The following is a 72,089-nucleotide window of genomic DNA, read 5'->3' as shown; positions in this document are numbered from 1 at the left end:
ACGTGGCTGGACGACGGAGAGAGATGTCGGTGAACAGCGACACGCCAGGACCCAGGACCCCACACACGAGCCCCGAGTTGTGGGTCCACTCCTCCTTATATCCCCCAGGCGTGGCTAAGCCCCGCCTCCGGCCAAGCCCTCTCGTGGAACCTTCGAACAGGTTCCTTGAGTATCTCGGCTAGTCCCACCTGTTACCTTTGCCCCAGATACACCTCCTTCCCTGATTGGTTGTTACCTCTTTGGCCGTACCCATGAATCCCTTCCCAGGCCAGCAGGTGTCACTCTGTCATGTCAGCAGGTGTCACCCTGTCATTACATCACCCCCCTCTCATAAAAAACATAGCCGTCTTGGCTAAAACCAACGAAATTTCAGGTGAGGAACACCCTTGTACAATGTTAGAGTACAGCAAAAAAAGAGATTAACCCAGCAACGACTCGGGGTTTTCTTAAGTTAAGCGGAACAATCCGCCGGAATAAGCAGAAGCACCTCACAAGGCAAGGGATGACGAGAATTTGCGAGAGGGAACGAGATGGGGAAAAGAGAGAAAGGAAAAAAATCACAATTCAACAACCAAGCACAATCCCCCCTCCCTTAAACAACACACAGGAACATTCATATTAACGGAATATTAAACATTTAGACCGTGTTCGCGACGCCGGTCCATCAACAGGGACGGTCTCCATCTTTTGCACAGGGGGTGTGCACACCGCTGGAACCCCCGGAGAAGTAGGTGGCAACATTGGCTGCACAGGTGCTGCAGGTTCGGTGGCAGCAGGCAACTTCTCCCATTCGGTGAGGCTTTGAAGTCCGTCCACTGTCATGGGCTCGGACGCTGTGGACGGCACGATACAATCCTTCTGACGTATGCCCTCTGCCCACACCATCACCGGCTCGTGGGACACAACAGACACCAGCCATATACTGTTTGGAGATGAAGAGTCAACCCGAGGAGGAATAAATGGTTTCAACCGAGATGGATGGACAAACCAATGGCAACGGCCCACCCGTACACGCACACACTGTGGCCTTTTGACCTCGATTACTTCCACGGGACCCTGCCAAGGCTTATGAAGTTTGGGGGATGTACCTACCAGCACCTGCGGGCAATGCAACCATGCGCTGTCACCTATGGACCACAGCAGTATGTGATCCCGTTTCCCCGCATTTCGCTCATTAGCCGCCTGTGCTTTGGTGGTGTTCACTTTGGCTGCTTCCCGAGCTGCCGAAATGCATCCCAGCGTAATCTGCACGTGCCTAGGCAATTTGGATTTCCCCTTTTCCTGCGACGAACCCAATTAAGCGTCCATAGGAGATACATTTTTCCTTCCATACATGAGAAAAAACGTTGAGAATCCCGTGGAAGAATGGGGGGCCATCCTATACGCATCGCGTGAACCACCTGACAGAGCAGAGATGTCAAAGTCCTATTCAGTCGCTCTACCACCCATACATCTGGGGATGGTATGGCGACGTTCTAATTTTTTTAGTGCCCAAAGTGTCGCAGACCTCGCGTAGCAGCTTCGACGAGAAATTCCACCCCTGGTCAGTGAGCAACTGCTCAGGGGCCCCGTTGTCAATTACATATCCGTACAAAAACGCCTCAGCAATCGTAGCCGCCGACTGGTCAGGCAGCGGCCAAGCCATAGGCCATCGTGATAAATACTCAACCATCACCAAGAGAAATCTATTCCCTCTTGGAGTGGCCGAGAAGGGCCCAAGGATATCGAGCACGACCAACTCGTTAATCCGTGAAACTGAAATGGATGGCAGCGGAGGCTGAGACTTCCTCAGCAGTGGTTTTCTACTCGCACACTCTGTACATCCTTGGACCAAGTGGTACACATCACTTGACATACCTGGCCAATAATAATCACGCTGTAGCGTTAGCAGGGTCTTCCGGACCCCGAGATGCAACAATTTATCCTCGTGCACCACTTGAATCAATATACCGCGAAGGGCAGTGGGGACGACAACATGACAACGGTATAATATATCTTCCCTCAATATCAACAGGTCATCCTGAAGTACCCGTCAGCAGGCACAGGAGCATTTTGTTCCAATTCCGCGTGACGCCGCAAGGCCATCAGGGAATTATCATCCAATTGCTCTCAAATCCATTAAGAGCGCATTGGGTGCAAAACGCTATCCGCAGGTGCAAACACCTTGGCGGGCTCAGCGTCGTCGGACGCTGCCATGAAGTAGCTGAACTCGCCGTCGGAGGTTTACAATGGCCCGCACCGAACGAACATGCACAGCTAGACGATTGAGGCAACCGGGACAAGCATTGCAATTGAGGCAACCGGGACAAGCATTGCAATGCCGAGCCCCTTTAAGATATGTCACACGGAACGAGTATTCCTGCATAATTTACAGCCAACGCGAAAGTTGGCCAGAAGGTTGATCAACCTTCAAGGAGGTCGCATGATCCATGCAGACAATACATTCTCTGCCATAGAGGTATGGCCTGTACTGTTGTACGAAATAAACCATGGCCAACAGCTCTCTGCGAGGAACACAATAACGCTGTTCTGCGGGGGACAGGACACGGCTACCATACACGACTACTTTTTCCACCCCATTCTTAATCTGGGACAGGACGGCGCCTATGCCCGTATCGCTAGCGTCTGTGTCAAGAATAAATGGCAGGGAAAAATCAGGGTACTCGAGTGTAGGTGCATCGGACAACCGCTCACGAGAGACTAATAATGCCACTTCTTCTACTCCCCACTGGAACCTCTGGTTTTTAGCCGTCAAGGCATGCAAGGGCTTAGCAACCATGGCAAATTGCGGCACAAACCTGCGGTAGTATGACGCAAACCCGACGAAGCTCCGCACATCTCCCACGGACTTGGGGGTCGGCCAATCATGCACACAAGCCGTTTTCTCGGGATCCATGCCTATGCCGTTTGCGCTAACACTGGTTTTAGAGTCACTGGGATGTGTGGAACGCGGTTTTAGGCTTTGACGACTCGTCAAGGGGAAGCTGCCAAAACCCCGATGACAAGTCGACCGTAGATAAAAAAACGCGCACCAGACAAAGCATCCAGAGAGTCGTCCATGCGCAGGAGCGGGTATTCGTCGGCTACGGAAACCTTATTCAACTTATGGAAGTCAACGCAAAACCTAAGACTTCCGTCCTTTTTCTTAACAAGCATGATGGGCTCTCCCCAAGGGTTGATAGATGGAGAAATAATATCGGTGGCCAACATCTCATTGACCGCCTGTTGCACGCGTTAATTTTCTAGTGGACTCAATCGATACGAGTTCTGACAAATAGGGCCAGCCTCCCCCGTGTCGATACGATGTTGCAATAAGGAGGTATGGCTAATATCAAATTCACTTTTGCTAAATACATCAGATAATTCATACAGCAGTGATCACAATTCCCTTCACTGCACCGAAGACAACTGCCAATTCTCCTGACATAGTACTTCAGCCCACATCCAATTAACAAATCCAGTCTGTTCCACTGCACCAACACATCACCGGTTGCATCGGCATTATTCTCACAAAATGCGGTCATCGCGTGAGCCAATACTGTACCCGCCTGGAACAAAAACCGTTACCAAACCCACATTAAGCACCTGTAAGAACGGCTTTTTGGCGAGGCGAAGGACCGTCTGTGCGCCTACTAGCGCCAATCCACGGGTCGCAGTATTCGACAGAGTTAGAAGGACGCCCACCGTTGGATCAACCTTACAGAACCGCTTGTGATAGCGTAACGGTACAAGCATCTGCGAGCCTGGTGGAATCTCCACCGAGCAAAACAATTTGCGACCTGACGGCATTTCCACACAACCCTGATCAACCAGGATCTTAACAGGCATTTTTCATAGAAAATCGGTACCCAAAAGGCAGGGCACCACCAGCGTCCTCGAAATTAGTACACGCCCGACCACAGCGACTTTGCCAATTTCATTGCGGGCCTCCACTTGCCCAATGATATCCATGCATTCGCCGCGACACAAGCATTTACAAAAGGTCGCACTCGTCGTTCAGACATCGGCAACAATTGAAAAATGACATCGGAAATAATGGTGGCCGAGGCTCCCGTGTCCACCAAGACACGAACCTCAATTCCCTGAATAGAGCCAGATACCGCCGAGGAACCTGCAGCCGCCACGATCACTCGACGTGCCAATTTCCTCCACTGCGTCCCCGAACTAGGCCACCCATACATAACAAAATTCCACTGCCTGGTGTCAATGTGTGTTTCATGCCGGGTGGAGATGACCCTTGAACCCATAGATGCCTGAGATTGCAATATGGGCCGGGTGCCTGATGTGTCTCGACTCACCTGCTGGCGTTGAGATGTAGCCGTCGGTGGGGCTGTGGGCGCCGGAGTCATGGTCACAGTCCGACGACGGTTCTGACATCCTTGCGTGAAGTGCCCCGGCTGGTCACAGTGGAAGCAGGTAAGCGAGTGCCTCCGCAGCGTCCGATTTTCTTGCTCGTCCAGTCTCCAGCACCTCTGACGCCGCGCGGCATCTTCTCTCCTCCGACTCCACATCGGGAGCGCAGCAACGATGTCCTCCTTTGAACATGACTCCTCAGCCAGCTGTACCACGATGTTCCGTGGCGACCACCCTTTCGGCTCCCCGTCTCTGCTGGGGTCCCCTGTTCACGCTGCCATTTGAGCCCAGGGTAAGCTGCTCCCGCTAATAACGCACTGCGGTAGGTGAGAGGCGTCTCGGCCTCCCCTCGCCTATGCTGAAGAAACTTTCTGCATGTGTCGGAAGGTGGCTCATACACCTCCGCCATCTTAGCATAAGCACCTTGAAGTGTAGCCTTCTTAGCAGCGGGTATAGTGCTGAAAACAGCGAGAGCGTCATCGTCCGAAACAGTCAAAAAGCCACTTCAAATCGCCAAGTGAAAGCACTCCAATCGCCTCCTGCCACGAGTAACTCTTTAACCTGAGGTAATCTGCGAGCACGTTTCGTACATCTTTTCCCGTCTGTAGCAGCGGCTGCCGCGTCGTGTGTATCACGTTTGTTTTGTAAAATGGCGGACTTCGTCCGTGCCTCCCCCGTGCCACCTGTAATGGTGGCCTCCGGATGCGCGTCCTCCCTGCCACGTGTAATGGCGGCCATCGTGCTTGTGGACGTTCTGGCCAGTAATTCAACCCCCGGCTCCTGGTTGGTTCTTCCCAGCGATGTCAGTGCAGCGCGACCCGCTATCGTAGTTTCTGTCACGAGCGTCACCAACTGCACGACAACCACCCGCAACAGGTCTAGCTGCACCGACACCATCCGCCAGCCGTCTCCGGGCTGCTGGTGCAGAGTAGCTGCTCCCGGTTCCTCCGTGCCTGGCGCAGCCAACTCACTTGCCCCGGCTTCAATAACCGGGACCGCAGTTCTCGGGGCCGGTAGGAGGTCTTGGGTCGCTTTTACATCATCGTCGGAAGACGCCACAGGTGGGTTACATTTCTTCTGATGCTTAGACATATTTCCTTCTTCGCTGTCTAGCACAACCACTTCTGACTCCAATGCAATGAGCGACTTCCACGACACGTCGTTTAGAGGGTACTTCTTCTTTATTACTCACACTGGGCATTACACAGGCCAACACTGGTTCATCCTTCCACTGAATATACGCTAGGCGATAACACCTCTCCTGGCTACACACACAGCCGATCGTTCAGCATGGTCGGTTGTTACCTCTGTGACCGTACCCGTGAATCCCTTCCCAGGCCAGCAGGTGTCATCCTGTCATGTCAGCAGGTGTCACCCTGTCATTACACATGTATGTTGATTTCCTGTTGAGGTGCAATTGCTTTTTCGCTTCCAACACGGTACAGTGTATTATTATTTTGATTCAGTTGTTACCATTCACGGGTCTCACTGGGCAGCCAAGGAAACCAGTTAATGGTTTCAATAGTAATAATGAAATCGATAACGTGCACAATACTTCACAGACATAAATTACTGTGCCTGAGGCACACAGCCATGCTCCGGTGTCACGAAAATCAAGCGAAAGAGGTGCGTTTCAAATTTTAAGGTCAGGGACTTTAAGATTAAACTCTGTGAATATTCAGTAGCAGCGTGGACGAAGATGACCGTGTGGGCTGCCACAGAGAGATGACGCCTGGCAGTGACTGTGGTCCTGCCCCCCGGTGTAGAGAGGAGGTTGTGAGTCACGCTGCTACTGCTGTGGAGAGTTCCACCGTGAGCTGTTGGGTGGTAGGAGAGTGAAGAGAGAGACGGAGGAAGGCCGAGAATAGAGGCAGGAGGCGATGTTGTAGACAACCTTGCTGATGGCGACGATGGAAGCCAGTGGAGGGAGTGGAGGGAGGCGAGGGAATCGGGCCGCGTTGATAGGGATAGAGGACAATGCAGGCGAGGTGGTTTTGAAACCGTTGGGAGTTTCTTGAGGTCACTCAATGAAGAGCAAGCAAGGACGCCGTTGCGGTAGTCGAGGGCAGACCTGACTGTGTTGCAGGTGAGGGTGTTGGGGATCGATCTTTGGACGTAAAATGAAGTGGTACGAGCAAGATCTGATAATGTGGTTTGTTGTTGGATAAGTCGGAGTTGAGAGTGGCGCCGACGAACTTAATGTGGTCGGGTAATTGAATAATGGAACTCAGCGATTAAATGGACGAAGGAAGCGTGGAGGTGGCGAGTTGCTGTCTAGTGCCGATCAGGATGGTTTCAGATTTGTAGGCATCCAGGGAGAGATCGTGGGCCCAGAGCCACTGGTGCAAGGTGGTGGCAGTAGTGGTGGTGGTGGTAGTAGTGGCAGCAATGGTGGCGGCGGCGGTGGTGGGGGCGGTGCTGGTGGAAGTGGTGGCGGCAGCGGTGGTGGAAGTGGTGGCGGCGGTGGTCGCGCGGGGGGCGGGGGCACTCCGTGAGCCTCTCAAATACAGATTTTTCATTGCAATCAACTGAGATGAACTTGCAACAATGTGAAAGACTCAAAGGTCAAACCTCTGGTAAACATGTTCTTTTAATGTTTTACTTACTCCATGACAGAAGGCGCTGAATAGCTTAGAGATTAGAGTGCTGAGCTGGCATTATATAGTCAATGAGATTCCGCAACACCCCACCGCTGAGGCTGATGAACCAACGATGCTTGACGTGGCTAAAGCTGTCAAGTAGATGAAAGAGAACAAAGCCAGTGGGCCAGACCAGATACCTGCTGTGATTTACAAACATGGAGGACAACACCTGTCAATCCCTCATGGCCAGGATCTGGAATGACGAAGACCTTCTCAACGAACTGAAAGATGCCATCATTGTCATCATCTTCAAGAAAAGTGACAAGTCAGACTGTGGCAACTACAGAGGAATCTCTCTCCTTGCCACCTCTGGAAAAATACTTCCAAGAATTCTACTAAACAGACTTCTACCCCTTGCTAAAATACTCCTTCCTGAATCCCAGAGTGGCCTCCCACCTGGCAGGGGAACTTCAGACATGATCTTCTCAGCCAGTCACATTCAAGAGAAGTGCCAGGAGCAGACTACTACTGTACATGGCCTTTTTCAATCTGAGTAAAGCTTTCGACTCTCTTAATCGTGAAGCACTATGGAGAACCCTTCTGGGATATGGCTGCCCAACAAAATTTGTAAACATCCTCCGTCTTCTGCATGATGGTATGAAGGCTGTCATCCTATCAGGTGGTGAAACCACAGAGTTAATCAAGGTAAGAACCGGTGTGAAGCAAGGGTGCATTATTGCACCAACTTTTTTCTCTATCTTCCCGGTGGGAATGCTTCACCTGACAGAGGGCAGACTCCCCTGAGGAATGCATATCACATATAGGATAGACGGGAACATATTACACATCAACCGTTTCAGAGCCAGGTCGAGGACCTCAATCACATTCCAATATGTAGATGATGCCCAAGTCAGTGCTTGCTCAGAAGCTAACCTTCAGGCCATCGTCAAGCTTACAGCAGGATGGGTCTAATACTCATTACCAGAAAAACAAAGATCCTCCTCCAACAAGCTCCGGGAACACACCTAGCACCCACAAAAATCACTACAGCCAATGCAATACTAGAAAATATTCCCAGTTTCCCATACTTAGGCAGCCATCTCTCCAGCTATGTCTAAATTGATGATGAAATCCAACATCGGATTGCTATTGCTAGTGCTGCCTTTCCCAAGCTTAAGAACAGGGGCTTTGAAGACCATGACATTACCACCAAGACCAAAGTGTTTGTTTATAATGCTGTTATCATTCCTACCCTGTTATACGGTGCAGAAACCTGGCCCTCCTATTGCAAACACGTAAAATCCCTCAAAGTTTCATCAACGCTGCCTCAGGAAAATACTAAACATCAGCAGAGAAGAAAGACAAACTAACATAAGTGTCCTGGAGCGATCCAACTCATCCAGTACAGAAGCCACCATCATGAACCACGAACTCAGATGGGCAGGTCACCTTGTCAGGGTGAATGACTCAAGGCTTCCTAAGCAAATATTCTATTCCCAGCTCAGGGATGGATCCAGTGCCCCTGGAGGTCAAAAGAAGCACTTTCAACACAACCTTAAACACACCTCAAGCAAAGCCATATAGACCCAAACAACTAAGAAATCTATGTCCTTGATAGACCATCATGGAGGGCCAAAATCAACAATGGAACTAACACTTTGAGGCCGAACAAAGAGCATTGATAGCCGGGAAAAGAGCACGCTTCAAAGTACATACACATACACCAGACACATAAGCAACACGTCTGAGTTCCATGATGAACTGTCCCTGTCCCCACTGCATCAAGATCTGCAGGTCTTGGATCATCCTGTTCAGCCACCTCCGGATCCATGGCCAGCCAGGCCCACCTCACAACCTGGACAAGTGACACCTGGAGTGTAATTATACTCAACTATGAGGGATCCTAGAAGGAAAATAACAAAGCCGCAATACAAGGGCCATCTGGAGTGGTTGAGGGGGAGGTGGTGGGGGTATAAGGAGGGAGTAGAGAAGGGGATGGTGCAAGAAGGCAAATAAGAGAGTTCTTTGGGGAGTAAGAGTTCCCTGTGCTGCACTGCCCGTGTAAGAATACGCGTTGTCCCGGTGCCGGAGATGCAGGACCAGCATTACCACGCCGCTCTGTCCAGCAACTAGCTGCTTCAGGTGGAACTCTATCAACACTGTCTTCCATTCGCCCTTGGTCCCGATCGAAACTCCGGGATCTCCCGGCACCCCATCATCTTGCCTGGGGTCAGGAAATCCCACCTCCTCCCTCTGATGTGGATCCGCAGTTTGGATGGGCAAAGCAGTTCTGAGTGCAGCCCATTCCTGTTCAACAGGTCACCTTGCAGGGGATAAAGTAGATTCCTCTTTTTCGAGTCTACCAGGGTAAGGTCAGAGACTATGAGAACCCGGGTTCCCTCTATTTGAGTACCTTTAACCCTTTAAATTATTGCCATCCTTAGCGCATCCGCAGCACCATGTTGATTAGAGAAGAGAATTAACAGAGGACAGAGTCACGGGTTGCCTGTATACATGGAGCCTTGTCCCATTTTCCTTCAACCCAGTAGGCCTGAATGATCCAGTCTGAATGTATCTTTTGGTGGACTGGAGTCTTGGGGTTAGCTAGCACAGAAGGTAGGTAGGTGCTTTCTGATGTAGTTGAGGACTCCTCGGGAAACTGTGACCTCCCCACTCTGTGACACCAAAGAGTTGAGTTTGTTTTCTTGGCTCTCGTTAGCTGAATGCATCCTCTTGCTCCTTGAGTTTGGCGTTACGTGTTTTCCTCCGTAAGTTGACTAATCTTCTGGGTATATTGGGAACGTTTATTGACTTTTTTGAGAAGAGCTTGTAGCATCCCACGAGTTCCTCCATGAGGGGTCTCGGGTCTTTCCTTAATTGGGGAGGTGAGTGGAGAAAAGGCCTTAGATTTTTTGCGCAGGGCTCTTTCCGCTAATGAGCACGTGGAGTGTGGGGCAGACTAGCACAGGCCTCGGCTTCAGTTTCACGAAGCAGGTCCGAATCCAGAAGTCCAGGTTTGCTGTGCAGAGGGGAAGGCATGTTTAAAGTCCAGGTTGATCCTCTGGTGCTGTGAGGCTAAATAATAGGGTAAGTGAAAAAAGCAAAACAAAACGCGGTTTGTAACCTAATCTATTGAGTCGAAGAGGTCCGTTTGAGCGCTTCACACTCACAAAAATGCATTAAAAGATACATGGGGATTTTTTGTCTTAGTCTTTCATTTGCATCAAACAGGACAAATGGGAGAAGAGGATCAAGATGTGTTTGAGGACATCAGCCTCATGATGCTGGACAGCATCATGAAGCGTGCCTTCAGCTATCTCAGCAACTGGCAGACGGATAAGTGACCCGCGGGGCATGCGGAGGCCGTGCAGAGCTGGAAGCACTGCGGCATGGGGCAGGGACTTGCAGGCCTCGACATTGGCATTCAGCTCCTGGACACGTGGCTGTTGCCATTGTGCATTACAAAAGAGCATGAAAGAAAGTGCCAATGTTAAAAGCACTTGTGCAATCAAGACACTTCTCACATCTGCAGCACGCAAATCTGCTGTAGCTGTCATTCCCAGCTAGGCCTGGCTACGTCCTGTATAACTCCCAGTTAACCACCATCACCAGCTTGACGTCTCAGATGTAATTGGCCCATTGTGAGTTTTATTCCCTGTGCCTCTGACCAGTCCATAATCATAGTGATTGCATAATGCAGAATGACCTTGGCAAAGTGTGATGCATGACCTTACACTAAACCATTAAGATGTTTCTACTCACTGCACAGGCATCCACACGCCCCAGTCTCATTTTCCAAGGTGGTTCCGGAGCCGCCGCATGCTCAGCCCCGGCTTCCACATGGAGATTCTGAAGCCCTACGTGTCTCTCATGGTGGAAAGCACTCGAGTGCTCATGGTAAGCTCACGCAGTTGTGACCCCTAAATATGTGTAATGAGTGACTTCCACGACACGTCGTAGAGAGGGTACTTCTTTTTTATTACTCACACTGGGCACAATACAGGCCAACACTGGTTCTTCCTCCCACTGAAAATACTCTAGGCAATAACACCTCTACTGGCTACACGCACAGCCGATCACTCGGCGTGGTCGGATGTTACCTCTGTGGCCATACCCGTGAATCCCTTCCCAGGCCAGCATGTCAGCTGGTGTAACCATGTCATTACACATGTATGTTGATTTCCTGTTGAGGTGCAATTGCTTTTTCGCTTCCAACGTGGTACAGTGTACTATTATTTTGATTCAGTTGTTACCATTCACGAGTCTCACTCGACAGCCAAGGAAACCAGTTAATGGTTTCAATAGTAATAATGAAATCGATACCATGCACAATACTTCACAGACATTATACATTAACGTGATTGAGGCACACAGCCATGCTCGGTGTCACTCGAAAATCAAGTGAAAGAGGTGAGTTTCAAATTAAAAGGTCAGGGACTTTAAGATTAAACTCTGTGCATTTTCAGTAGCAGCGTGGACGAAGATGACCAAGTGGGCTGCTGCAAAGAGATGACGCCTGTCAGTGACGGTTGTCCTGCCCCCCGGTGTAAAGAGGAGGTTGTGAGTCGCTCTGCTACTGCTGTGGAGAGTTCCACCGTAAGCTGTTGGGTGGTAGGATAGTGAAGAGAAATACGGAGAAAGGCCGAGAATAGAGGCAGGAGGCGATGTTGTCGACAAATCTGCTGATGGCGACGATGGAAGCCAGTGGAGGGAGTGGAGGGAGGCGAGGGAATCGGGCCGCCGTGATAGGGATAGAGGACAATGCAGGCGAGATGGTTTTGAAACCGTTGGGAGGTTCTTGAGGTCATTCAATGAAGATCAAGCGGTAGTCGAGGGCAGACCTGACTGTGCTGCAGGTGAGGGTGTTGGGGATTGATCATTGGACGTAAAATGAAGTGGTACGAGCAAGATCTGATCATGTGGTTTGTGTAGGATAAGTAGGAGTTGAGAGTGGCGCCGAGGAACTTGATGTGGTCTGAGAAATGAATAATGGAGCTCAGCGATTAAATGCACGCAGGAAGCATGGAGGTGGCGAGTTGCTGTCTAGTGCCGATCAGGGTGGTTTCAGATTTGTAGGCATCCAGGGAGAGATCGTGGGCCTAGAGCCACTGGTGCAAGGTGGCGGCAGTAGTGGCGGTGGTGGTAGTAGTCGTGGTAGTAGTGGCAGCAGTGGTGGCGGTGGTGGTGTTGGCGGCGATGCTGGTGGAATTGGTGGTGGCAGCGGTGGTGGAAGTGGTGGCGGCGGTGGTGGCGCGGGGGGCGGGGGCACTCCGGGAGCCTCTTAAAAACACATTTTTCATTGCAATCAACTGAGATGAACTTGCAGCAATGTGGAAGACTCAAAGGCCAAACTTTTGGTTAACATGTTCTTTTAATGTTTTACTTACTCCATGACAGAAGGCGCTGAGTAGCTTAGATATTAGAGTGCTGAGCTGGCATTCTATAGTCAGTGAGATTCCGCAACACCCCACCGTTGAGGCTGACGAACCAACGATGCTTGACGTGGCCAAAGCTGTCAAGCAGATGAAAGAGAACAAAGCCAGTGGGCCAGACCAGATACCTGCTGTGATTTACAAACATGGAGGACAACAGCTGCACTCCCTCATGGCCAGGATCTGGAATGATGCAAACCTTCTCAACGGAATTAAAGATGCCATCATTGCCACCATATTCAAGAAAAGTGACAAGTCAGACTGTGGCAACTACAGAGGCATCTCCTTGCCACCTCTGAAAAAATACTTCCAAGAATTCTACTAAACAGACTTCTACCCCTTGCTAAAATACTCCTTCCTGAATACCACAGTGGCCTCCGACCTGGCAGGGGAACTTCAGACATGATCTTCTCAGCCCGTCAAATCCAAGAGACGTGCCAGGAGCAGACCACCACTGTACATGGCATTTTTCAATCTGAATAAAGCTTTCGACTCTGTTAATCGTGAAGCACTATGGAGAATCCTTCTGAGAAATGGCTGCATGATGGTATGAAGGATGTCATCCTATCAGGTGGTGAAACCACAGAGTTAATCAAGGTAAGAACCAGTGTGAAGCAAGGGTGCACTATTGCACCAACTATTTTCTCTATCTTCCCGGTGGGAAGGCTTCACCTTACAGAGGGCAGACTCCCCTGAGGCATGCATATCACATACAGGACAGACGGGAACATTTTCCACATCAACCGTTTCAGAGCCAAGTCGAGAACCTCAATCACATTTGCACTGCCTCACGGCAGGGGCTTTGCCTCACGGCAGATGGGGGGGGGGGGTGCGTATGTACACAGGAATGACCTGTTTTTGATGCTAATTTTGGTCACGTGACCAGGTTGCGATTTAAGATTCCCGCTCAACCACGCGGGCGTCGGCCATTACACACATAATTCAAGATGGCGGCACACATCGAGTCCCAGTGAAGCCAGCCGCAATTGTCCATTGTAGGAATTTAAGAAGCATTGACTGTAAGTTCGTTTATGTTCTTATAATATTGGCAATGCTGTTATAATGTTAGAATGACCGTTATAATGATGTAAATGCCTTTATAATGCTGTTAAATTGTTATGATAAATACGAGGCCTAGTTACCAACGAAGCCTCCAACTTTCCTTATTGTGAATGTTACTTGTAATTTAATAAGTCGAGTCAAACTTGTACCCAAGTAACTATATTGCGATCCTGAGAGCAAGGATGACGAAATATCTCATCCGCAATTTAGTGTTATGTGTAATACTGTACATTTGGGGTGCAGTGTGATGAATACACGATGTGCCTTTATGTAACACAGCAGCTTATGGTCTTGTATAGACCATAAGTGGTCATGTAGGGGCCTGGTCCATCCAGGGTCTATTGTTGAGAAACATGTTATCTAAGACAATGTTCTGATGCTGTGGTGTTCATTCATTTTGTTAGTGTTTCCGGGTTATAACAGATGCTGTGTCTGTGCTGTTTTCTCACCACTTTTACCTCGTTAAATTCAATAAATGACGTTTGGAGTCGGACGTTCATCCTGGCTCTGAGGGTTTATTGGACACGAGGTTAACTACTCAGCTAGCAGTGCAACGCAGCGCACAGCGAGGCCGAGACAACATTCCAATATGTACTGTAGATGATGCCCAAGTCAGTGTCTGCTCAGAAGCTAACCTTCAGGCCATCGTCAAGCTTACAGCAAGATGAATCTAACACTCATTACCAGCAAAACAAAGATCCTCTTCCAACAAGCTCTGGGAGCACACCTACCACCTACCAAAATCACCACTAACAATGCAATATTAGAAAATATTCCCAGTTAACGGTACTTAGGCAGCCATCTCTCCAGCAATGTCCTAATTGATGATGAAATCCAACATCGGATTGCTCTAGCTAGTGCTGCCTTTCCCAAGCTTAAGAACAGGGCTTTGAAGACCACGACATTACCACTAAGCCCAAAGTGTTTGTTTACAATGCTGTTATCATTCCTACCCTGTTATCCCTCAAAGTGTCATCAACGCTGCCTCAGGAAAATACTAAACATCAGCAGAGAAGAAAGACAAACTAACATAATTGTCCTGGATCGATCCAACTCATCCAGTACAGAAGCCACCATCATGAAACACGAACTCAGATGGGCAGGTCACCTCGTCAGGGTAAATTACTCAAGGCTTCCTAAGCAAATCTTCTATTCCCAGCTCAGGGATGGATCCAGTGCCCCTGGAGGTCAAAAGAAGCACTTTCAACACAACCTTAAAACACACCTCAAGCAAAGCCATATAGACCCAAACAACTAGGGAATCTAGGCCCTTGATAGACCATCATGGAGGGCCAAAATCAACAATGGAACTAACACTTTGAGGCCAAACAAAGAGCATTGATAGCCGGGAAAAGAGCACGCTTCAAAGTACATACACATACACCGGACACAGAAGCAACACGTCTGAGTTCCAGGATGAACTGTCCCTGTCCCCACTGCATCAAGATCTGCAGGTCTTGGATCATCCTGTTCAGCCACCTCCGGACCCACTGCCAGCCAGGCCCACCTCACAACCCGGACAAGTGACACCTGGAGTGTAATTATACTCAACTACGAGGGATCCTAGAAGGAAAATAACAAAGCCGCAATACAAGGCCCATCTGGAGTGGTTGAGGGGGAGGTGGTGGGGGGTATAAAGAGGGAGGAGAGAAGGGGATGGTGCAAGAAGGCAAATAAGAGAGTTGTTTGGGAAGTAAGAGTTCCCTCTGCTGCACTGCCCGTGTAAGGATATGCGTCGTCCCGGCGCCGGAGATGCAGGGCCAGCATTACCACGCTGCTCTGTCCAGTGACCAGCTGCTTCAGGTGGAACTCTATCGACACTGTCCTCCATTCACCCTTGGACCTGTTCGAAACTCCTGGATCTCCCGGCACCCCATCATCTTGCCTGGGGTCAGGAAATCCCACCTCCTCCCTCTGATGTGGATCCGCAGTTTGGATGGGCAAAGCAGTACTGAGTGCAGCCCATCCCTGTTCAACAGGCCACTATGCAGGGGAAAAGTAGGTTCCTCTTTTTAGAGTCTTCCAGAGTAAGGTCAGGGACTATGAGAACCCGGTTTCCCTCTATTTGAGTACCTTTCCCCCTTTAAATTCTTGCCATCCTTATCGCATCCGCAGCACCATGTTGATTAGAGAAGATAATTAACTGAGGGTAGAGACACGGGTTGCCTGTGTAGTGACATAGGACGTCACTACTGTGTTGGTCCGTACGAGGGCTGGGGTCCCCAAGGGGGTGCCTGGGGGGTTCACATTGTCAAAGGAACCCGGACCTTCCCAGAGGTGGGGGAAGGGAGGCGTGGCCTGGGAAGGGAGGCGTGGCCTGGGCAGAGCCAGCCACGCCTGGGCGGATATAAGTGGGGTGGGAACACAGAGTGGGGCTGTTGAACTCCGAAGTGAAGACGACATCATCGGTCCTCAAGTCCCAGGTCGTTGTCCTGGACCAGGCAGCCCGTTGCCTGCCTGGTCCACTCTGTGTCGTGTTCCAGAGTGTTAGTGAGTTGAGGAAGGTGGTCACCACCTCATGTACAGTGTTATATTACTTACCGTTTAATAAATAGTGTTGCCTCCAAGCTGTGTGTGTGTGCACCTAATTCGAACCCACTACATTTGGCATCAGAAGTTGTGGAAAAATAAATGTTGCTAGGTGTTATCCTAGGGAAGTAAAATGGGCACACGAAAAACAAAAATAAAACTCACCTGGACGCCTTCGTACGACGGGTACGGCATGACGACCATCGTTCGGACAGCCCCAGGGATGGCAGCCCCGGTGACAAAGAGAGAGATGGCGCTGCACGCGGAGCGGCGGGAAGGGCATCGCACCGCTGCTTCGCCGCCATCGGGAACGGAGCGACGGAGCTGCGGGGAGAGGACACTGTCGTCGCTGCGGGGGCTGGCGGGGGAGGCCCGGGCATGCGGGCCACGCGGTGGGGCCGCCATCTCGGCGGCTGATCGTGGCGCTGTTCCCGGCAAAATGCCGCTCCTGCCAAATCGGCGGTTGGTCGTGGCGCTGTTCCTGCCAAAATGTCGCTCCTGCCAAATCGGTGGCTGGTCGTGGCGCTGTTCCCGTCAAAATGCCGCTCCCGCCAACTCGGCGGCTGGTCGTGGCGCTGTTCCCGCTAAAATGTCGCTCCCGCCAATTCGGCGGCTGGTCGGGGCGCTGTTCCTGCTGCCGAAATGCCGTTCCCACCGACATCAATGCCTGTGGAGGGGGAGTTCCACACGTTCGGGTGGCGCCCCCGTCTTCGGCTCGAGCGCGAGAGGTGGATGGGTTCGCAAGAGGAGGCCGTATTCACCATGCAAGATTCTTTGGGGCGTCCCAGTGCTCCACCTTGCCGCCCTCCGCTATTCACAGTTTGCCAGGCGAGTCGTGACATGACATAAGCACCCAGCCCCAAGAAAAATTATAATAACTTCACCCATCTTGCGGGCGCCGGGTTGCGATTGCGTGTGTTTTTTTTAACTCGCTGGTTTGCGGCGCATGTTCGTCCGGTTGTGTGCGTGACAAATTGACGCGGCGTCCGTGCGGGTGTCTGCTTGTCACAGTGTTTTTTGTTAATTACGGCGTCGAGATCGTTATCTTCAGGGGGCAGTTAATGATTAATTCGTTGTTGGGTGTCCCTAGCTCCGTTGATATCCTGTGGGTTGCCGTGTTAATGACTCGTGTTGTTACATCGTTTTGTTGCGAAATCGCGATTGTTATTGTGTATACTGTATGGAGCTTCGCTCGTGATTGTTCACGTGTAACTGTCAGAAACTTTGATCGTCATTGTTGCCAAGGTACAGACCGCATGGAGCTTTGCTCGAAAATGTTAACAGTGTATGGACTGTTGGGTACTTGCTTGTGATTATTTACTATGTACGGATTGTCTGGAGTATTGATCGTGTGTGTTGCCATGTGGGGACTGGATGGAGCATTGCTCCAAATGATTGACTGTACGAACTGTGTATACTGCATATACTGTATTAATCAATTCGGCGATTCTTGGGTTTTGTATCTAGTTTTTTTTTTTTACTCTCAAAATTCGAATGCCCTGATTCCCATGGTTAATGTTGAAGGGGAATTTGAAATGACAGGTTCGGTGTGTTTCAAACTCACTGGTTGGTTTCTGTCCGTTGTTGCACAGATGATGTCTTTTGTGTGGGAATGCCATTGTGTTCTACATGGATCGGGGGTGCGTTTTAGTTAATTGCCACCAAATTGCGTTGCTCTCTCAACTCGGTTGGTACAGCTGCATGCTGCAATGCGAGTCTCGGAGATGATGTGTACGGATACGGGATGTGAGGTGTATTGTTGTGACCATTGAATATTCGGGATCGTCCCAAATTGTGCGTATCTGTTCGGCATTGGATCAGTTCAGTGGGGGATCCTAATTAAAATTGTATGTGTTGTGATGGTGTTAAATTGCGATTGTGTGGGGGATGACTGCCTTGGTTTGTGGCTCTGCCGTCATTGGTATGGAGTATTTCAATTGCGATGGTGACATGCTGCCAGGGATTTGGAATTGTGGTGCTGGCTGTCACCTATCTTGGGGCGCAGATCCTGACCAGGATGGCCCAGTGAGTGTTGCGTGTCTAACACGAACATTGTGGTCCCGTCATGCTGTGTCTGACGGCTTGACCTGACAGCCCGGAGATCGAGACACTCCGTGGCTTGTCTAGCCTAGTGGGCTGTGCGCTCACATGGCTCAGAGAGTGTGATCCCGTCATGCTATGGCTGACGGCTTGACCTGACGGCTCGGAGGTTGAGACCCTCCGTGGTGCGTTTGGAGCTGTAGGCTCGCCCTGACGTCCCGGAGATTGAGACACTCCGAGGCGCGTTGAAACAGTGGGCTGGAGATTCGTAGTGTTCAGGTGTAGTTGTCCCGTTACGTTGGGACTGTATCCCTCAGTTGTTAGGGTGCATGTTGTGCAGTGAGTGAACGATGGGTCGTCTCAGCTCGGTCGGTACAGCTATATGCTGCGGTGCGAGTCTTGGAGAGAGACTGGGTTAAAATTCCCCCGATATGGCCGACGCGTGCTACTGGTTGTGACGCCGCGTCGGAAAGGCGGTGGGGTGGTAACATGGAAATTCCCCCCCGATATGGCCGACGTGCACGGTTTCAGGATGGAGACGCCACGTCGGAAAGGCGGGGGGTGCTAACGGGTGACATGTAATGTCGGTGGTGGTCCTCAGTGAGGGCTGCTGGGACGCAAGCACGGGATGCCTTGGAGATGCGGTTCGCGCGTGCGGCCGCCATTTCTGGGCAAGAGCAGGCAGATTTATTTAGTTTGTGTCATGTCGATTTTATATATATATTTTAAAATGTAGATACTGGAGCAGCCCTGAAGTGCGACTTCTTTGCCCAGTACATGGGTCGACCCTGAAGTACGACTTCTCGACCCGGGACGTAGACAGACGTCCGGAATATTAATTAGTGTATGTAGAGGGGTGCTAGACATGTTGGTCTTCGCCTTCTCACCACCTGACGGATGGGACGGTGGCAGGGTGGTGTGGAACCCTGCCATCCAAGGGGTGGTTGTGTGATTTTGGTTCGATTACCGGTGTTGGTTGTGCATCCAACGCGTCGGAATCTGTATATTTTGCTTTATTTTCTCCACTACCCTGGGGCTGGGTGACTGTCATGTCCGAAAAGCGGAGGCGAGTGTTTGTTGAGTGATGCCTCAGGAGGGTTTGTTTCTCGTCACAGGAGGCAGTATCTACCTGGCACCTGGAGTCGCCGGTTATGCCGACCGGCTATGGACTGGAGGGGGGGGGGGGGGGGGGGGGGTGTGCACCTCCCCTGGGGGGCCTGGCCACATGGACTCGTGGAAGACTGGCTGCTCTACATGGCTCTCAGACGCCTTGCTCATTGCCTATGCCGTCGTTCCAATGGCCACACTCACATGTCGGTGCATGGGTGATTCTCACGGGGAGGCTGTGCTGGAGAGTAAGTGGGTTAGCCAGTTTTCATATATATTTGTTGTTAATTCCCCGTTTTCTATGCAGTTCCCCTCCTTTTACCCTCGTCGATTCTGTGTATATTATGTGATTTTATTTCTTATCGGTCGCCGGTCATTTATTGATGTTGCTGGTTCGGAGGCACACCTTTTCCATGTTTCACAGTTGTGTTACAACCGGGACGGCTGTGTGTTTATACAGGGGGGAGGTGATGTAGTGACATAAGACGTCACTACTGTGTCGGCCTGTACGAGGGCTGGGGGCCCCAAGGGGGTGCCTGGGGGTCACGTGGTGGAGGGACCCGGACCTTCCCAGAGGTGGGGGAAGAGAGGCATGGCCTGGGAAGGCAGTCGTGGCCTGGGCAGAGCCAGCCACGCCTGGGAGGAGCCGGCCACGCTGGAGCGGATATAAGCGGGGTGTGAACGCAGAGTGGGGCTGTTGAACTCCGAAGTGAAGACGACATCATCGGTCCTCAAGTCCCGGGTCGTCGTCCTGGACCAGGCAGCCCGTTGCCTGCCTGGCCCACTCTGTGTCGTGTTCCAGAGTGTTAGTGAGTTGAGGAAGGTGGTCACCGCCTCATGTACAGTGTTATATTACTTACCGTTTATTAAGTAGTGTTGCCTCCAAGCTGTGTGTGTGTGCACCTAATTCGAACCCACTACACCTGTATACATGGAGCCTTGTCCCTTATTCCTTCCAACCCAGTAGGCCTGAATGATCCAGTCTGAATATATATTTTGGTGGACTGGAGTTTTGGGGTTAGCTATCACAGAAGGTAGGTATGTGCTTTCTGATGTTCTCGGGTCTTTCCTTAATTGGGGAGGTGAGTGGAGAAAATGCCTTAGATTTTTGCGCGGGGCTTTTTCCACCATTGAGCACGTGGAGTGTGGGGCAGACTAGCACAGGCCTCGGCTTTAGTTTCACGAAGCAGGCCCGAATCCAGAAGTCCAAGTTTTCTGCAGAGGGGAAGGCATGGGAGAAGAGCATCAAGACGTGTTTGAGGACATCAGCCTCATGATGCTGGACAACATCGCAGCAGCTGGCAGACGGACAAGTGACCTGGCGGGGCATGCGTAGGACGTGCAGAGCTGGAAGCACTGCGGCATGGGGCAGGGACTCGCAGACCTCGACATTGGCATTCAGCTCCTGGACACGTGGCTGTTGCCATTGTGCATTACAATAGAGCACGAAAGAAAGTGCCAATTTTAAAAGCACTTGTGCAATCAAGACACTTCTCACATCTACAGCACGCAAATCTGCTGTAGCTGTCATGACCAACTAGGCCTGGCTACGTCCTGGATAACTCCCAGTTAACCACCATCACTGGCTCGACGTCTCAGGTGCAAATGGCCCATTGTGAGTTTTATTCCCTGTGCCTCTGCCCAGTCCATGACCATAGTGATTGCATAATGCAGAATGACCTTGGCAAAGTGTGATGCATGACCTTACACTAAACCATTAAGATGTTTCTACTCACTGCACAGGCATCCACACGCCCCAGTCTCATGATCCAGGTTCTTAAATTACCAACAAATGTTGGCAACCTGCAATTTCCCATAGCCATTCTCTTCAACCGAAACATATGTTTGCATAAAGTACAAAACATATGTCCAGAGGTCTTCCCCAAATTACAATCCGTCTGTCACGTGTGCTCATAGCCACTGAACGGCGTCTTGTAACTTGCATGACTTCTCTTGCCCGTGCCCCGCTCTGGGTGGCGAATGGCAACTCCTATGTGTCGGCGGTGTTTTATCTCATTGAAATGGTGCGCCATCAGAGCCGGCTCTTCCCGTACCACTTTTATGTCATCCTCAACTTGAGTCCACTGGAATTCCGCTTTTGCAAGACGTGCAACGTCGCACACATGCACACACGGGTATGGTGGGTGCACACGCACGCCGACTATCACGTGCGCAGACTAAGATACCCAGATTAGCATGATAAGATGATAGGCGTGAGGGTCACAGTGCAGTGTGCCAAAGGCCGTGTCTCCAATCTACTGATAGACAGCTTAAAAATAAAACCCTTGCCTTTATCTGCCAGGAAATTGGAACCCCGTAAACTTAGAGGGTGACCAGTGAAGGGCAGGTCACAACCTGCGAATAACATGCGTCACAGAAGTGTAAGGCTACATGCAGAATATTCTTTTTGTACGTGTGTATGCGTGTGCTGCTAATCAGATAAAGTGATCAAAGAACGCAAGGAGGCCTTGCGTGCGGAAGAGGAACTGGAAAATATCAAAGCAAAGCGGTACCTTGACTTCCTCGACATCTTGTTCAGCGTGTGGATGAGCGTCCAATCGTGAAGAGCGTAGATGGCATGGCCATTGTGGCCTCTCGGTTGCACGTAGGGTCACAATAGTTATGAATAAGAATAATCTGCAACGACCGGCTTCCCCACTTGTCAAGATTACAAGGGCAATGTGCTAACCGAGGTGGACATACAGGCCAAGGTGGATCCCTTCATGTTTGCTGGCCATGACACTCTAGCCAGTGGCCTGGCCTGGGTCCTACATGCCATGGCTCACAACCTTCACCACCAGGATGCTTGCCGTGCCTAGGTCACAAGCCTGCTTGCAGGCCGAACCTTCCTCACCTGGTGAAAGGTTTGGGATGCGACGTGGAAAGCACTTTGCACGCTATCAACTTAAGAGAACACAAAGCTTCTTTCTGGAGATGACTCCTGAAACTCTCCAAAAGAATGGTATTAAGGCTGATTTTGTCAATCAGTTGGATTTGTTTCATTGTGGTCCTCTCAACCCATCAATTTCTCATTCTTGTTAGAGGCTGATGACAAAACAATATTTGCAGTAGCAGAATCTGTTCTACAGGGTCAATGTCAATGGACCGCCTGGATGCTCACATGCCCTTCGGATTACACCCGTTGGGTTGCACTCCCTCGTCAAGGAGGCCGCTCTTCTCCTTTTCTACAGTTACATGCTAATTTCTCACGTTAACATCATGCTAATCTCTCACATTAACATAGCCACTTCCGTGTCCTCTAATTTCTCACATTAACATCATGCTAATCCCTCACATTAACATAGCCACTTCCGTGCCCCCATCTAGGAGACCGCTCTCCTATCTTACAGTTACATGCTAATTTCTCACACTAACATCACTATCGCCGGCCACTTCTTTATAACCCTTGAGCTACACCCATTTCAAACCTTTTTAAACAGTCTCCCTCAGCAGCAGACTATGCTTTCCTACCTGATGATGGACGCTTGTGTTCGCCTGAAACGTCGTGAATTTTTTGGTTTTATTTTATACCTTCGTGACTTTACCGAAAGAACCAAAGAGTATGAGTGATTTTGTCACCGCAACAGGGTACTGATATTCCCTGTGCACGTTTGAAATAGTTCCTGCACTTTTCTTACACGGTATTCATGCCAAAGCCTGTGCCACCCCAGGGGAGCACGACCCACAGGTTGGAAAACCACAGATATGGAGAAACATTTCATATATCTACTTTTGTCGACACGAAGGAACCTTCATCAAGACGTATGACCATCGTGAGAGAGAAGGCCTGGAAGGGCTCTCTAGAGCGTGTGAACTGCACTCACCTGGCCTCTGCATTTGACCTGCACGTGCAGATTCAATACATTCGTAGCCCCTACATGAAGATTGTTTTGTCCGTGTTCATATTCCTTCCAGGCTGAAACAAATATAGGCAGAGCATGACAATTTTAGGATATTTTCATGATTTTGAATAACAAATACAATGCAATTGTGACGATTTGAAACTTAAGCCCCACTTACAGAATTATTGAAAATAAGATGAATATTGACCTTGAAGGAAGTAGGCTTGGGCCTGAAAGATGTATTGCCCGATTAATGAGACTGGTGATGCAATTACAGCCAAAGGAGAGAACGTAGTGATGCAGCTCAGCGGTAGTGCGTTTGCCGCTTGTTGCATTAGTTATTTTTGTGTTTAGTTTGTTATCCTTCCCCGGACGTCCGATTAGCACGGTTGACTACAGTGAGGGAAAAAAGTATTTGATCCCCTGCTAATTTTGTACGTTTGCCCACTGACAAAGAAATGATCAGTCTATAATTTTAATGGTAGGTGTATTTGAACAGTGAGAGATAGAATAACAACAAAAAAATCTAGAAAAACGCATGTCAAAAATGTTATAAATTGAGTTGCATTTTAATGAGGGAAATAAGTATTTGACCCCTCTGCAAGACATGACTTAGTACTTGGTGGCAAAACCCTTGTTGGCAATCACAGAGGTCAGATGTTTCTTGTAGTTGGCCACCAGGTTCGCACACATCTCAGGAAGGATTTTGTCCCACTCCTCTTTGCAGATCTTCTCCAAGTCATTAAGGTTTCGAGGCTGACGTTTGGCAACTCGAACCTTCAGCTCCCTCCACAGATTTTTTTATGGGATTAAGGTCTGGAGACTGGCTAGGCCACTCCAGGACCTTAATGTGCTTCTTCTTGAGCCACTCCTTTGTTGCCTTGGCCGTGTGTTTTGGGTCATTGTCATGCTGGAATACCCATCCACGACCCATTTTCAATGCCCTGGCTGAGGGAAGGAGGTTCTCACCCAAGATTTGGCGGTACATGGCCCCGCCCATCGTCCCTTTGATGCGGTGACGTTGTCCTGTCCCCTTAGCAGAAAAACACCCCCAAAGCATAATGTTTCCACCTCCATGTTTGACGGTGGGGATGGTGTTTTTTGGGTCATAGGCAGCATTCCTCCTCCTCCAAACACGGCGAGTTGAGTTGATGCCAAAGAGCTCCATTTTGGTCTCATCTGACCACAACACTTTCACTCAGTTGTCCTCTGAATCATTCAGATGTTCATTGGCAAACTTCAGACGGGCATGTATATGTGCTTTCTTGAGCAGAGGGACCTTGCGGGCGCTGCATGATTTCAGTCCTTCACGGCGTAGTGTGTAACCAACTGTTTTCTTGGTGACTATGGTCCCAGCTGCCTTGAGATCATTGACAATATCCTCCCGTGTAGTTCTGGGCTGATTCCTCACCGTTCTCATGATCATTGCAACTCCACGAGGTGAGATCTTGCATGGAGCCCCAGGCCGAAGGAGATTGACAGTTTTTTTGTGTTTCTTCCATTTGCGCATAATCGCACCAACTGTTGTCACCTTCTCACCAAGCTGCTTGACGATGGTCTTGTAGCCCATTCCAGCCTTGTGTAGGTCTACAATCTTGTCCCTGACATCCTTGGAGAGATCTTTGGTCTTGGCCATGGTGGAGAGTTTGGAATCTGATTGATTGCTTCTGTGAACAGGTAACAAGCTGAGATTAGGAGCACTCCCTTTAAGAGTGTGCTCCTAATCTCAGCTCGTTACCTGTATAAAAGACACCTGGGAGCCAGAAATATTTCTGATTGAGAGGGGGTCAAATACTTATTTCCCTCATTAAAATGCAAATCAATTTATAACATTTTTGACATGCGTTTTTCCGGATTTTGTTGTTGTTATTCTGTCTCTCACTGTTAAAATAAACCTACCATTAAAATTATAGACTGATCATTTATTTGTCAGTGGGCAAACCTACAAAATCAGCAGGGGATCAAATACATTTTTCCCTCACTGTAACTCCCTCATTAACTCCTCACGCCCGTGGCTTCTGCCGTTATCGTCTCAATCTCCCGTCAGCCTGGCGTCTGTTCTCCGCCTCCATTTGCAGGCAGCCAATCACTGCTATGCATCTTAATTAGCCGTCTCCTTTCCGTTGCTCCCTCTCGCTGCACCTGGTCGTCCTGATGCGACCTTACTGTCTGAAACTCGCACATGCTTGCACACCGCTTGCAAACTCTACGCGCGTTATTATGAGAACCTGCACAGGGGGTGTGTTTATTTGATGTTCACCCACGGCTCAGCGTTTGAGTGTTGCTGTCGCGCCAGGGTAGAGCGCTGCTGTGAGCAGAAGAAAGCAGCGTGCGAGTCTGTGTGTGAGTCTGTGTGTGCTGGCTCACGGTGAGTCTGTCTGTGCTGCCTCGGGGTGAGTGTGCTGGCTTGGAATGAGGGTGAGTGAGTGTGCTGGCTTGGGGTGAGCTTGTGTGTGCCGGCTCAGGGTGAGGGTGAGTGTGTGGTTCCACGACCATGGAGCAACTCCGCAAATGCCGCGATCCCCTCCCAGCCCCCGCACTAAACACACACCCGCACGCAGTGCACCCACGTAGTGTCCTGATGGAGGGGTTGCCTGACACATCGGGTGTTAATCTGAATGGCCCTAGAGGGAGAGTCCCGCGGTTTCCCGGTGCCAGAAGATGGTCCAACCCTCACAGGACAGGTTACATTGCAGTGCCCCTAAATTAGCTTAAAATTGTATGGGCACAGGAAGGTTCCCTGGGCCAACCGCAATGAGGTACAACTCGGAGGGAGAACGGAGGACGGAACATTGAGCGGGAAAAGCGCGGGAGCCCTTCCAGATGTAATAATGTTCCAGGAGACTGGACGCCGGGGTTTGGAGGCACACGTATTTATTCCGTGTCGGTACAGCACAACACTGACATACAACACTGGAGGGGGTATCGGCCCCCTCACCCGTCTAACTGGGGATACACTCTCTAGCTACGCCTAGCCTACCTCTGGGTCCTCCACTAACGGGCTAGGGGAGGCTAGCTAGCCCGACACTGGTAAGTCAGGCTCACGGTACCCGGAGTCCCAGACCAGCTCTTACAAGAGCACCGGCTCTGGCTCTCGGGACCACGCCGCTGGCTCGATCCTGTTCGGCCCTGATAAGGGCGGCGATCCAGGGGAGTCCAGGGCTCTATCTACGACGATCTTCAGCCTTCACTGGTTAGCTTCAACATCTCTCCCTGAGCCCTCCAGCTCATCCCCTTTTATACCAAAACCCCCGCTGAGGGGTGGGGCCCCGGGGGATCCCAGCTCCGAGTCAGCCCCCCAGGCTGCCCGATGCGGACGTCGCTGGGAGCACCTTCCCGTGCACCGACATAGCCACGCCCACTGTGTTTCTTTCCCATCTGATCCCATTCTATAACAGCCCCTCCGTAACACCCCTACATCACCCCCCCCCCTGTACAGCTCGCAGCCGTCCCGGCTGCAACAACAACAATAAAAGTGTATTTACCCCTTGAACCCGTGTGTGCCTCACAATTTTTTTCAACAATAACAACATCAAGAACACCAACAAGAACCACAACAGCAAGAAGAGAAATAACCCGACGCACCCCCCCCCCGAATAAATACGAATTCCGTAAGAGCACCCTATATACAATCTGCAGGAAAACACACCACACACACAACACACAATGAACCCAACATATATACAATCCAATTTGCAGGAAAACACACCACACACACAACACACAGTGAACACAACATATGTACAATCCTCCGGGCATCACAAAAGTCTACGCGTTTTCGCGCTCGTTCTTGCAGCAGGCCCGTCACACGGGGCAACCCTGGATGGCGGACTGTTGGGTGGCAACCGTCCGTGTCCGAGTGAGTCACTTTCCGTTGCCGCGTGACCCTCGGCATCCCCAGGAGGGGTTGTCGGGCGTGAGCCCGTCACTCCCGGTGCACCTGAGGGCGGGACAGCCGGCAGCACGTTAGGTGAGAGCAGCGGAGACGGACCCTGTGAGTCGGCGGACCCCCCACATGTCTGGCCACGCGTGTGTGAAGTGGGAACTCGGGCCGCAACGAACGGTTTCAATCTGGAGGGGTGCACAAACCACCGCCGCTTCCCCCATTTGATGCGTACACACTGAGGCCGTAAAACCTGAACCACCTCCACAGGGCCCCGCCACGGCCGCACCAGTTTAGAGGAGGTTGCAAGTGGTACCTGTGGACAGTGTAACCATGCCTTGTCACCCGGTTTCCACTGCAGCACGTGCGCCCGACCCAGCCTGAGCCTCTCGTTAGCCTTCTGGCGGAGGTCGGAATTTTACATAGCAGCCTCCCGTGCCTCTGTTAATTTAGCAATATTGAATTTAACATGGTCGGCCAATTTAGTTTTACCCCGCGGCGCGGAGATCTGCAGCTGGGTCTGAACAGGCGGGTCAGGTTCGCGGCCGTACATCAAGAAGAAGGGGGAAAATCCTGTTGCCGCATGGGGAGCCATTCTATATGCTGCCAAGACCCCTTGAATTTGAAGGTCCCAATCGGTCTGTGAGTCCGAGACCTGTTGGGACAGCATTGACGTGATGGTTCGATGCAGACGCTCCACCATCCCGTCAGTTTGCGGATGATATGGGGAGGTACGAATTTTTTTCGTGCCCAGGAGCTCACAGACCTCTTGGAGAAGTTTACCAGAAAAATGTTTGCCCTGGTCGGTCAGCAGCCGCTCCGGAGCACCTTTGTCCAGGACGTATACCTGGACAAAGGCCTCCGCGATGGCTGCTGCCGACTGGTTGGCAAGGGGCCAGGCCATAGGCCAGCGCATGAAATATTCCACCCCGGTCAACAGGTATCTGTTGCCCCTGGGGGTAGCGGGGAATGGGCCCAGGATATCAAGCGCGACAAGCTCGTTGACCCTGGAAACTTTGATGGATTGCAAGGGCGGGTTAGACTCCCGTGCTGGTGGTTTACGTTGCGCACACCGAGGACATGACCCCAACAGATCCCCTACATCCCTTGTCATGCCCGGCCAAACAAAATCTAGCTGGAGCATGGCGAGGGTCTTTTGAGTCCCCAGGTGGAGGAGGCGCTCATGAGCAGCCCACACCACCTTACCCCGCAAAACAGAAGGGACCACCAGCCGGTGTCGATGGGATCTCCCGTCCCAATGCATTAACAGACCCTGGACCATCTCCCATGAGTCGACATCACCCCTCCCCCGCCCAGCACTTCCGACGCGACGACGCAACGCGAGGAGGGAGGTATCCTCCATCTGGAGGCGCCCCCATTCAGCAACAAGCAACCCCAACAGGGAATCTTTTCCCTGTTGTGCAATCAAATCCGTCATCGACGTTGCGTCAGCGGCGGCCGCCAGGACCGGAACGGATATCTCACTCGGAGGCCTGCAACGTCCCGACCCCAGGAGGCATGCGCATTCGGAGGTGGTTGGCATCCGTGACAGAGCGTCCGCATTGGTGTGGCGAACGCCCTTACGGTACGTAGTTTCGAAATCGAAGTCCTGGAGAATCTCCAACCATCGAGACAATTGTCCCGATGGTTGTTGAACTCGCAGGGCGTACTGTAGTGCCGCATGATCTGTGCGGATGGTGAAATGCCGACCGTACAGATATGGGCGATACTGTTGGATGAAGTTAACAATTGCCAACAGTTCCCGACGGGTGACACAATATCTTTGCTCCGCTGGAGACAACACCCGACTACCGTACGCGACTACCCGTTCCACACCATCAACCACCTGCGAAAGCACGCCCCCAATACCCGTGTTGCTCGCGTCCGTGTCGAGCAAAAAGGGTTTTGAAAAATCAGGGTAACCCAAGGGAGGAGCGTTTACCAGCGCGTCCCGGAGGGATCGGAAGGCAGCCTCCTCCTCCTGTCCCCAGTGGAACCGGACCCCCTTCGATGTCAAAGCATGTAGGGGCTTTGCAATCGTTGCAAAATCCGCGACAAACCGTCGGTAATACGACGCGAATCCAACGAAACTCCTGACCTCTCCCACAGAGGTGGGAGTCGGCCAGGAGCTGACACACTGCGTTTTGGCGGGATCGGTAGCAATACCTGAGCGTCCGACGATATGTCCCAAATAACGCACGGATTCGCGTAACAAATGACATTTTTGGGGTTTACATTTCAAATTAGCAGCCCGCATTTTGAGGAAAACCGCCCGCAACCTCTGTAGATGTTCGTCAAATGTTTTGCTAAAGACGATAACGTGATCCAAATAAATCAAGCACGAGTCCCATTGTAACTCAGCCAAAACCAATTCCATCAATCGCTAGAAAGTTGCTGGCGCTGAGTGGAGTCCCATCGGCAACCGGTTGAATTGGAACAGGCCGTGCGGTGTACGGAATGCAGTTTTGGGTTTCGAATCATCGTCCAGAGGAAGCTGCCAGAATCCCGAAAGCAAATCCAATGTGGAGAAGAATCGCGCCCCCGCCAAGGCGTCAAGCGATTCGTCTATCCGTGGGAGCGGGTATGCGTCAGCAACAGAAATTTTGTTGAGGCGACGAAAATCGACGCAAAACCGCAACGAGCCGTCATGTTTTTTAACTAAGACAATTGGCGCTCCCCAAGGGCTGGTAGAAGGAGAATGATGTCGGCGGCTAACATGTCATCAACGGCCGATTTGACATGGTCCTTTTCGGCGGGACTTAACCGAAAAGGATTCTGGCGTATTGGCGTGCTGTCACCCGTATCAATATGGTGACGCAGCAGATGAGTACAGCCCAGATCGTATTTGTTCCGACTGAAAACGTCGGAAAATTCACGCAGCAGTGTTTTAAGCTTTTGACGCTCTAAGTCCGACAGGTCCGTCGATCCCGCACAAAGCGCCTCGAGCCACCCCTCATCACTGTCCGTATGTGGTCGCGCAGAGGGGCAGCGCTCACGTGATTTACGACGGGTTCCTCACAGGGCACCGGCGTTGTGTGAGCAAGCACGATCCTCTGTGGAAGCACCACCGTCCGCGACCCCACATTGAGGACCGCGATGAAAGGGTCCCCGTCCCCCTTAACGATGGTCTGGGCCGGAATTAAATGAGGCCCGCTAACCCCGACCCTAGAAGGGCCCAGCAGAACCCCCTGGTCCGAAATCCCTTTAGCGAAAGGCCGACGTAGTTTAAGAGGCACCAGCATCTGGGCCCCCGGCGGTACGCGTACCGTTCTGTCAACGAGCGCCGGTACCGTCGCGAACGCCATCCGACCCGTAGAGGGAGACGGCAGAAATGCCATACGTCGGCCCGACGGGAGCTCAATACAGCCCTGGTCGATTAAAATACGGATCGGCATTTTGCCCAGGAAGTTCGTCCCCAGCAGGCACGGAACCGCCAGCGAGGAGGAGACAAAAATTGGGCCAGATAATTTGATATCTCCGATACAAATTTGCGCTCGAATTTGTCCAATGATGCCCAGTGAGCCCCCGTTAGCAGCATAGAACGGTACATCAATGGGCAGCAAAGGACGGCTCTGAACAGGAAGAATGTTGTAAATCAATTCCGAAATAATGGTCGCCGATGCTCCCGTATCGACCAGGATGCGCACCTCAACCCCATCAATGTGCCCCACAACGGCTGACGACCCCGACGACGCGGCCACAACGCGATGGGCCAACACGGACCACTGGCTGGGTTGGATATTAGTCCCCACAGTGGTACGTGTTGGCGCGACGGTGTGCAATTTCGGCCCCCCGTTCGTTGCGGTGCGTGAGTGTGTGACGGGTGTGTGTGTGGGCCAAACATGAGGGGTGCCGCGACTCGCCGGGTTATGTTGTTGGAGCTTGGGAGGAGGCGCGGCGTCCTGTCGAGGCGTCGCCCCCCGCTGCCGAGGAGAGCGGCATCCCGAGGCGACATGACCCCGGAGGCCGCAATTGTAGCAGCGCGGGAGCACTGCCGATGACGTTGGCTGGTCGAGGCGGCCCGGTCCGTCCCGAGCCGGCCATACTCCCGCTCTCCACTCCAGCTGACGGTCGACGGCGCAAATTTCCTCCGCCGGGAGGGTGGCTGCAGCCACAGCACGGCCGGTCGCCGCCTTGCTGGCCTTTCGTCGCTGCGAGAGTAAGTTGGCGTGGAGGTGTCGTGCGGCCCGGAGGGAGGACATCTCAGCGTCGTCCTGCGCCACGACGACGATGTCCAATTGGTCAGCCAGCAAGAGGATCTTCTCTGTCACCATGGCGTCCACTCCTTCGTCATCCATTCGCGGGAAAGCCGTTCTTGCCAGTGCCAAGAGAGCCGTGCGATATGCCAGGAGCGACTCCTTGGCACCCCGCTGACGATCGTAGAATAGCTGCCTGCAGTCAGACGGTGGTCCGTAGACTGCAGCCAGCAGCTGAAGCACCATCTGCAGCGTGGCGCGCTTGGCTTTCGGCGCCGAGGTGAGAGTGGCGAGGGCATCGCTGTCGAGCAGCGCCGGCAGCGCGCAGAGAGCCTCGGCATCGGTCCACTGCGCCATCTCCTGGTGTGCGAGGAAGCGCCGCTGAAAGCCGCCCCAGTCACCATCCTCGCCCACAAACTCCTTGAGGGGAGGTAGACGTTGGTGCAACGCAGTGGCCGCAGTGGAAGGTCGCCCCCCGTCGCTCCCGTCACTCGGCTCAGCTTCGGCGCGAACGACGAGTGGCATCGCCGGTCGCACCACTGGTGACGCGCTGGCCGCTGTTGATGACGTAGCAGCCACTGTACGCCCGACGTCGGACACGAGGCTCAGCCCGGCCACGCCCTCAGCAGCTGCTGCGGCGATGGCGGGAGATTCAAAATCCGGCTCCGTCGAAATGGCGGGAACCCGTGCTGCTCGTCGGCTGTCGTCGCTCCGTGGCGGTCCACCAGCCCCCAGCCGCGTAATTTGTTCAAGCGTGGCGGCAGCAGCGTAAACCAGCTCCGCCAGTCTCGCGTGTGCCTGCCGCAGTCCATCTGCTGACGGCTCCCCTCCATCCAGACGCTGCGGTGTGGATGGATCCGGCTCCGGCTGCTCGGCGTCGCCTTCAGCCATCTCGGGCTCAACTTCTGCAGCGGTGTCCTCCGCCCCCGGTACCCTGGCACGAGCTGTCCGTCGCGTGTCCATGTTCGTGGTCGATCACTTCTAACACCAGATGTAATAATGTTCCAGGAGACTGGACGCCGGGGTTTGGAGGCACACGTATTTATTCCGTGTCGGTACAGCACAACACTGACATACAACACTGGAGGGGGTATCGGCCCCCTCACCCGTCTAACTGGGGATACACTCTCTAGCTACGCCTAGCCTACCTCTGGGTCCTCCACTAACGGGCTAGGGGAGGCTAGCTAGCCCGACACTGGTAAGTCAGGCTCACGGTACCCGGAGTCCCAGACCAGCTCTTACAAGAGCACCGGCTCTGGCTCTTGGGACCACGCCGCTGGCTCGATCCTGTTCGGCCCTGATAAGGGCGGCGATCCAGGGGAGTCCAGGGCTCTATCTACGACGATCTTCAGCCTTCACTGGTTAGCTTCAACATCTCTCCCTGAGCCCTCCGGCTCATCCCCTTTTTTACCAAAACCCCCGCTGAGGGGTGGGGTCCCGGGGGATCCCTGCTCCGAGTCAGCCCCCCAGGCTGCCCGATGCGGACGTCGCTGGGAGCACCTTCCCGTGCACCGACATAGCCACGCCCACTGTGTTTCTTTCCCATCTGATCTCATTCTATAACAGCCCCTCCGTAACACCCCTACACAGACAAAGAAACAATTGGGGGTCGCCATTGCCCGCCAGCCGCAGCCGCAGCAGCCCTCGAAAACGGACGGAGGGTGGCATAGTAAATAGGCAAAAGTGCGGGAGCCCTTCCAGACAAAGGAGCCACCGGGGGTCGCCGCCGCCCGCCCCGTTGCCGCAGCACTCGAGGGGGGACAGAGGACTGGCACATAGACAATGGGTCGAGGTGTAACGGAAAATAACGCTCCAGGTGTGGGCGGTGCATCAATTAAAAAAAGGAAGACACGTGATTGGCTGCGCGGTGCAACGTCCCCCTGGGCCTTTGAAGTTTAAAGCATAAAAAGAGGAGCCAGAGGACGATTTAGTCAGTTGTCTACAACCTCTGGGCCGTCACGACCCACTTCCTGCCGTCCTGCTGCTTACAGCATCCGTGCGATGCCAGCGAGTGCTGCTGCGAGACAGTGATAGGACAAGTCTTCTCTCGTCCTCCTCCCTCTGACTCTCTCAGTGTCCGTGGGATGCTGCGAGTCCAGCTTCGAGGTACGTGGTAGGACGTTTGTGTCGCTGGGTTCATAGGCAGAGTTAGGCTCGGCTCTCCTCACAAAATATTCCTCCTCCAGGGAGGGTGTATTGGCCATTAATAAACTTTAGTTCAGAATATCGGTGCAGTGTGATTTCTGTGTGTGTGGTTAGAACCTCGGCATGGTGGCTGCGATTTGTATGTGGTGCGTCTCCGCGGGGATACGATGTGCGCAAGAGAGCGAGCGCGGGGCTGCAGCATCGGCACAGTGTTGGTAATTTGAGCGCGTGTGTGAGGCGCGCGTGTATTGCAACATATACGGCCGCCGTCGTTTGCACGTGTTTACGCGCACATGTGTGTGGAAAACGCGCGCCTGCAGCGCTGCGTAATTGGGGCGGGGTGCAATCAACCCGTTCGCCGGCAGTCGCTACACAATGACAATAGTATCAACGGCGAGGCGTGCGCGCGTATTTCTACCGCCGCCGTTCCTTTTCCTTTAGCATTAGCCTTTGTTTGCACAGCAGATTAAGGCTTAACCACTCGGGGGGGGTATGCGTGCATATTTATATCTTCCGCTGCTTCTTTCAATTTAGCGCAGGTAAGCGCATATTCATCCCGCCGACGTTTCTTTTGTTCAGCGCCAGCCTTTGTCAGGGAAAAACGCGCCTGCAGGGGCGCGCGTGTGCACACCTCTGCGTTCGTTTATGTAGTGGTGTAATTTGAGCGCCCGTGAGATAACCCCGGGCGGTGGTGAGCCAGCCGAGTAGCGATGTCCCGAAAGGCGGCCGACGAGGAGGAGGGGGGAATGGAGGAGGGGGGAATGGAGGGGGTGGACGTCGCGCCCCGCCCGCTCACTGGGAGCAGGGAGGTTGACGTCGGCCTCCACAAGTTCACCGGCTCGGAGTGAGGAGGATGTGGGAGCTGCTGGGCTCCCTGCTGCTGCTGTGCGCCGCGTGCTGCGCCCTGTGGGTGCTGCGGCGGCGCGCGCGCCCCGCACTCGACGCCTTCCCGGGACCGCCCGCGCACTGGCTCTACGGGCACGCGCACCTGGTGAGTGGTGAGCGTGTACTGTGTATGTACCCTGTATGTAGTGCGTATGTAGTGTGTCTACTGTGTATGTAGTGTGTGTCTACTGTGTATGTTGTGTGTATGTACTGTGTATGTAGTGTGTATGTACTATGTACTGTGTATGTAGTGTGTGCACTTTCCGTGTACCGCGCGGCCACCTGACGCGTGTTCACGGGTGCCGCGCGTGCGACCTTAAGGGGCAGCCGGCCTCGTCCGGCCACGTGAGGCCGATTGACGTTGGCTCCTGGCCACAGCCAACACCAATAGCGAGCGATACCTGGACCCGTCCTCTGGATATAATCAGCCGTGGCACAGGCAACTTAGTTGCCTGGCTCGGTGGTAGCTGCTGGTGGCTCGGCGCTGCCTGTGCGCCCTCTCGTTGCGTGCCCTCGTGTGCGCGGTACAATCGCCCCAAGACTACACAACGGCACGCGGAGCTGTACTACACACACAGCTCTATGGGAACCTGCTGACACATAGAGCACTCAACACGCGAGCAGCACTTGTGCCTGAGAAGTGAATTCGCGATCCGCCAAGCGGCAATTACACCTCTGCTCATTGGACACTGGCGGCGCTGGTAAAGGAGTTTAATGAAACAAAAACTTGCCTCGTTGTTTCAACTGCCGCACCGGGAGATCAGGGTTGATCCAGTGATCTATAGGTTGATTGCAGGTCCAGTGTGCTTACCATTGTAATACACCGCGGCGGATTCCTCGTGTCTACGCAGGAAACATGCAGTCTATATGAGTGTATTGCTTAGTCACATCAGCTTGCATGGCTGTGTGAAGATGGCTGAGGGGTTAAGGTGCTTTGTGTGGGATTGGAGGGGTCACCCCTAGTGTGCCGTTCCGGCCTTCGAATGTACTCCCTAACAGCACTTGCCCCAACAGTCAGTTCAAGGCTATACAGGGGGTGTTTGTATTTGTTTTGTACGTGTCTGTGTGCAGCTTCCAGATGACGAGCAGTGGCTGCGGAATCTTTTGAAGCTGTTCCGCGAGTATCGCTACGTGTTTCCCATGTGGGTTGGTCCGTTCATATCAACATTGCAAATCAGTCACCCGGACTATGCCAAAGCCATCATCAGCACTGCAGGTAAACGGCTCGCGAGGGACAGAGAGCAGCGTTACCGCTCTAGCACTGACAGATCACGATCGGCCAGAAACACTCCTGCTACTCTCAAATCTCTTTTGCACACACAAACTAAAGTGTATTCGTATCTATGAGACCTTTTTTACCGGTGTCAAAGTGCTGGGGGAAAAAAGGCTTTATCCTTTCCGTCAATAATACAGGAGGTGTAAAGATGTTCAAACAACAGAGACATTTATTGCAAGGATACAAATCAGCATTAACCAAACATCATGCTTGTGGTAAGAAATGCAAGTATGCTTTGATTACGATGTACGTATTGATTGGCCTAAACCAGAGACTATCTATGGGACCCGTTGTGCCGGAATTCAAATAATTAGTGGCAGGGCATACGTTCCCTGCAGGAACACGCAGGGCCAGTGAACTAGACATCAATACACAGACACGACAGAGACACGGTCGTAGTGTAGTATCTGGAGAGCTTAGTAATATGAATAGATATATATATATTTTACATCAGATGTCTGAAAGACTATGTATATTTTACAATTATATTTTGGGTCATTGTACAATTTGGAATGTATAGCTACAAAACGATCCCACATTGACCAACTCGTGAATAATGTGACATGGCTTGTGACGTCCACTTCCTAGGAAACGGCATCCCTTGTGAAGGACTTGCCAGTCCACGTGTGTATGAACACAGTGTCAGATCTAGGTGGACAATACGCCAGATACACAAGGCCTCACAGACATAAATTGCATAACCCGCGATGTAAGCACATTCGTCCACGGATCTGATTCAGTGAAACACCATCGGTATTTTGCGTCTTGTCTTGAGCCTTGGGATGGGATGCCGTTGTGGCGAGATATTAACTTGCTCACCTAGTATACAGTAGGTCGTGGGTTCGATCCAGCCCCTGATGCCTGCTGTATATTTGGAGTTTGCATGTCTTTCTCTCTCTTCGTGGTCGTGTGGATTTTTCTCCCGAGTCCTCCAGTTTTCCCCTCCACATTTAGAATCAACATGGGTTTCGGGTATTTTGCTGCTATAAATTTCCACGTGATAAGCCACTTCTTTGAGCTAATATTTTTTCCAGGTCACATGAAAATGAGCTACATAGCTTAGTGGGCCTTACCTGGTAAAATAAAACATAGTTTAGTTTGTAATCATGTAATTTATGTTTCATTACCACTGTAATATAACATTTACATGAAAAGAGCATTGGGAGGTGTGGATTTCCACTCTAATCCCGAGCAAGGGGTGTAAATTCTACGTTTTTCTGGTGGGGGTCCAGTCTCAAAATAATTGCGTGGCTGTACCATTCTCGTTCTGCTGTCATGTGCACTGATACCTACTTTATTGAGGGCAATATTGACACTAAAATTAAGATTAATTGACCACTGTGGATATCCCGACAAGCGGTGCTCACCGCGCAGACCCTGTCATACCGAGCTTGATGCGGTAGCATCTGGCCCGATGATTAGAGCGCAACGTCGGACCACGTTAGGTGGTACAACTCAACCCTTCGTCGCTCCAGGGTTGATAAATTAAATACCACTTTGTCGGACGTCAACCGTGCTTGTTCTGTGCAACTGACATGCCCCCGCAATAAGAACATGGATTTGCCACCGACTGCGAAGTATTTCCGATCCTGATCAAATCGTATTTCAATGCTAAACACAGCCAGCCCCATCACCCAGTCCCACTCGACCCAATACCAGACTGCTCATGCACCTGACATATTCATACAGGTGTAGTGTCAGTGAGTCAGAGACGAGGTTTGTAGAGGCACCTTCTTTATTGCGCACACACGATCTCGCCTGCAGACTCTACAGTCGCTAGCCTATGTATAACACTAGCCGTCTAACACTGACGGCGCTGACGGAGACAGCCAACAACTATCTAGCAGCGCAATATCGAGCAAAGACGGCAGCGACGATGGCGACGAGACGATCCAATACCAGAACCGGCAGCCTCGAGCTCCCGCTCTCGGCCCCTTTTATGCTACCAGCACAGCTTGGCTCCGCCCTGGCCGCACCTCCCTTCTCGAACCCACTAACAGGTTTCAGGGGCTTCCAGATAGGGACCTCCATGACCCTTGCCCCAGTTCCTCCGCCCTCCCGACACACCCGCTCACATGCTCACCGCCGTGTGAGCATGTGAGCGGGTGTGTGAAAAATCGCTCTATGCAGTTTTAATTCACTCAGATGCGGCTATACGGTCAAAAGTGGTACAACATTCTTGTGGGTACTGTGTGTAATGTACACGCTACTCGGCAGGCAGCCGTTTCGCTTTGTACGCCCTTTTTTTTAGAACACATCAACCGCATAAAGTGAGGGAAACATGCACTTTACACAGTGTTATACATTTTGGAGCCTGCTAAACAAAGGACACGACTTCATCTTCTGCGAAAGGTATGGACATGTGAGCAGGTCCTTAGGGTGGTTCAAGTAAATGTTTGTTACTTTGGAAATTCCTGTGTTTGTTGTACGCACCTCATGTGTGTTTTTGTTCAGAACCGAAGACTGACCTCGGATATGTATTCGTCATTCCATGGATCGGTGAGTTTACAAATCCTGCAAGACACACGAGAGACCACTCGACAAATTCACTGGAGGCAGCAGACCAGCATCAGAAATGCATTTAGCCTCACCTGAAGCCGTCATGTGGCTTTTAAACTTTGATATACAGCAATCCCTTGCCAGGTTGCTGGAAAATACCATGGTAGGCAAATCCGCAGTTGGTAAAGTACAGGGCCTATGGGAAATAGGGGGTTAGGGGAACCACAGCTACGGTCAGACTTGTCAGAGCTTAACTACATACCCCTTATCAGTGCGTACTAGTTCATTGGCCCAGACCAAAAACATCACTTATTGGTACCACCTGATGTGGTAAAGTCTAGTAATGATTTTTGTAATCCTTCATGTGTGTGGGACATATTCTGATAACACCTTTGCAGAGTGGCAGCTTAGTTGTAGTTACCATGACTTTTATACCCATACCCTATGACAGGCATCCGGATCGATGAATGAGCATTATTACTGAAAAACTACCTAGACCAAAGCCAGTTAGGTCACACACTGGTCTTTATTGGTTTAAATACACAATGAAAACACAGGATAATAAGGTTTATAATATTATAAACATTGACAGTCGCATATACTTAGCTAATGATACATGTAATCCCATATATATATTTAGTGATGGTTATATGTGAAGAAGGTTACATTATTGTTATCAAGCTGTGTGTACTTAGATGGTGTTAACAAGGGTAACCAAGTCCAGAATCACCACACTGTGCATCAATGTATACTACTACTACCACAGTAATACCATCAGAATCACCACCCTGTGTCACTCATCAAACTGCTCGTCTATCTGGTCATCTGACTCCCCGAGTTCAAAGTCAGGTTCTGGATCATCCTGCAGTTTTTGGTTACTGCAGGTCTGTAACCTGCGCACATGTCTGTGCATGTCAGTCCATTTGACAGGCACGTGCAACTTGGCATGTTGTATGAATGCACGCACTTGCATGCTAGTGGTTCCAAGACCATATCTGGTGTGGATGGGGAGTGCATCCAGTAAATGGCCAGCTTGCCATCATCGTCTGTCCATCTATACTTAGTAGGGCTTGGCACTACAAGGTTAGCCTGCAGACAGCAGTTCCAGATTGCTGCCTGATAGTTGGCTCGTTGAACATGCATGAAGAGACAGTCTCTACATGGTGGCGGCTGACTGGACTCCACTTCCCTTTTGGTGCAAAAAAGCTGGTAGCGCAGTTCGTTCACCTCACCAGTGCTGCTATTAGCAACATACATGCGACAGACGAACTGCTCAATTTTCTGGAACAGCTCATCACTCACATTCCATGATTGCCCCAGTCGACTAATCGTCTCTTGGCAGGAAATTTCCTTTCTCACCATCTTCAGGACATTCAGCTTCCCTCGACCGGCGAATGCCCTGAGAGTGTCGCAGCTAGTGAAGGCGTGTAAGCCAATTAGGTTGTCACAGATGCTGTTTCCAAGTGACGTTGCCAGTTTGCCCACCCTCCCCCTCTTCCTCTGGGCCACAGATGCAACACTCTCACTTTCGCGACTCGCTGTATGCACGCTTTGGATCCATGATCAAGAGCACAATTAACTTGAATGTAGTTGCCATGCGATGGCCGGTCTATGCTCTGCAAGAATCACATTACAATCGACGGGCAGCTGATCAGCTTCGCAGCGCCATGGGTGGTGCTCCGAAGCGTGGAGAAGAACCACAGCCCCGAAAAATTTGTAACAATGACGTCACGCAATGGCGTATTTCCAACGTCATGTGGCTTAACACCTTGCTTACCCGTGGATACTTCAATTTACAAGCCACGGTTGGCAAATTGGTATACAAATAATAAACCTTGTGTGCATGAAATCACGGTTTGCGAATCCGTGGTCGGTAAGGGGTTCCTGTAATAGATATTTAAGTTGCTCTTCACTAAAGCACATGAAAGAGAAGACATATTGGTGTCCTGAAATTCATACATGAACTATTTCAAAATGACGAACTGTATCAACATTTTCCATGAACAGATATTGTGTGGGGAGCAGTGATATCGGGGTTAATGCACTGTGCTATGATTCCCATAACCTGGATTCAATATCTTGTCATGCATATCTTTGTCAAGAACTGTTTACACTAACCGCAAGCATCCAGACTGACTAAACTAGGCTGGTAAACCAGACCCGGCCAACACACGTCATATCTTTATGTCCACACACACTGACTCAGCGAGTACACTTCCATCTACACCGACACACACACTGACCCAGCCAGTACACTTCCATCTACACCGACACACACACTGACCCAGCCAGTACACCTCCCATCTCCACCTACACACACATACAGTGACCCAGCCAGTACACCTCCCATGTACACCGACACACACACTGACCCAGCCAGTATAACCCAATCTACACCGACACACACACTGATCCAGCGAGTACACCCCCATATACACCGACACACACACACACTGACCCAGCCAGCACACCTCCCATCTACACCGACACACACACTAACCCAGCAAGCATACTTCCATATACACCGACACACACTTGTAGTGGAGTAACGCACGTGGGGTTTTGCGAACTGTGCTAGCAGTGGAGAGGCTAGCATAATGAGAGAGAGAGCGGGAGAGAGCGGAGAGAGCGGAGCGAGCGGAGCGTGGCAGACAGGCTATCAGCGGAGAGGCCAGCAGAGTGAGAGAGAGCAGACTAGCAGCAGAGAGGCTAGCAGAGTGAGAGAAAGCAGGCTAGCAGCGGAGAGGCTAGGAGAGTGAGAGAGAGCAGGCTAGCGATGGAGAGGCAGGGAGAGAGAGAGAGCGACGCGAGTGGAGCGAAGCAGGCAAGCAGCGCAAGCGAGAGAATTGTGACAGAGTTACGTGGTGTTAAACGTAAGGAGTTCTATTCGAATGAAAGTGACACAGGAGAAAAAAAAAGTTGTCCGCGTGAAATAACAGCACTACATCATTTGGTGTCGAAATGGTAAAAGGACTACGCAGCTATGTCAAAGCGGCTAAAAGAAAGAACTTACCGACGATGAGAACGACGAGGAGATTGTTCCTACCATGGCTCCCGAGACTGTTGCTCAGCTGGCGGAACCAGAGGACCGGCTGCCCTTGGCGCAAGTGAGTGAGCACGAGGAAACTCCGACCAGCCCAATGAGATGGAGTTGGAGGGATGTTGCTGCACACTTGGAGACCACGCTGGCAGCAGTTACGTACATGTTCAACATGTTGATGGCAGCGGGCCGGACGACGTCTATGGGGGTTACGACGGACGTGACTGCTCTCCACGTCGCTTCAACAAGGCCGATCGTGTCCGACCGAGTGGGCACGGGACCCGCCATTGCAGCGGTCGCGTCAGACTCAACATCCACTTCGCCGATGGTGCACACAGCTCCGTTGCGCCGGCTGCCGCAGGTCCGCGCATTCTCCGCGACCAAGGGCGACTGGACGGAATTTCATCGATGCTTTGAATCAGCGTATCGCTCCGTCGACTGGTTGGAGTGCGAGGCATTGCGGGCCCTGCCGACGTCCCTCGATGATGACTTGCTGGCCGCCTTCTACTCCATCTTCGAGGCCGATCGATCATCACTCGCCTATGCGTGCACCGCGATGGCGGCTATTTTCGAACCACTGTCAACCATCCAAAGGAAGTTCCAGCTTAGAAAGCAGAGGGCTAAGACATAATCGATTAATGTTAAAAAAAAATTGTTGCAGTATCCCAATTGATAAATACTATACTAGGCAGCGAAGCTAAGCCAAATTATCATAACTGTCCACATTAACATAATCGCAAACATTCGCATAAATTAATACGATTATCTCCACGATTATCATAAATATTTTTTTCATAATCCGACATATGCAACACCATCAGGGCATCCTTCCAATCCTACGGAACCCGTCCAGTGGTCCAGACTGTTGTTATGATGTCATATAGTGCAGTCTGTGCACAAACACCACCCTCCCTCAGCATTTCGCTTGGGAGATCATCTCTGCCCGGTGCCTTTCCTGGTCTCAGACTCCGGATCGCCTTCAGTACTTCATCAACAGATGGCATCTCAGCCAGCCACTCACAGGGGGTGACTTCTTCCAATATTTGAGGCACCGCAGCCTTAGCAGGGTCATCCCCACTTTGTGCCACGATGTTTTCCTGTCTGAGGGATTTCCCTTCCCCCAGGACCTCACAGAAATGCTCAGCAAATCTGCAAACCTGTTCCTGGGGGTCGGAGATTGGATCACCGTTTTTCCCCCTAATGATGGTAATAGGTATGGCGCTGCAGGATACTTTTTAGATGGAGTTAAAAAGTGATTTGTGATCACGGGCCACTGAGGCAGACTCCAACTCCTCAGCAACCCGCGACCACCACCCATCCTTGCAGCGCCTTACGGCTCTCCGAACCTCCGATCGAAGGCTGCGGTAAGCCTCCTCATTCTCTGACGTGGGATGCTGTAGCCGATGAGAGTGGGCCTGTCGCTTTTTCTAAACTATCCTGAACACCTCCTCTGTCAGCCAGGGTCTCTGGGGAGGTCTGGACCGCGTACCTAAAGCAGCCATTGCAGCTGCATGAGTCACAGTCCTAAACCTCGCCCATTTACCCTCGACATCAGGAGGAGTGGGGGACGATGCCAACCCCAGCTGCAAGCGATGATGAAATTCTCGCTTGCAACTTTCATCAGCTAACTGAGACCAGGCCACTTTAGGTTGGAACGGGGTCCTGGGTGTACACCCACCACCAGAGTGGAAGAATGGCAGGCGCATCTTACAGATGACTAGTCGATGGTCAGAGGGCAGATCAGCTCCACGGTAGGTCCTGGTGTCAAGGACATGGGCTCGCATCCGCTGGTCCGTCACTATGTAGTCCAGCAGATGTTCTTGCTTGGACCCGGCATGCATCCATGATGTTGTGTGGATGCGCTGATGCCGGAATAGCGTGTTGGTAATTACAAGCCCATGGGCTGCACAAAAATCGAGCAGCCTCCTATCGTTGTTATTGAGCTGATCTGGCCCATGCCTTCCAATCACTCCAGACCAGGTGCCAGCATCATGACCAACTCTGGCATTGAAGTCACCCAACAAGATGACTCTGTCCTGAGTGGCCACTTTAGCCAGCACCTGTGACAGGAGGTCATAGAAGGCATCTGACTCATCGGCTTTGCCTGCATCCCTCCACGGATGTTCGTCTTCGGTGGGGGCATAAGTAACCACGACCACCACTCCTCGCCTCCGATTGATGGGAAGGCGAGCCCAAAGTAGCCTGGGGCTGACAGCTTCCCACACCTCACCGCCACGCTCCCACACACCCTTCATTCTTTTGTTCAGAAGAAGAGCCACACCTTGTTGTTTGGCAGTCTCCTGCCTCGAGTAGAGGACTGTCCACCCGTCATGGTGGCAGAAGCCAGAACCAGTCCACCAGACCTCCTGAATGCCACAGAGATCCAGGCGGTACCGGTCCAGCTCCCGACAAAGGAGTGGCAGCCTCTCCTCCACAGTAAGCGTTCGAACATTCACGTGGCCACACGAAGTGGCTTTTCGTTGTTTCTGGAGGAGCCCCGAGGGTGAAGATTAAATCTCTTGGCTCCGCCAATTGGGGTTTGGCTAGGAGACATCATAGAAGCCTGTTCCCCCGGGGCCTCCGGCACAAGCTTATTAGTTACATATTTATGTTTAAGTGGTGGTTTCGTGGTAATGAATTGAAGGTGGAGGGATTACCAGTCCCTCGCACCCGTCCAGAGCCCCCGTTTAGTCACTGTGGTGGTCACAGACGCCATGAGGGGAGAGGGCCAATGGGTATTGGCCCTCCCCCCACAGCACTGTCCACGACAGAGTTGCCCGTCCGGCACCGCGAGGAGGTAGGGGGTTGTTTTGCCGGACTCTACACCGACAAACACACACACACTGACCCCGCCAGCACACCTCCCATCTACACCAACACACACTGCATGCCAAATCACCGTAATCATCAAACTGAACTACTAACGTTGTGTTACTTGTGGACAGGATTAGGTCTCCTCACCTCATCTGGTCCAAGGTGGTTCCGGAGTCGCCGCATGCTCAGCCCCGGCTTCCACATGGAGATTCTGAAGCCCTACGTGTCTCTCATGGTGGAGAGCACCCAAGTGCTCATCGTAAGCTCACGCAGTTGTCACACACGCCGTTGGGCACTCACCCTGCAGTAGCCATGGCAAGGATTATGGTTCTTAGTACTGCACCTTGGATGGTGCTGAATCCAAATGTGTAATTTTAATATTCCCACCCCCAAACATGTATGTTGATTTCCTGTTGAGGTGTAATTGCTTTTTCGCTTCCAACGTGGATCAGTGTGGACTCATTATTTTGATTCGGTTATCATTTACAAGTCTCACTGGGCAGCCAGGGAAAACAGTTTATGGTTTAAACTAGATTCGAAGCTTTCGTGACTGCAGGAATTACTCTTTGGTTGTGTCGGTAAAGTGACGTAGAAAATCAAATCAAATAATAATGGAATACGACATTTCGATTGCAACACAAGCAACCATCATCAGGTTAGAATTAATGATGAAAAACACAGACACGGAAACAACATCCTCCATCTTCTGCATGACGGTATGAAGGCTGTCATCCTATCAGGTGGTGAAACCACAGAGTCAATCAAGGTAAGAACTGGTGTGAAGCAAGCGTGCTTTATTGCACCAACTCATTTCTCTATCTTCCTGGTGGGCATACTTCACCTGACAGAGAGCAAACTCCCCTGAGGCATATAAGACAGACGGGAACTAATTCCACATCAACCGTTTCTGAGACAACTCAAGAACCTCAATTACATTCCAATATGTAGATGATGCCCACGTCAGTGCCTGCTCATAAGCTGACCTTCCATCGTCAACAAATTGATAGAAGCTTACAGCAGGATGGGTCTAACACTCATTACCAGCAAAACAAGATCCTCTTCCAACAAGCTCCGGGAGCACACCAACCACCCCCAAAAATCACTACTAACAATGCAATATTGGAAAACATTCCCAGTTTCCCATACTTAGACAGCCATCTCTGCAGCAATGTCTTAATTGACGATGAAATCCAATATCGGATTGCTATAGCTAGAGTTGCCTTTCGCAAGCTTAGAAACAGGGACTTTGAAGACCACGACATTACCACCAAGACCAAAGTGGTTGCTTATAATGCTGCTTTCATTCCTACCCTGTTATACGGTGCAGAACCCTGGACCTCCCATCGCAAACATATCAAATCCCTCGAAAAGTGTTATAAACGCTGCTTCAGGAAAATACTAAACATCAGCTGAGAAGAAAGACAAACTAACATAAGTATCCTGGAGCGATCCAACTCATCCAGTACAGAAGCCACCATAATGAAGCACTAACTCAGATGGGCAGGTCACCTCGTCAGGATGAATGACTCAAGGCTTCCTCAGCAATCTTCTCTTCCCAGCTCAGGGATGGATCCAGTGCCCCTGGAGGTCAAAATAAGGGTTTGCATCACAACCTTAAAACACACTTCAAGACATATAGTACCAAACAGCTGAGAAATCTATGCCCTTGATAGACCATCGTGGAGGTCCAAAATCAACAATTGAACTCAACACTTTAAGGCCGAACCAAAATAATTGATTGCTGGGAAAAGAGCACGCTTCAAAGTACATACACATATGTGGTGGTGGTGTTGGTACACACACACGCCAAACCGGCCGACTTACAATACTCACCGGTGCGGGTGATCGTGTTATCTCTGGCCAGGCTTCCTGAGGGGAGGGGGCTGTGGGACGCGTGTGATCCCACAGAGCCCCGCCCCTCTGGGGGAAGTAGTACAAACCTGGTTTGGGCGGTTGTGTGATGTATGCCCAGGGCCTCCTGAGGGGAGGGGGCTGGGGGGCCTGTGTGATCCCACAGAAACCCGCCCCTCAGTGGAAAATCGTATAAAAGGTGGGACCCGGAGAGCAGAGAGTCAGTTCGACCCAGCCAAGACGAAGAACCAGTGAAGACTGAAGGCCAGCTAGCTAGACCCTGGAACTCCTCTGACCCACTGCCCTTTTGAGGGTCGGGCAGAGCAAGCCAGTGGTGTGACCCAGAGCCGTGAGGGCCGATGTCCTTCTAAGGGCCGGACTCGAGTGGCTGGTGGTCGGGACCTGTGCCGAAGCTGGTCCAGGTTAGCTAGTCTCCTCAGGAGGAAGGTCTGGAATAGGGGGAAGTAGGGAGTTAACGGGGGGCATTAGCTGGGGAACACTTCCCCCGATAGAACCGGGTGAAGAGGCCGTTACCTCTTCGAGTGTCAGGGTCGCTACTCTGCTGTAATTGAAGTTATCTGTAATAAATACATTTTTGCCTCCATCAACCTTCTCCGTCGTCATAAAGGCCACTACAACTGGGGCTGGGGTCAGAAGTGGTTCTACCTGCACGAGATGGACACAAGGCAGATAGTTCGTGTGCACAAACTGGGCCAATGTGATGATTCTGCGGAGACGAGTCCGCGGACTCGGAGACAGTCTGAAGCGATGCCAATGCTTCAACAACCGCCGCAGCCGCCAGATGTACCGCCGCAGTCGGGGGGTGGGCTCCAGGATGCTCACTCCCGCCTTGCTGAACTACTGCTCGCCGCCGCCTCCATACTGGAAGAGATCACTCGGGCAGGAGGAGCGGTTGCTGGAGAGCGCGGGGAAAATTGGCGGCAAACGCGGCTCCTGCCACCGGCACCACGCCGCAACTTGAAATTGGTGCCATTTCTGCAACGAGCTCCAAGAGTGACGGGGGCCAAGCGCACCACGTGGGAGGCGGAATCCAACCACCGCCCGCCACGTCATCTCTAAGCGACGGGCGCTGCCGAGACCAACCAGCGGCCTCCACATCAGACATGCTGCGACCTATGGAGGGGGCCGCCATTGCACTGTATGATGGCGCTGCACGGGAACATCGGCAGCCGGGAACGGAGCAGACGTTCCAGCAGCAGCTGCCCGTTTTAACAGCTTTCGCAGCAGAGTGAGGCGACTGGGGAGCTTTTCACCGACGATTCCTCGCTCACCAGGAGATGTCGGGTTGAACCGACAACGAGGCGTTGCGCGCTCTCCCGGCGACTCTGGATGACGACGTTCTGGCCACTCTTATGTCGACTCCGAGATCGAGCCGCTCTAGACTGCAAGCGGCACTTCGGCTGATGGCCACGGTCAATGGACCACCGTCTACCAGTTGACACCACTTCCACGACCGCTGAAAGGGTGAGAAGGAGACTCCTCTCGCCTACTGCACAGCACTCCTGGCCCTCGCTAAGGCCGCTTTTCCTCGCATGGACTGTGAAGACATTGATGCCATGATGACGGAAAAGCGCTTAGCGTTGGTACAGGAATTGGGCATCGTGATCTACGCGGCAGACGAGGCTGATATATGCTCCTTGTAAGTCGCTACAAACATCCACGCGCACGAAGTCCTTAAACGAAAACGGCCTCTCATCGCCTCCGCTTCAGCCTCGACGCCCAGCGGACCACAAGACGCTCAGCCATCGGAGGAGGTCTTCACTGCGGCTCGATTGGGGATTGGAGGTCGGGTGGCCGACCGCCCCAGAACACAGCGCTCAAGCTGGAGCAACCGAGACCAGCGACGGCCCTCGTCACATGTTACAACTGTGACCTCCGGGGCCACGTTGCTTCAAGGTGCCAGGCTCCGCGGCAGCGCGCATCAGGACCTCGGCCGGATGACGCCCAAGTTCCCAAGTCATCACAGCAGTCTCCGGCAAGTCACGGCACCACACATGCTCGGCCCACACACACATTAGACACGATTCGCCGCGCCTGACAGTTCGCGTGATTCGGGTGCCGGTTCGGTGAGGGGAGGTGGGTTTGTACGGGCGCTCGGACCAGGTCAGTGGTCCGAGTTGGCCCATAGGGTGCTTGCTGCGTCGGCCGGGTCGTCCGTGGTTATGGGATCGACCAAGAGTGTCGAGGTTCGGGTGCTGGTGGATACGGGGGCGTCGGCGATGATCATTTTCAACCTTATTTATAACATACTTCCCGTTCAATGTCGACCGTTTCTTCCAGTGGACGTTCCGTGCTATGAGGCAAACGGATGATCTTTGGGCATTGTTGGTCAAATCCGGGCGGGAATTTGCATTGGTGATATTAAACTATCTGGGCCAGTCTTGGTTTCATCCTCTCTCGCAGTCCCATGTTTGTTGGGAACGGACTTTTTGGCTAAAATGCCGATTAAGATCCTCATTGATCAGGGCTGCACAGTTGTCCCGATGGTTGGAAGTCCTTCAGGACCAGGACTACCAATTCACAACCACTTACCGAAAGGGTGTTCGCCATACAAATGCAGATGCCCTGTCGCGACTGCCACTGGGCACGGAGTGTGCGTGCTTTCTTTGGTCAGGACGCTGCAAACCACAGAATGTTGTCCCTTCCACAGCCTTAGCCGCCGCTGCTGACGCACCGGCTCCCGAAACCCCTTTCCCTCAAACAGATGGGGATTCATTGCTCAGATTGTCCCTCGCTGACTGGGGCTGGTTCCAAATGGGGGACGCATCCCTACTCGCACTGCGTCGTAAGGCCAGTGGCTCCGCAGAAGGCATGGTCGGGGTCGATTCATGGATATTGCGGGAGGGTCTCCTCATGAATTTGGACTGTAGGTCCCTTCGCTATAGAGTCGTTGTGCCATCCGCCTTGCGGGGTAAGGTTATTTTGGCCACTCAACAAACGACTGTTGCATTTGGGGTCTCACAAGACCCTTGCCATGTTCCAGCGTGATTTATTCTGGCCGGGCATGGCAAGGGATGTGTCCATCATTCTCATGGGGTGTGTGCAGTGTGCCCAACGGAAGCCGCCTTCCAAAGCAGCCAGTCCGCCGCTGCAATCTATCCAGGTCTCACGCATCAACGAGCTCGTTTTGCTCGACATTCTGGGGCTGTTCCCGGCAATACCTCGGGGTAATAAGTACCTGCTGGTTGGCGTGGAATATTTCACTCGATGGCCCATGACCTGGCCACTCGCTAACCAGTCGGCAGCAGCCGTTACTGAGGCCTTTGTCCAGGGCTATGTCCTGGACAAGGGTGCACCGGAGCGGCTGCTGACCGATCAGGGAAATAATTTCTCGAGCTCCTTGCTGCGTGAGGTATGCAACCTCCTGGGTACTAAAAAGGTGCGTACCTCCCCGTACCACCCACAAACAGACGGGATGGTGGAGCGGCTCCACAGGACGCTTACATCCATGTTGTGCTATTAGGTGTGCGAATCTCAGGTAGATTGGGACTTACAAATTCCGGGTATTCTTGCTGCCTATAGGATGGCTCCCCACGCGGTGACTGGGTTTTCCCCCTTCTTTCTTATGTACGGGCGGGACGTTGATCCGCCCGTGGATGCGCAGTTGGGGATTCCCGAGCTCCGCGCTAAATCTAATTTGGCTGATCACGTCAAATTTTACATTTCGAAATTGGCCGAGGCACGGGAGGCTGCAGCACAAAACTCAAGCTCTCGCCAAAAGGCAAACGAGCGGTTGCGCGCACACCGGTCACACACGCACGAGTGGAAGCCGGGCGATAAGGCCTGGCTACACTGCCCGCAGGTGCCATTGGCAACGTCACCGAAACTGCTGAGGCCATGGAGGGGGCCGGTCGAGGTTGTACAGGTCGCGCGCCCACTATGTGTTCGAATTAAGTGGAGGAAGCGTTGTTGGTATGTTCACCCCTCACGGCTGAAACCATTCATTGCACCTCATACCTCCCCTACATGTCAAAAGGGCCGAGCATGTGATGTGTCCGTCGACTTGGGGAATGTGATTTCACCGCCTAATCCTCACATGCCACTGACTGTTCCACTTCCAGACACCCCGGAATTGACGGCTTCCAAAGAGCGTCAGCCACCGGATCCCGAAGACAAATGTGGAACCGGGCAGCCCACTTCATGCCCTCAGGGGCTGCCTCGGAAGTGTATATATGTTCATGGTGTTTATTTGTTCAGGTGGGTTGGGATAATTTATTGCGATTTTTGTTATCGTTGTTGATGTTGTTGTTGTTGTTGTTGTTCTTGTCATTGAGGCACACGGAATTCCGGTTCTTGTTAAGGTTTCTTTATTGTGGAAATTGTGTTGCAGCCAGGACGGCTGTGGGCTGTAGAAGGGGGGTGATGTGGTGGTGGTGGTGTTGGTGCACACACACGCCAAACCGGCCGACTTACAATACTTACCGGTGCGGGTGATCGTGTCATCTCTGGCCAGGCTTCTTGAGGGGAGGGGGCTGTGGGACGCGTGTGATCCCACAGAGCCCCGCCCCTCGGTAGAAAATTCGTATAAAAGGTGGGACCCGGAGAGCAGAGAGGCATTTCGACCCAGCCAAGATGAAGAACCAGTGAAGACTGAAGGCCAGCTAGCTAGACCCTGGAACTCCTTTGACCCACTGTCCTTTTGAGGGCCGGGCAGAGCAAGCCAGTGGTGCGACCCAGAGCCGTGAGGGCCGACGTCCTTCTAAGGGCCGGACTCGTGTGGCTGGTGGTCGGGACCTGTGCTGAAGCTGGGCCAGGTTAGCTAGCCTCCTCGGGAGGAAGGTCTGGAATAGGAGGAAGTAGGGAGTTAATGGGGGGGGGGGGGGGGGCGTTAGCTGGGGAACACTTCACCCAATAGAACGGGTGAAGAGGCCGTTACATTTTCGAGTGTCAGGGTCGCTAATCTGCTGTAATTGAAGTTATCTGTAATAAATACGTGTTGCCTCCATCAACCTTCTTTGTCGTCATAAAGGCCACTACACATACACCAAAGACAGAGGCAACACTTCCGAGCTCCAGGATGAACTATCCCTGTCCCCTCTGCATCAAGATCTGCAGGTTTTGGATCAGCCTGTTCAGCCACCTTTGTACTCGTGGCCAGCCAGTCCCAACTCACAACCCGGACAAGTGACACCTGGATGGAAATCATACTCGACTACGAGGGATCCTAGAAGGAAAAGAACAAAGCCGCAATACAAGGCCCATCTGGAGTGGTCGAGGGGGAGGTGGTGGGAGGAATAAGGAGGGAGGAGAGAAGGGGATGGTGCAAGAAGTCAAATAAGAGAGTTGTTTGGGGAGTAAGAGTACCTTGCGCTGCTCTGCCCGTATAAGGATACACGTTTTCCCGGCGCCAGAGATGCAGGACCAGCATTACAACCCCGCTCTGTCCAATGACCAGCTACTTCAGGCGAGACTACATCGACACTGTCCTCCATTCACCCTTGGCCCTGTCGAATCTCCTGGATCTCCCGGCACCCAATCATCTTGCCTGGGGTCAGGAAATCCCACCTCCTCCCTTTGATGTGGATCCACAGTTTGAATGGGAAAAGCAGTTCTGAGTGCAGCCCATCCCTGTTCAACAGGCGACTGTGCAGGGGAAAAAGTAGGTTACTCTTTTTCGAGTCTTCCAGGGTAAGGTCAGGGACTATGAGAACGCGGTTTCCTTCTATTTGAGTACCTTTACCCCTTGAAATTATGGCCATCCTTAACGTATCCGCAGCACAATATTGATTAGAAAAGATAATTAACAAAGGGGAGAGTCACGGGTTGCCTGTATACATGGATCCTTGTCCCTCTTTCCTTCCAACCCAGTAGGCCTGAATGATCCAGTCTGAATGTATATTTTAGTGTACTGGAGTGTTGGGGTTAGCTAGCACAGAAGGTAGGTAGGTAGGTGCTTTCTGATGTAGTTGAGAACTCCTAGGGAAACTGTGACCTCCCCGCTCTATGACACCGAAGACCTTCAGTTGGTTTTCTCGGCTCTCGGCATCTAGTTGAATGCATCCTCTAGCTCCTTGAGTTTGGCATTATGTGTTTTGCTGAACTCCCCCCGTTCCTCTAGTGCCACCTGGAAAGATGTCATCATGGAATCTTGCTTATCCACTCTCTCGCTGATGCCACTTAACTCTTTGTTGAGGACTTGGAATAGGTTGGTATTTTCCTCTGTATGTTGACTAAGCTTCCGGGTATATTGGGAAAGTTTATGACTTAGTTTTTAGAAGAGCTTGTAGCATCCCACGAGTTTCTCCATGAGGGGTCTCAGTTATTTCCTTAATTGGGGAGATAAATGGAGAAGAGGCCTTAGATTTTTTGCGCAGGGCTCTTTCCGCCATTGAGTACGTGAAGCATGGGGCAGACTAACACAGGCCTCGGCTTCAATTTCACGAAGCAGGCCCGAATCCAGAAGTGCAGGTTTTCTGTGCAGAGGGGAAGGCATGTTTAAAGTCCCTCCGGTGCTGTGAGGCTAAAGAATACAGTAAGTGAAAAAAGCAAACCAAAAAAACATTTGTAACCTAATATATTGAGTCGAAGAAGTCTGTTTTAGCACTTCTCACTCACAAAAATACGTTAAAGGCTATATGAGGATCTTTTGTCTTTCACTTGCATCAAACAGGACAAATGGGAGAAGAGGATCAAGACGCAGAACTTATTCGACGTGTTTGAGGACATCAGCCTTATGATGCTGGACAGCATCATGAAGTGTGCCTTCAGCTACCGCAGCAGCTGCCAGACGGACAGGTGACACGGTGGGGCACGTGGAGGCCATGCAGAGCTGGAAGCACTGCGGCATGGGGCAGGGACTGGCAGCTGGCAGGCCTCGACATTGGCATTCTGCTCCTGGACAAATGGCTGTTGCTATCGTGCAATACAATAGAGCACGAAAGAAAGCACCAATTTGAAAAGCACTTGTGCAATCAAGACACTTCTCACACCTGCAGCACGCACATCTGATGTAGCTGTAATGCCTAGCTAGGCCTGGCTACGTCCTGGATAACTCCCAGTTAACTAGTATCACCGGATCGACGTCTCAGGTGCAAATGGCCTATTTTGAGTTTTATTCCCTGTGCCTCTGCCCAGTCCATGATCATCGTGATTGCATAATGCAGAATGACCTTGGCAAAGTGTGATGCATGACCTTACACAAAACCATTAAGATGTTTCTATTCACTGCGCAGACATCCACATGCCCCAGTCTCATGATCCAAGTTCTTAAATTACCTACAAATGTAATAGCAACCTGCGATTTCCTATAGCGATTCTCTTAAACCAAATCATATGTTTGCATAAATGTCCAGAGGTCCTCCCCAAATTACCAGCCGTCTCTGTCACGTGCGCTAATTGCCACTGAGCGGCGTCTTGTAACTCGCGTGACCTCTCTTTCCCGTGCCCCGCTCTGGGTGGCCAGTGACAACTCCTACGTGTCGGCAGTGTTTGATCTCACGGAAATGGTGCACCGTCGGAGCCGGCTCTTCCCATACCACTTTGATGTCATATTCAACCTGAGTCCACTGGGATTCCGCTTTCGCAAGGCGTGCAACGTCGCACACAAATACACGGGTATGGTGGACGCACACGCATGCCGACTATCACGTGCACAGACCAAGATACCCCACTTAGCATGATAAGACGATAGGGGTGAGGGTCACAGTGCAGTGTGCCAACAGCTGTGTCTCCGCTCTACTCATAGACAGCTTAAAAATAAAACATTTGCCTTTATCTGCCAGAAATTAGGAATCCCGTAAACGTAGAGGGTGACCAGTGAAGTGCAGGTCACAACCCTGTGAATAACCTGCGTCACAGGAGTCTAAGGGTAAATGTAGAATATTCTTCTTGTGCTTGTGTATACGTGTGCTGCTAATCAGCTAAAGTGATCAAAGAACGCAAGGAGGCCTTGCGTGGGGAAGAGGAACTGGAGAAGATCAAAGCAAAGCGGTACATTGACTTCCTCGACATCTTGCTCAGCGTGCGGGTGAGCATCCGATCGTGAAGAGCGAAGATGGCATAGACATTGTGGCCTCTCGGTTGCACGTCGGGTCACAATGGGTATGAATAATAATTTTCTGCAACGACCGGCTTCCCCACTTTTCAGGATGACGAGGGCAATGGGCTGACCGAGGAGGACATACAGGCCGAGGTGGATACCTTCATGTTTGAAGGCCATGACACTACAGCCAGTGGCTTCGCCTGGGCCCTACATGCCATGGCTCACAACCCTCACCACCAGGATGCTTGCCGTGCCGAGGTCACAAGTCTGCTTGCAGGCCGAACCTTCCTCACCTGGTGAGAGGTTTGGGATGAGACATGGAAAGCACTCTGCACACACTCAAGTTAAGAGAACACAAAGCTTCTTTCTAGCTGATTTTGTGAATCAGTTGTGTAGTGACTTGGAGCGTCACTACCGTGTGGGCCTACACACACACACGCATGACGTCACTAGGCGGGGGAGCGTCACTACTACCACACACACACACATGACGTCATCACGTCTGGTTGCGGGAATGACGTCACGGCCGGTTCGGGGGGTCTGGAGGCCATGGGTTAGTACCGCGGGGGTTGTGTGAGGCCGTGGCACTCTGGGTGAACCCGGCTGGACACGTGACCGGATCAAGGTGGGGGCTCCTGGGGCACCTTGGGGGCCACGTGGACAGGAGAAGAGCCTTCTCGAGAGTTCTCGAAGATGTGTGTGGTCGGGGTGTGGCCCGGACACGCTGAGGCGCATATAAGCGGCCTCCGCACCGGGTTCGATGCTGCTCGTGTCCGGGATGAAGATGCCTCGTGAAGAAGAGTCAAGCCTCAAGTCAGCATGGCCAACCAGTAGTCCTCCTGGCTTGGCCACGCTAGTCATATCAGAGAGTCAGTGTTAGCAAGTGACAGCGAGTGATGGTGTGTGTTAGCGAGGATAGGTCGGTGGTCACCACCCTATGTTAAGAGTTACCGTTGTGTTGATAATAAATAATGTTGCCTCCCAAGTTTCAGTGTGTGCCTGAAGTAAGCTCATTACATTTGGTGTCGGAAGTGGCACATGCCTGAGTGAGGCGCAATGATCACACGCCATAGGCAACCTACAAGGCATTCCTCAGGAGAAGAAGACGATGATGAAAATCTCGTCCCGCCGACAGTCCCGGGGATGGCAGCATCAGAAAGCCCCGCCGACATTGTGCCAGCGGCGGCGCAGCGCTGCTCGCCATTGTATTTTTCGTGCAGCAGTACCAGCCCTATCTATATGGCAGAACTTTTGAGGTGCGATCCGACCATGCCGCCCTCCAATACGCTTTGTGTGTTGACCAACCGTCGGGACAGTTATCGCGCTGGTTGGAAATCTTCAGGATTATTCTTTCCGGGTTTCGCATTGGAAGGGGACGCGGCACACTAACACCGACGCATTGTCGCGGCTTCACCCGGGCGGCCATTGTGCCTGTCTGTTGGGTTCCCTCCGCTGGAGATCTCTGGATGCGCAGTCATCCTCTACCATTGTTTCGGCAGTGTCGGCGCCCTCCCCTGATGCCCCCATCCCTTGTGATGCTGCCTTGGGGTTGTCCCACTCCGAGTGGGGAAGCCTCCAGAGTGAGGACGCTTCCCTCCTAAGATTGCGCCGCCGTGTTGATGTGCTTGGGGATAGCGCAAGCCAGTGAAGGGTTGCTACAGTGGTCCTCAAAGGGGGCTTGCTGATGTGTTGGGACGGTGGGCTGCAGCGTTACAACATCGTGGTGCCTACATGCCTCAGAGGCAGGCTTGTTGTCGCCGTTCATGAGTGGCTGATACATTTGCACAAAACGCTTGCCGCCCTTAAACTCGATTATTTTTGGCCCGGCATGGCGGCGGACGTCGCAAATATCATCAAGGGTTGTGAGCAGGGTGCACGCCGGAAGCCGCCTATTAAATGCTGCCCACCCTTGCAGTCAATTAAGGTGTCCCGCATTAATGAACTTGTGGCTCTTGATATATTGGGTCCCTTCCCCACTACGGCCCGGGGAAACAAATACTTGCTTGTGGGTGTTGAATATTTCTCACGATGACCTGTTGCTTGGCCGCTTCCGAATCCGACAGCTGGCAGTATTGCTGAGGCATTCCTGCACGAGTACGTGCTGGACAAGGGGGCCCCGGAGCACCTCCTTACTTACCAAGGGATACATTTTTCCGCCAGACTGCTGAAGGTTGTGTGCAACCTTCTAGGCACCGAGAAGGGTTGCACCTCGCCCTACCATCCTCAAACAGATGGGATGGTGGAGAGGCTTAATAGGTTTCGATGTTGAGTCAGTAGGTCGATGAGTCGCAAAAAGATGGGGATCTACGCATCCCTGTGGTGCTTGCTGCCTACAGAATGGCCCCCCATGTTTCCACTGGTTACTCGCCTTTCTTCCTAATGTACGGCCGGGAACCTAACCCCTCCACTGACATTCAACTTAAGGTGAGCCCTACGAAGGCCAAGGTGGCCATCTCTGACCCTATGCGGTTCACCCTTCAATGCGTCTCAGAGGCGCGCGAGGCCTCCAGGCCACATTTGGGTAAGTAGTGGGCCCCTGGGGACAGGGCTTGGCTGCACTGTCCGCAGGTGCCTGTCGGCACATCCCCCAAACTGTACAAACCCTGGCGAGGCCCGGTCGAGGTGGTGGAAGCCGACTGGCCTCAGTGTGTCACGATTCGTTTCGGTCGTCGCACTTGGTTTATACACCCATCACGACTTAACCAGTTTGTACCACCCCAGCACATTCATTCATCCCCAATCCCCGATGGCCAAATGTCTGGTGTGCCGGGCGAGCTGGGGGACGCACCGGTTGAGGTGCTCCCTCAGGGTGGCTCTGTGGTCCTGCCCGCAGGATCGGAGCCCGTGATCCCCTTGCCGCCATCGGGGGCTGCTCGTCCGGACGCCCCACTTGAGGTGGAGCGGCTATCGACCGGCAGACCTCCATCCGCGCCGCCGCCTCCGACGGGGGGGGGGGGGGGGCACGACCGCCCACCTGTGATGATGCTACCCCCGCACCCTCTGGGGTGCTTCGGCCCGCCTCGCCTGGGGTCCGGCCACGCAGACTCGCTCACGAACTGCACGGTTCAAATGACACTTTTCACACATGCAGTTTGTTCCGCGGGTCTTTATTGTTATGATGGCGCGTGGCTTTTCTTCACCCACGGATTTTACGTTGTGGTTCATCGACTTGCGAGGGCGTTGATGCTTGTTCGACTCTTGTTGGTGCATTCGTGGTTCGTCCTGTATTTTGTATTTGTACATACAGTGAGGGAAAAAAGTATTTGATCCCCTGCTGATTTTGTACGTTTGCCCACTGACAAAGAAATGATCAGTCTATAATTTTAATGGTAGGTTCATTTGAACAGTGAGAGACAGAATAACAACAACAAAATCCATAAAAACGCATGTCAAAAATGTAATTGCATTTTAATGAGAGAAATAAGTATTTGACCCACTCTCAATCAGAAAGATTTCTGGCTCCCAAAAGATTTCTGGCTCTTTTATACAGGTAACGAGCTGAGATTAGGAGCACACTCTTAAAGGGAGTGCTCCTAATCTGAGCTTGTTACCTGTGTAATGCGAGCGTAAATGGGCAGGGCGGATGTGACGATCCGAGAGGGAGGAGTCAGGGTCACGTGGGGGAGAAGTTATAGCGGGGAGACAGGAAGACATCTGGGAGCAGTCGAGGGAGTGAAGAGGGGAGACCACGTTGGATGGTCGCCGTGCCTCAGCCTGATGGCTGAGGGGCTCATGACGGCGCCAGCCAGCGGGGTGGGAGAGAGAGTTGGGGATAGAGACAGAGTGAGGCCACGCAGGGCGGAGGTTGGAGAGTGGCGGGATCGCCACACACATTAAGACTCGGCACCGTCGTCTAGCGGTGACGAGCACGGAGGAACGGGGAGCAGCGGTGGAGCTGCAGTGAGAGCAGCCGGAGGACTGCACAAAGGGGACCTGCAGCAGAGCTGCAGGAGCGATAAAGGCTACGGGAGCGAAGGCAGCTGTCGAGCTGCCAAGCGGGGAAGCTCTGAGCGAGGGCCGTGTGGGACAAGTGTAAAGAACCCAAATAAAGGACAACGAAGACAGACCCAGTGAACGAGTCCTTTATTACACCTGTATAAAAGACACCTGTTCACAGAAGCAATCAATCAATCATATTCCAAACTCTCCACCATGGCCAAGACCAAAGAGCTCTCCAAGGATGTCAGGGACAAGATTGTAGACCTGCACAAGGCTGGAATGGGCTACAAGACCATCGCCAAGCAGCTTGGTGAGAAGGTGACAACAGTTGGTGCGATTATTCGCAAATGGAAGAAACACAAAAAAACTGTTAATCTCCCTCGGCCTGGGGCTCCATGTAAGATGTCACCTCGTGGAGTTGCAATGATCATGAGAACGGTGAGGAATCAGCCCAGAACTACACGAGAGGATCTTGTCAATGATCTCAAGGCAGCTGGGACCATAGTCACCAAGAAAACAGTTGGTAACACACTACGCCGTGAAGGACTGAAATCCTGCAGCGCCCGCAAGGTCCCTCTGCTCAAGAAAGCACATGCCCGTCTGAAGTTTGCCAATGAATATCTGAATGATTCAGAGGACAACTGGGTGAAAGTTTTGTGGTCAGATGAGACCAAAATGGAGCTCTTTGGCATCAACTCAACTCGCCGTGTTTGGAGGAGGAGAAATGCTGCCTATGACCCCAAGAACACCATCCCCACCGTCAAACATGGAGGTGGAAACATTATGCTTTGGGGGTGTTTTTCTGCTAAGGGGACAGGACAACGTCACCGCATCAAAGGGACGATGGACGGGGCCATGTACCGCCAAATATTGGGTGAGAACCTCCTTCCCTCAGCCAGGGCATTGAAAATGGGTCGTGGATGGGTATTCCAGCATGACAATGACCCAAAACACACGGCCAAGGCAACAAAGGAGCGGCTCAAGAAGAAGCACATTAAGGTCCTGGAGTGGCCTAGCCAGTCTCCAGACCTTAATCTCATAGAAAATCTGTGGAAGGAGCTGAAGGTTCGAGTTGCCAAACGTCAGCCTCGAAACCTTAATGACTTGGAGAAGATCTGCAAAGAGGAGTGGGACAAAATCCCTCCTGAGATGTGTGCAAACCTGGTGGCCAACTACAAGAAACGTCTCACCTCTGTGATTGCCAACAAGGGTTTTGCCACCAAGTACTAAGTCATGTGTTGCAGAGGGGTCAAATACTTATTTCCCTCATTAAAATCCAAATCAATTCATAACATTTTTGACATGCGTTTTTCTGTATTTTTTTGTTGTTATTCTGTCTCTCATTGTTCAAATACACCTACCATTACAATTATAGACTGATCATTTTTTTGTCAGTGGGCAAACGTACAAAATCAGCAGGGGATCAAATACTTTTTTCCCTCACTGTATGTTCTCGCGTTATTTATTGTCGGTGGTTATTTATTGACGTTACTCGTTGGCGGTGCACTGTATTTTTTTTATGTATTGTCACAGCCGGGACGGCTGTATTTTTACATGGGGGGGGTAATGTAGTGACTTAGAGCGTCACTACCATGTGAGCCTACACACACACACGTGTGACTTCACTACGCGGGGGAGTGTCACTACTACGCGGGTCCACACACACACACACACACATGACGTTATCACGTTTGGTTGTGGGAATGACGTCACGGCCAGTTCGGGGTGTCTGGAGGCCATGGGTCAGTACCACGGGGGTTGTGTGAGGCCGTGGCACTCTGGGTGAACCCGGCTGGATACGTGACCAGATCAAGGTGGATGGCGGGTGCCCCAGGGGCACCTTGGGGGCCACGTGGACAGGAGAAGAGCCTTCTCGAGAGTTCTCGTAGGTGGGCGTGGCCGGAGTGTGGCCCGGACACGCCGAGGCTCATATAAGCGGCCTTCGCACCGGGTTCGAGGCTGCTCATGTCCGGGATGAAGATGCCTCGTGAAGACGCATCATGAAGAAGAGTCAAGCCTCAAGTCAGCGTGGCCAACCAGTAGCCCTCCTGGCTTGGCCACGCGAGTCGTATCAGAGAGTCAGTGTTAGCGAGTGTTAGCAAGTGATGGTGTGTGTTAGCGAGGATAGGTCGGTGGTCACCACCCTATGTTAAGAGTTACCGTTGTGTTGATAATAAATAATGTTGCCTATAAATTTTCAGTGTGCGCCTGAAGTGAACCCATTACAGTAGTATTTATTTAATTGTGTTCCTCTCAACCCATCAATTTCTCCTTCTTGTTAGAGGCTGATGACAAAACAATATTTGCAGTAGCAGAATCTGTTCTACAGGGTCAATGTCAATGGACCACCTGGATTTAAATATTTACTTGGATTGCTTCATTTAGAGCAAAAGTTATAAACATTGTTGGCGTGGTGCCCCAAATCAAGACCACTGTTAATAAGGCACTTATTTCATGCTTTGTCTTTGTGAGTTTTGTGTTCGTAAGTCATGTGTTTCATGTTGTGCATGAGTTAATTTGTCACCACAACAGGGTACTGACATTCCCTGTGCACGTTTGAAATAGTTGTCTGCAATTTTCTTGCACGGTATCCATGCCACAGCCTGTGCCACCCCAGGGGAGCACGACCCACAGGTTTGAGAACCACAGATATGGAGACACATTTCATATATCTACTTTTGTCTACACGAAGGAACCTTTATCAAGACGTCTGGCTATCGTGAGAGAGAAGGCCTGGAAGGGCTCTCTAGAGCACCGTCTCCTGGAGGCTGCTCTGCCAGCAGTCGCGTGAGCTAGAAACTACAGGGCTGCGCCTTTACCTTTACTTTTCACATTCGGGAGCAATTTCATGAACTTTTAGAGATACAGTATATTTAAAATGTGGGAAGCCGTTTTGTTTTTCATTGTTTTCAATCCATGTGTACAATAAATATGACTTAGACCTGAGGTAAACAGGACGTAAACTGACGTTTGTGTCACCGTGCATGCGTGTCCCCTTGCAGGGACGACCTTTCCCAGCTGTCCTACACCACTATGTGCATCAAGGAATCGCTGCGCCTGCAGGCCGTGGTACCCTCGATCTCCAGGAAGACGAGCCAACCAATCACCTTGTGCGATGGGCGCGTCATCCCCACAGGTCCTAGCTCCTCACCTCCTCGGCTCTGGTCTAACTGCTATGAGCTGAAATATCTAGCCTCCCACCCCCTCCCAAAGATCTTAACGCTTTACCTACCCTTCATTCAACCCCATGTTTGTTGTCACTTTTCGCTGGCTCTGTCCACGGGTGTTGCCACGTTTTTACAAGTCAGGAGAGCGCTCTAACTCCAAGGCCCATTGGGAGTGGGCAGGCGGTGGAGCGAATGGCGCGGGGAGAGGGATGCAAGCGATGGACGAGGGCCCCAGCGAGGAGTTGTGGTTTGGAGTCCCAGTTAATAAAACCTTTGTAGGTTAGAATAACTGTAAAAACTACATTACCATACTGTAGTTTATGTATATTTATTATTCTGTTAAATGGCTGGTCCTTGACTCATGCTGTGCAATCCTGAAGTTCTTTGTGTCGTGTACCATCCCTTAAAGTGGCATCGCAGCATCTTTATTTATTTGCCTCTTTCACTCCATCTGGACTTCCGAAACAAGGTCTGAAGTCGCCGACCCATGGCCCATGTGGTTCTATGTTCAGTTGCACCATGATGGGGAGCTGTGTGACTCCACATTTTGGGAAACTTTAGCAACTCTACGTACATGTATCTTTGCCTCCCACCCCCTGTGCTGTGCAAACGTGCAGGAACCCGAGTTTTCATCAACATCTTCTGCTTGCACAGAAACCCAGAGTTCTGGAAGGACCCAGAGGTTTGTCTCCAACCTCCGAGTGTGCACGCTGCTTCATTGAACTATCGCAGTGTCGCATGTGTGAACTGCACTTACCTGGCCTCTGCATTTGACCTGCACGTGCAGATTCAATACATTCGTAGCCCCTACATGAAGATTGTTTTGTCCGTGTTCACATTCCTTCCAGGCTGAAACATATATAGGCATAATTTTAGGATATTTTCATGATTTTGATAACAAATACAATGCAATTGTGACGAATTGAAACTTAAGCCCCACTTACATAGTTATTGAAATAAGATGCATATTGACTTTGAAGGAAGTAGGATTGGGCCTGAAAAATGTATTGCCCGATTAATGAGACTGGTGATGGAATGACTGCCAAAGGAGAGAACGTAGTGATGCAGCTCAGCGGTAGCGCGTTTGCCGCTTGTTGCATAAGTTATTTTTGTGTTTAGTTTGTTATCCTTCCCCGCACGCCCGATTAACACGGTTGACTATGTACGATGCGAAAGAAGTTGAACATACAACATACATACAAGTTAACGGTTCAAATCGAGCGGCTGTCCTGATTAATACTGCACGTGTATTGAATGTATGTATGTTGAACTTCTTTCGCACTGTACATAGCCAGTCATGATAATTGGAGGTGCGGGGGAAGGACAACAAACTGAACACAAGAAACTGTAAAAAAAAAGATCAATTTTCAATCTAGATTTAAAAGGAAGAGCGTTCCAGATGGCCGCAGAAGCGCATTTGAATGCGCGTTATGCAGTGGTTATACAAAAGCCACTGCGAGGATGACCAGAGTTTGCATGATGGTGTATACTCCTTGAGATCAGCAAAATATTTGGTTAATTCGTAGCAAGCACTTTGTGTGTAATGAGTGCCATCTTATATGTATTTGTTCAGCAACCAGAAGCCAATGCAGCGCAGCGAGCACCGGACCAACATTGTTGGATTTTACAGTGCCCGTCACGACACATGCCAAATAATTTTGTACACGTAGCTTGCTAATGTTTTTTTCAGACATCCTGTAGAGTAGTGAGTTGCGATAATCAAGCCTTGTCAATACGATGTGTAACGATTCGGAATAGTGGCAGCGTGTATGGGGAGTGTGATTCCTTGGGGAGGGATGAAACACAACATGCGGGTTGGTCGTTTTGCCACTCTTTTATAGGTGATACTTTCATGCACACTTATAGGCAGAACCACACAAGTATTGTCTGACTTGTGTGCTATATATGGAACTTAATAAAGAAAAGGAACCTGTTTTTACACGCAACGCACCTGGGCGACTCCATCACCCTTATACACCTACCAGCACGTCCGTTTATAGGGTCTCACGGTCCTGTGTCCCAGTTCTTCAGTCAGCCTGTAGCAATATGCAAAGCTTTTCGCGCCTTCTTTGGGGTGGTGTCTCCACGATCTAACAGTAGGTAGAGCACCAGTGGCTCCCTTGGTGTGGAGAGTCCACACTGCAGCTATAGACAGAGCAGGTAGCTTCCCTTGGGATGGTGTCTCTGCACCAACAGCACGCAGAGCCCCGCTGCCTTCCCTTGTTGTGGTGCCTCCACACTCCCGGGTAAACGCATCCAGCTCCTGGCTGCTGCTGCTGTTTGCTGGTCCCACTCCCTTCTCATGTCGCGTGCCTCCAATCCCCTTTATTTCCCCTTTTATGGCAGGTAAATTTACATAATTGGGCTTCTCCACACCCATACTCCTAAAATCGGTCACACCAGCTAGAACTGCCACAGAGGGAAGCCGGGTGTGTGACCCTAAACTTTCGCCTCGTCACACTATGCTACACGCCACCGTGTTGGCTATGCCATGACTAAATATTGGCTGAATGTGTCGTAGAACCCTTATATGAAATTCCACAACCTGACTATAGTTTGCACGTGGTGATCAAACGACATAATCTGGTCGAGAATGATGCCGAGGCTCATTAGATGAGTAGAAAACGGAATCCTGGAGTCTGCGACCATCACCCCTGATCGTCTCACAATTGTTTTCACCAGAACCCGAGTGCGATCCAGCAGAACCTCCGAGTTTCCTGGATTAAGCATCATATCGTTTTGTGCAATACACATGTGCACTGCTCGCGTGCATTCTTAGAGGTTTTCGAGGCACTCCATATCTAACTTCAACGAATGTCGACTCGACATTTAAGTTAATCAGATATTGGATCAATGCCGTTTTGTTGACTAGGGAGCGTGCGTTTACAAATCCAGTAGAGCTCTGGTTCACGGTTTGGCTCAATACCTGACATCAGCAGCAATATGGCGATGAAGGCACTCTTTCGGGATCGCGTGGATGGAGGGTGGAAGAAGAACTGACCAGATATGCAGCATAATAATATGGGATGCATTGCAACAAGTGGCGAACACGGTCAGGTAGGGGTCGCCATTTCCACAGCAGATTCGTAGCACAGTGGGTGCAGAACTCGAGTCGTTTGATGTGGAAAGTCGACCAATCAGCACTTCTGCTGGTGAGTGCCACCGCAGTACTGGAGACATTTGGGTGAGACAGAATTAGTTTGTCGATCGAAGCCAAGGGACGTTCTCGGCATGGTCCCCCATTCCCCAGGGAAGAGGGGAGGCATTGCTTGTTCACACCGCTTGGTTCGTTCAGCCGAAGTCCCGCGAGAATGGGGCCTGGCCGCAAGCACCAGGGCAGCAGCAGCAGAATTGGGTTTGGGCACTTCACTACACACCTGGTGACCTGGGTTAGATTCCTGGCCGCATCAAGCAAGGAGTGCCTGAACCTCCTATGTCAACTCAGCCGTAAATGAATGCCCAGTGTTGTGTGTTATCATCAGCACTTGGGTGGGTAAAGGTAGCACGGCATGCTGCTGGCCACAGAACCCCCTCTTGTGCCAGGCTGGCCTAATCAGGTGCTGGCTAAACAACTTGCCTCACCACCAGCTACAATTCCAGTATTAACTCCTGGACATCCAAATCAGAGGTGATTTAAGAGACCTGGGCTCTCCTCAGATTTACTGATGGTAATTCTGCCGTGTGTGCGTCGGCGTCAAACCTGGGAAACTTCTGTAATTAACGAGACAACAGACTACTCACCTGCAGCAAACATACCGGCAAACATTCAAGGAAGTAGGCCAATGCCTCCCGTTGGTGCAGAGAGGCCTCCACAGTGAATGGCCGGGAGGCGAGGTTCAAAGGGATTGGAGGTTCTAACTCGCGGGAAGCGAAGGTTGAGCGTTGAGGCGATGGTTGACAACCATTGAGGGAAGAAGGACGATGATTGGCCGAGAGGGGTGTGGCGTGTGAGGGAAGCTTCGAGAGAAGGGGCTCGAAAAGTATAAAAGGGGAGAGCCTCAAGAAACACGAAAAGTAGCCAGGCCTAGTGTTGTGTCAAATCAAAGGTGCTGTGTCACATCAAAGGCTCCCGAGTGCAACATGTGAACTGTACACGATGCACTATTCAAAGTTGAATTTTTAGAAATCGGATTTTTTTATGCTATTTGGCGTTTCGACATCGCGGAGTAGCACTGATGTCGGATTGATTGGTATCCCAGTCGCGGTGTTAAGTCCACCCCTGAAAAAGATAGTGTCCCAGAAATAAAATATGAAATAGCCTCGGGCATTTTCTATTATTTGGTACCCCGGGGTAACGCCATAAGGATCATGTGTCGGCGTCCTAACTAACACTTAGATGGCTGGGATTGGAGCTCTGTACCAACCCGCTATTAACTTATAATAGGTGCTCTTTCAGAGAACTTTCCCTAGCAGGGTAATGGAGACGGAGGTGGTGATCAGTGTGTGCGTACGCGTGCACATGAAGTCACTTGATGTGTCAATATGTAATTTTAACTCGCCTGTGCATCTGCCCGCAGGTTTATGACCCTCTGAGATTTTCTCCTGAAAACGCAGCCAATCGCCACCCCTACGCGTTCATCCCCTTCTCGGCCGGGCCCCGGTGAGCGTTAAACCCTCCTGCTCACCGCCACCGTCTCCACAGGCAAACTCGGGCCGTTACGACGCAAACTATGAAGCCCCACGACGCGATCAGCCTGCAAGGGACATGGAGGGGAGGGGGGGGGCGATGGGGCAGTGGTTAACGCATTGCACACAAACCCAGAAAGCCAAGTCCGATTCCCGAACACGAATACAATAATTGGCAATGGGGAGTTGTAAATCATACCTGTCCCCGTCTCCCCTTCACCAACCCACGTTGGCTAGTTTGTTGAAGCATTGTTAAATAACTCCCCGCACTCCAATGAAGCCTTCATCCGACAGTTGATTTTAAAAAAGAGGAGTGCGCATTTCTACTTAAAATAAGTCACGCTGGCGCAGTTTAAACATTTCTGCTTCGCAACAAGAAGTTCCCAAGGTTCAATTCCAGACTCAGGACAAAAAACGACGACACAATGTACCTGACACTGGTCAAACATCCCAAGGCTAAAACATCTTACCTATAAATTACTCAATTGGCGATTACACACAAGAAGATCATCGCCTCCTGATTCGTGAGACCACTGAGACTCCAAGCATAACCAAGCATAAAATAATTATGATTATTATGAAAGCAGTGAACGGTGTCTGAAGCCTGCATGGGTGATAGTGTCGGTGTCTGCCCTGGATGGGGGGGGAGCTGTGGCACAGCGGTTAGTGCGCTGCGCTACGAACCTTGCAACACAAGTTCGATTCCCCCTCACAGCCAACACCGGTGACAATTAACTGAATAGGTATTGGGCCTCCGTTAAGTCGACTCAGCCTGAAATGAGTACCTGGAGCAGTAAGTATTGCTACTGGGGAGACAAAGGCAGTTGCGTGTAGTGCTGGTGATCCACCTGCCTTTATAGGTGCTCGCTAACAGCAGTTACCCCCAGTCTATTTAAAGCTATAATAGGGATATTTGTCTTGCCTGGATGAGTGAGTGCAGAGAGCCGTCAATTCAATATATTTTTTTTATTTTTTTGCTTACACACGTGACGCCTTTCTGGCTCAAATCTGCCAATCAAGGAGCCATCACATTAAAACTCAATGTAAAAATAGAATATTATGTACAATGAGATCTGTAGGGAGCGATGGCACCACACAAGAGGAGTGGTGCTGCCCAACACAGACCCCTCCCTGGGCTGCACTTGCATCCTCATGAAGAAATATTTTCACAGAGCGTTGCGTGCCCCGTATTCATTATTTGACGCATTACAGCCACAGCAATGTTTTATATTTAGAGCTGGAACCTATCCGCATAATTGTATAGCACGGCTTTACTACAAACGGCTTTCACGGTTGACATTTGGTAATGAGTGATGATGACTTGAATCGGCAATGATAGCGATGATAAAATTGTGATTTTGTGACCACGACTCCCTTCACCCTGCGTACACCCCCCACAGCAACTGCATTGGGCAGCACTTTGCCATGAACGAGCTGCGCGTGATGCTCGCCCTGATTCTCTCGCGGTTCCGCGTGCTGCCCGGCCCCGTGGAGGCGCAGCCCGTGCCGCGCATCGTCAACCGCTCCACCACGGGCTTCCAGCTGCAGCTCGAGAGAATCCCGCCACTCGCCGAGTAGCAGCGGCGCGCTCCGTCCCCATCTCACATCACACCGAGCGCAGAGCCCCTCCCTGCTTCTCACTCTCACATTCACTCTCTGTGGAACTCTCTTCCCATCTCACACACTCTCTGTGAAACTCTCTGTCGCGTGAGACTGATGATGGTGAGATGTCTTTTTTTCGATAGTTCAAACAAGTGCCCCGTGCTCGTGCAACACTCTAGGTTCTCGTGACTGATGATGGTATTAGATAACTCGTGTTGTGTAGTATGAGATGGCGACAGCTTTGGAAAGCCTTTATCCAGTAATTAGTAATGTGTTCTGTTTTCATAGTCATGCATGAAGAAAATCATTAAAAATAAACCATGCTCTCAAACTGTAATCGTGCTTTATTATGCCAAATATCGGGTTTCATAACAAAATACATTTTAAAAACAAACAACAAAATACAATGTTACATTTGAAAATACACTAGGACAAAGCACCTTGAAAGCGTGTGATAACAGCAGGTGTCAAACACTGCATGTGCATGTGTGTTATCCTGTATCCTGCCTGTCTGGACTACAGCAGCACATCACCATTGTGTACGATAATAGTCACTATTGTGGCTAAAGTCATGCTTTTGCATCGTATGCTACGGGAGTATGTTTTTGTTACACCTGCTTGCGAGTCCAGACCTCTCGAGAGAAAGAGTTGCTCGCAAACCCAGGTTATCAAAACTCAGCTGTGAACAAACGAGGCCAAACATCTGAGAAGTGTTTGAGTGGCTCAGGCGGCTAAATGGAACTTTGTCGAGTGATCCAGACTCTGGACTTGTGAGACTGGATTCCAAGAAGTCGCTCGCGATAAAACCATGAGCCGGCAAGGAGCTCAGCGTTGTCAGCAAACAATAAGTATTGAGATTGATTTTGGGCTTAATTCATTCTTGTGCAGCTACTAGAGCTAGTTTCATACTATAACCCAAACTTGTCTCACTATCTCTCTTCCTCTGCAAAGTCAAACTCCAGAAATTCAGATTGCAAGCCAAGGCATGGGTACAAATAAATGGTCGAGCCATAAGGAATGCACTTTGCATGTTTAATGTTCATGTGGAAGACATCGGATAAATCATAGAAACAGACTGTTGTGATGTATTTACACAATTCAGCTTTACAAAAAATGCATAACCATTTTTGTTTCATGTAGCAGTGCGAGCAAATTATTTATTCAATTAGATAATTATCACACCAAGGTGAAAGGTCCACACAACAATAGAGATTAAAATGACGGTTTTACAAGTTTATGGGGTGAGAATAAAACCTGGAACATTATTGAATGAATAAGGCAGCTCTTTTAAAGGTGCTCGTAAGAAATTCACTTAGAATGAGATGAACAGCAACCTGACCTTCTGAAGCACAGCTTCAAGGAAACGTTACTTTCAAGCATCGTCCCCGTGTGCATAGGGTTTACGTTCACACTCAATAGAATGTCGCCAAACTCTGCTTGAACGATGAGGTTTCAACTGTTGTGAACAGTTCACGACGCCCCTCTAAGAGCTTTACTCATTTCAGGTGAAAATACGACATTCCATTTCTGAAAGCTCTTCACACCCTGCCTACATGATCTGTTGACAGAATACAAGAGACAATCTTTATGCCCTCTTACTGAAGACAAAACTTGTTGGCAACATTAAGATGTGTCAAAGATGTAACATTTTTGTATTCCGTGGCTCACAGCAGTGGTCAAGACTCTTCACTGAGACAATGTGGCACCACAGTGGTGACATGTTAACTACCTTCCCTGGTATACACGTGTCGTGGGTTCGATCCCGACACTGACGCCTGTATTTGGAGTTTGCATGTTCTCCCAGTAGTCGTGTGGATTTATCTCCGGGTCCTCTGGTTTTCCCCTCCATATTTAAAAACAAGTTTAGAATATAAATTTCTACGTGCTAAGCCACTTCGGCTTTCGTTTGTGGCCAGATCGCTTCTGAAAAAATAGTTAAGTGAGCTTTACGTGGTAAAATAAAAGTTTACTTAGTATTTATTTACGCCTGTTTACCCAGGAAAGTTTCACCGAGTCTCAATAATTTTTCAGGAGTGTCCTACCAAGTTTTGCAATCCCCATTGAATAATCTTAATATAATCTTTCAGAATTGGGATGTTTGGCCAATACCAGTTTATTTCAGCGACAGGAGGAAACAGAGGTGGGACAAAGTCATTGTTATGCAAGTCCAAGTCGAGTCGCAAGTCATCAAATTCATGACTCGAGTCTGACTCGAGTCCAAGTCACATGACTCGAGTCCACATCTCATAGGTGGGACAAAGTCATTGTTATGCAAGTCCAAGTCGAGTCGCAAGTCATCAAATTCATGACTCGAGTCTGACTCGAGTCCAAGTCACATGACTCGAGTCCACACCTCTGGGAGGAAACCTAAGAACTCAGAGAGAAAAAAATCAGAACAGTCGGAGAGAGAACAGACAAACTCCACGCAGAAAGGCACCCAAGTCGAGAATCAAACCCAAGCACTGTGCCACCCCTGCTGCAGTTCGCCGTTCAGTTCCTCCAGTGCCCTGTCGATTTCCGAGAGCAAAGTGACTGCTGTATCGTGGATGTGAGAGATCACATCACTCACAAGCTGTTTATCTGCAAGTGTCGGCACACATTAAATACAAAATTTTCAAATACAAAATAGTATTCACACTTAAATATGACTACGTATTTTCTAAATTATCATCACCAGCCATAATCGGTCCACTGTTGTATGCAGGCATCTCCATATCCTTCAATAATAGTGCTTAAATCTGTACAGGCTCTCAATTGGTTAAATGAACGGAGCGGACATGAACTGACCCAAGATCTGTTACCGAGTGCTATCGTCCTGCCCAGCACGAGGAGGCTTTGCTGTGTGTGTCTGTGTACTCCATTTATTCCACAAAACACAACTAAAAAAATATATACTTTTGTATTTGGGGGGGGGGGGCACTTTATTTATTTTTATTTTCTTTTTTACCTACGTGACTTCACCGAAAAAAAACAAAGAGTATGGACCCTTGCAGTCACAAAAACTTCAAATATAGAATTATATAATCTTCTTTCGTATAGAATAATAATTTATATAATAAGAAGCCAACATTAAAGATATTCTGATAGCCTCTAAAAGAAATGTCTGCAGGATAGGAGAAAATGTTAAAACACACATTGCCCAGCTCAATATTTAAAAATGTACAATTGACTTTGGAAAAACGGGGAGGGAATCGCACACGCGATTAACCCTGCACACTCGGCTAGGAGTTTATTTGAGGGATGCAGGGCGAACTAAATTTTGCAAAACCATCATTGACGTCTCTTTGACTTTTTGCAATTATTCGTTCCATAACCACTCCCCCCCTCGTTCCAATGGAACAAAAAAATACTTATCTGCACAAGGATCCTCAATTAGTCGTAAGTTGTATGCTTCACTTTACCAGCATCGTGTGAGGACCCATCTCCCGGGGACGGCGCCTTCTGTTGGGGACCCGTCCCATAAGCACCTGCACAGCACATGGGTCACACACACACGAACAAATTAGCACCAACATCCAGTAACATGCTGATTTACACCCTCCCACTTTACGGAATTTTGTTATAACGTACTCAAGTTATTGATACCCAATTCTATTGAACGTCCTGTGTACTCCACCATAACATATTCGACATATTAAAACTTAAGCATGAAGCCCCAAGTTTTTTTTTACGTTTAATGGTGCCAGATGGAGCCCAAGTATTACAGTGAGGGAAAAAAGTATTTGATCTCCTGCTGATTTTGAACGTTTGCCCACTGACAAATAAATTATCAATATATAATTTTAATGGTAGGTTTATTTGAACAGTGAGAGACAGAAAAACAACAAACAAATCCAGAAAAACGCATGTCAAAAATGTTATGAATTGATTTGCATTTTAATGAGGGAAATAAGTATTTGACCCCTCTCCAAAACATGACTTAGTACTTGGTGGCAAAACCCTTGTTGGCAATCACAGAGTTCAGATGTTTCTTGTAGTTGGCCACCAGGTTTGCACACATCTCAGGAGGGATGTTGTCCCACTCCTCTCCAAGTCATTAAGGTTTCGAGGCTGACGTTTGGCAACTCGAACCTTCAGCTCCCTCCACAGATTTTCTATGGGATTAAGGTCTGGAGACTGGCTAGGCCACTCCAGGACCTTAATGTGCTTCTACTTAAGCCACTCCTTTGTTGCCTTGGCCGTGTGTTTTGGGTCATTGTCATGCTGGAATACCCATCCACGACCCATTTTCAATGCCCTGGCTGAGGGAAGGAGGTTCTCACCCCAGATTTGACGGTACATGGCCCCGTCCATCGTCCCTATATATTTTTGAGGGGGGGGGGGGGGTCGACTATTTTCGGTAACCTTTAAGATCAACCATTTACCCTCCACTTTCTATAACTTTTGGACTTCTGCAAGCCTCTTGTAATTTTGTTGGTGGAGAAATGGACAAATGGCCCACTGGGCTTTCACAATACCTTAGTATCTGTGTATGTTTATGTAAGGTTTTTAACAGAAGTTTTGAAATATATTTTTCGCCCGGGCAACGCCGGGTACTTCCCGCTAGTTAAGAATAAAGTCCAATAACAAATCAACACATAACACGAGTGACTCCGTACACTCGGGTGATGAGACACAACCTTAATCGGAGACAATCTAGCTTCCAAGCTCCAGACAACTTGCAGACGATGGAGACGCCCAGATCCCAGGTGACGACACACCAAGCAGCCCCAAGCTTCCGCTCACGCTGCTATTTATGCTCGCCCGCTCTGGCCACACCCGGAGCCTCAATCCTCCTCACCGCACCTGGCCCTGCTGCTCATGTCCTTCTCTGTCATTGGATCCCGTCTCATGAATCTTCATTAACTCTTCCATTAGTAACACTTCCCCGCCATCGGCTCCCGTCTCATGAATACCTCACCCATTATTAACCACTATCCCGCTATCGCTCCGCACTGTCATTACACAGATGTAGTGGGTTCGAATTAGGTGCACACACACGCAGCTTGGAGGCAACACTATTTATTAACGGTAAGTAATATAACACTGTACATGAGGTGGTGACCACCTTCCTCAACTCACTAACACTCTGGAACACGACACAGTCTGGACCAGGCAGGCAACGGCCTGCCTGGCCCAGGACGACGACTCGGGACTTGACGACCGATGATGTCTTCACTTTGGAGTACAGTACAACAGCCTCGCTCTGCGTTCACACCAAGCTTATATCTGCTTTGG

The 72,089-nt window shown here is 50.9% G+C and overlaps 1 protein-coding gene across 1 annotated transcript; it reads left to right on the top strand.

Annotated features, from left to right (window-relative positions):
• Positions 1-34,013: 34,013 nt before the first annotated feature.
• LOC144943332 (cytochrome P450 4B1-like) lies at positions 34,014-66,890 on the top strand. The gene is made up of 12 exons (XM_078870708.1): positions 34,014-34,162; positions 35,128-35,272; positions 37,787-37,831; positions 43,817-43,944; positions 52,168-52,292; positions 52,960-53,111; positions 53,417-53,523; positions 53,644-53,834; positions 60,480-60,613; positions 61,262-61,326; positions 65,162-65,244; positions 66,671-66,890. Exons 1-12 carry the CDS (start codon positions 34,025-34,027, stop codon positions 66,846-66,848), a joined length of 1,491 nt encoding a protein of 496 aa, XP_078726834.1. The 5' UTR covers positions 34,014-34,024; the 3' UTR covers positions 66,849-66,890.
• Positions 66,891-72,089: the final 5,199 nt, after the last annotated feature.

Source organism: Lampetra fluviatilis, chromosome 30 (genome assembly GCF_964198595.1).
Source record: "Lampetra fluviatilis chromosome 30, kcLamFluv1.1, whole genome shotgun sequence".
NCBI classification, from domain to species: Eukaryota; Metazoa; Chordata; class Hyperoartia; order Petromyzontiformes; family Petromyzontidae; genus Lampetra; species Lampetra fluviatilis.
The sequence above is the reverse complement of the archived record's forward strand: the minus strand, read 5'-3'. Positions and strand labels throughout refer to the sequence as shown.

Bases quoted from the DNA above. Each gene is read 5' to 3' on its own strand.
- LOC144943332 (XM_078870708.1), top strand. From the start codon at position 34,025: ATGTGGGAGCTGCTGGGCTCCCTGCTGCTGCTGTGCGCCGCGTGCTGC. The intron at 34,163-35,127 runs GTGAGTGGTGAG...GTCTGTGTGCAG, and splicing joins TCTACGGGCACGCGCACCTG to CTTCCAGATGACGAGCAGTG. The intron at 53,835-60,479 runs GTGAGAGGTTTG...GTCCCCTTGCAG, and splicing joins GGCCGAACCTTCCTCACCTG to GGACGACCTTTCCCAGCTGT.